Source organism: Pantherophis guttatus, chromosome 15 (genome assembly GCF_059756535.1).
Source record: "Pantherophis guttatus breed Tessera chromosome 15, ASM5975653v1, whole genome shotgun sequence".
Lineage (NCBI taxonomy): Eukaryota > Metazoa > Chordata > Lepidosauria > Squamata > Colubridae > Pantherophis > Pantherophis guttatus.
Genome location: NC_142077.1, coordinates 19,120,277 through 19,191,527, shown reverse-complemented (window position 1 = coordinate 19,191,527; position 71,251 = coordinate 19,120,277). Strand labels below are relative to the sequence as shown.

Below are 71,251 nucleotides of genomic sequence, written 5' to 3'. Positions count from 1 at the left end.
TATTTATTTATTTTATTTATTTTATTGAATTTCTATACCGCCCTATAGGGGGCGAATGGGGGGAATGCTGGTTATTTGGGGGGAAGAGGGGCAGCTGCATCCCATCGGATTGCACCCCCGAAAATACTCTTTAATCTGGAGGTGATCCGTGGGATCGGTTGGAGAGAGGAAAGGATCTCGTGTTACAAGGAAAGCTTCTCCCTGTATGGAGGGGTAAAGAGCTCCTGGAACAGGCCGAGGGAATTCCTGGTCTCCAGAAACCATTTTCCTCTTGGCAGGTCCAGGAGGTTCCATGTCAGCCCCATGGAAAAGGGGCTTTGCAGGGCAGCAGAGGTGGGAAAAGCCCCCCCCATCCTTCTCGGAAATGGGCCCCTTGAGAAGCTCTGGCCGAGCCCCCACTTCAAGAGTCGTGTTACCCGGAGGGGCCCTGGGAAAACGGCGGCTGCCTCCACCATCCTTTGTGGCTGAAGCAGGAAGACCCCAGAAGCTCAGATGGGGCACCTGGGGGTCCCGGAGCAGCTCCGGCCATCCTGTCCCTGGAGACCAGAGCTGGATTTGGGACGGGGGAGGGGAGACCTTTCCCCAGCAGAAGGCTTCTTCCTCAGCCCGGAAGAGGAGGAGGAGCCACAGGGGGAGGATTCCCAACAGGGGAGAAGAGCTGATCCGTTTTCCTGCATCTTCCATGCCTCCCTGCTGGTCTTTTCTGGGACGGAGGCCGGAAAGAAAAAATCTCTCTTCCCCTTTGCTTTGCCCGGATCGTTTCCCTTCTCCCGGCTGGCTCAGAGCCTGCAAAATGGCAGCAGAGAGTTCGAATTCAGCCCTTCTCGGCTGCTGCCTTTGACTCCCCCTTTTCTTGGCTTCCAGGTGAAGAGGCTGTCAGGGAGGGGACCCCTCCCAGATAAGAGGTAACCTGCACAGCCCCCCCCCATCAGCCACACTGTGTGTGTGTGTGTGTGTGTGTGTGTGTGTGATCTCCCTGGGGATCTAACTCGGGGCTCATCCCAGGGGAGGAAGGGATCCGTCTGAAGGGAGCCAAATCCCAGGACTTCCCACCTGCCTCCATTCATCCTCTTCTGTCGCAATCACACTCTGGCCCTTTGTGTGCAATTGTGTGTCTTTGTGTCGAATGCCACTTCACCATTTGGGAAGGAGGCTTCCAAATAAGTCTATAGATGGTCCTCATCTAATGACCACAATGGAGCCCAGAATTTTATGTTGCTAAATAAGGCAGTTGTTAAGTGAGTTTTGCCCCATTTTACAACCTTTCTTGTCACAGTTGTTAAGTGAATCACCGCAGTTGTTAAGTTAGCAACACGGTCGTTAAGCGAATCTGGCTTCCCACTGACTTTGCTTGCCAGAAAGTCCCCAAAGGCCATCACCTGAGTCTGAGACACTACGACCGTCATAAATTTGAGACAGTTACCAAGCATCTGAGTTTTGATCCCGTGACCATGGGGATACTGCAATAATTGTAAGCGTGAAAAACGGTCATAAGTCCTTTTTTAGTGTCCTCGTAACTTTGAACCGTCACTAAATGGACCATTGTAAGTCGAGGTCCCTTTGTTCTTTGTCCACCGCTGTTTCAGCAGAGACACAACTGTCCTCGCAGCTGCCTTCTGCCTCAGTCGGAGTCCCCGGATGCTCTCCAAGGGCAGCCCCACAGAGAGAGCTCTGCGGTAGTCTATCCTGGGGGCGAGCAGGGCGTGAGTGGCCATGAAGGGAGCCAGGTGGCCGAGGAAAGGGAGCGACTGGGGCAAAACCCAAAACTCTGCCATGGCCCCTCCTAACTACGGCTGCCCCCTGATCCTCAGGCAGGAGTTGTGGCTCCAGAAGGGCCCCCAGATCAGGCCCGGGGGGGGGGTCTGGGCTGGTGCCCCCCCATCCATCCTCAGAGGTGATAAATCCCAGAACCAAAAGGAGAAAACAACTCAGGAGCCTCCTTCACTCCTGCCAGGTTCAGCTGAAGGTTTTGTCCCCCATCCAAAGCGCTGGGACCTTCAGGCACCTGGAGAAGGACCCTGGTCTCTCTTCCCGGGACCCCTTTGTCTTCCCAAAGAGAGGAAAGGAAAGTTGTGGGTGCTCCAAGAAGCAAAGTCTCCCCTTGTGGAGGGGCAGAAACAAGGACGAGGAGGGGGCTTTATAGAAGCAGGAGGGGCTCCTGGAGGAAAAGCTCCTTCAGGCCCCATTTCACTCCCCTCTGCAGGAGATGGAAAAAAGGTTTATGGTTTCTTAGAGGTGACTTTTTCCTCTTTAGTCCGGTCTTTCCTGCCACTCCCTCATTCTCTGAGTCTAACGGAAGTGGGACCCATTTAGGAATAGAGACAAATCAGTTTCTCTTGTGACCCACAGGAAAGGCCCAGCAAGGAGGCCTTAAATTGTCTGGGATGGAGTCAGAAGGAAAACAACCTCAGGATCCTCCAATTATAAGCAGAGAAGAAAAATATAGTGGTGGTGGTAAAAGAAGACACACAAAGTAGGTAGATGGATCTCTTGTTCTTCTATTTTAATGGGAGTTTCTTTATTTGTGTCTAGGAGTGGATGAGCCAAATCTTGCAAGGAACTGGACGTAACCCGGGAGGAGAGTCCCCTCCATCTCAATGAGGACCTCAAAAGGCCGGAGGAAAAGCAGCCAGAGAGCCAAGAGGAGAAGCCATTTCAACCCTTGATGGGTGGAAAGAGTCTCAGGAAGAGGAGATCCCTCCCTTCCCATCAAAGGATCCACTCAGGAGGAAACCAGATCCATGCATGGAGTGTGGAAAGTGTTAAGTGTGGGTTGAGTGAAGAGTGAAGAGACAGGACTCTCAGCTAAGACAACAGCTCGTTTATTTGGTAGACTGGTAGAAGAAGTGAGTGAGTGAGTGTCCAGCAGCTCCCTCTTTTAAAGGGAGCTGTCTGGCAGCTCAGCCACTGAGATCTCTTGAATTTCCCACCTGTAGTGTGAACCAATCAATTTAAACCGCCTGTCAGATCCCTAAGAGTGATACTGCCAATCAACTGGGAGAAGAGGGAGACTTGGATTCGATTTACTAGCATTGCCTGTGTTAACAGGTATTTTACAACCTATATCCTGGTGCCAAAGAGCCCTGAGATTCTCTTAACGTGGAGGAATGTTTATGATAGCCATGTGGGTTGTTTCACTTTAAAGGATAATGGTGGGAATGCATGTTTGTTCGGGTTCTCAGGAAAACTAGGAAAGAAAACATCTTCACACTTGTGTATTGGCTGCATTCTGACTTAAAGGGAGGGGTCTCTACTGCTTTAATCCTACTTGTCTTGCCTAAGGGTATTCAGCTCTTTCTTTAACTGGGTTGCTATCACTTCTGCTTAATGAAAGGATCCTTTTGAACTCTCACATTTCAAGAGTCTTTACTTTCTTAAGTTGGAAGGAGAGGCAATCATTACAGATGGAGAAGAGGCTGAAGAAACCAAGCCAAAAAAAGGGGGGAGGGTGTCAAATAAAGAGCAAAATTCAAAGTTTTTTGTGGGGGGGATGAGAAGGAGGCAAAAGCTCCCAGAAGTGCAGAGGGTGGGGTGTTTAAGCCCCTTCCCCAGCAAAGGCTCTAATGAAGAGGGTCTCCTCAGCTGGGGGCTCTGGAGCGGCCACGGGGGACCCCCATCTTCCTCAGAGTCACGGAGGATCCCCTCCAGGGTGAGGCTGGCTGTCTTTTCCTCCTGGGCAACCCTGGATCCCCCTCGGAAGACCCAGCCCTGCATGGCTTCTCCCCCACAGGAGCCTCTCCTGGAGAGACAAGGAGGCCAAGCGAGGCTAGAGAAACCCCGGGGGCTGCATTCCCCTCCCCCACATTCAACCTTGGGACCCATATACCAGGTTCGTCTCTTCCCAGGAATGCCCCAGATCTCCTCCTCCTTCCTGGCCATCCTGGGCTTTCTCCGTGGGTCTGGGCTTTGCTTTCACCTGAGTGCCCAGTGCATGGAAAGAGGTGGCTGAGCAACATGGGATATGGCCTCCCCCATTTCCAGGACTCAGAAGATGGAACCTGGAGGGGGATTTTGCAGATCTGCTTCCCTTCCCCACCACAAGGCTCCCCAGCTTCCTTCTCCCAAGAGGGGCTCCCCACTCAGCCGGGCAGAGGCCTGTCTGGCATCCCTGCAAGAGCCCCCTTGCCTGGCCTTTGCATGGGAAAGGGTGGCAGGGGAACATGGGACATGGGCTTCTGCATTCCAAGGTCTCTGAAGATGGAAGTTGGATTTTGAAGATCAGCTTTCCATCTGCAACATGAGGGTCCTGAGCTCCTCTTCCCTCCCTCCCCACATGGGGTGAGAGGCAGCCTTGATTTCTCCATCTCTTTTCACTTGGATTTTTTTCTAACCTCTCCGTGTTTCTGTCTCTCTCTCTTTCTCCCTCCCTCTCTCTCTCTCTGATTTTTTTTTAACTCTGCAAAATTCAAAAAACTAGTTTTTCACTAAAGTTGATTTTGTTCTTAGAGACTGGCTGCACTATTGCATCAGTCCTTTTGTGCGATGCCCTTGAGCATTAGCTTTCAAAATAAAGTAAATTTTGGGTCCAACTCAGTTGGCAGCTATTTCAGATCTGTGACATGCTCCGGCATTAACTGGCCCCCTGAGTTTTGTCTTTCATCACTATGCAAACACATATCAGATTTATTTATTTCTTCAGCCACAGGTGCCGTGTATTCCCTCCGGGACCACTTTCAAGCATGGAGCTCCAAACCTCTCAATTCTAGATGACCTATTTAATTCCATCTCTGCCCCTGTTATTATGAATCACATGAGGATTATTTCCCTTTCATTTCCCTCCAGAGAATTTCCCAACAATCTCCAGGTCCAAGAACTACTTGAATTATCCAGGGATCCCTCCTGAAAGGGAGAATTATGGAAAAAGTTTCAGCTCTGCTCTTTGGCCAAATCCTCCAGGGGAGACTTTGGGCAGAGAAATATGGAGTTTTGGGACAAGCAGAGTCTGCGCTCTTGAATGTACGTCTCTCTCCTTTCCAGGTGAAGCTGAGTGTTTCTCTGTGTTGAGAAAAAGCAACTGGATGTTCCACCTTGTGAGAGTCCTTTGATTCTTCTAAATCTTCTTTAGAAACAGGAAAGGGATTCATTAATTCACCCCATGAATGATGGACCTCCTGCTTCTGCTTCTGTTGCTGCTTTTGTCCCATCCAGTCTCTGGGAAGCTGAGAATGAAATGCCCGCTGAGTTTGGAGAACCAGGATGGAAAACAACCACAGAGCTTTTACAGCCCAGGAGACCATCTAATCAGTATAGTCCTCACTGGGTATGAAATATTGCATACAAAGTTGCTTTTCAACGTGGCTCCTTTTCTTCGGTTTGTTTTCCATGATCCGTAAGTCATTCAGGGTGATGGAGTTGCACTCCCTCTATTCTAACACTCTCCTTCTTTTCTGCTTTTTTCCACATTTATTCCTATATTGGGGAATATGTCTAATTTCCTGAATGATTTTGATTTCCGTGGCTTCTCTCTTTTGTGTGATTTTGTGAAAGAGACTCAAAAGGGGGTCTGAAAAAAAGCTGAAAGGGCTGCAGATTATTTTCCTCTCTCTGTTCAATCCTTAATTTATCGCTTGAATAATGAATTTAAAGTAGTGGTGGAATCAGTTGTAGTTGCTGTACCTCAGCCCATTTCCATATTTGTGTAACTGATCATTGCGTTTGGATCAATGTTGGTTTAAGGCTCAGTAGGCATCTAGAGGATTATATATATTATATATAAGAAAAGTATTTGTTGTGGCTGTTGATTATAATAACTTTTTTTTCAATAGGACTTCTTACGATTTTTATCATTCCTTACTATTCATTTTCAACATTCAACTGGCCAACAAGAATTCCCAGTTCCTGCACAACCTCACACTTGGCTACAACATCCATCATAACTATTTGAGCACTTTCCACACTTCAGATGCCTTGCTGGACATGCTCTCCACTGGAGAAGTCAATGTCCCCAACTACGGCTGTGGAAGGAAGGGGAACCTCCTGGCTCTTCTTGATGTAGCTCACAGGGAGATCTCCACCCAAATGTCAACATTAGGAGGCACCTACAAAGTCCCACAGGTTTGTGTGTGTGTTTCTCCTTTTGGTAAAGTGAGTGGCGGGTGGTGGTGGGTGAGGAATAGATGCAATCATGTCTTCTCCATGGAATTCAAGAGCTGCTTTTCTCCATATTAGCAAAAACATCAATATTTTACCCCATTATGTTCATGTTGAGATTAATCATAAAAGGCCTGAAATGCAAGCAATACATTCCCTGGAGAAGATATTCTAACAACTATTTAACTGATCAAAAAATATCCCTGGTTGTTGGGGCCTCTATTGGCATCTTCATTTTCACAGATAAATAATGCCTGCCCTATCCAGTCGGATTGAAGTTGGCAATAGTAGCATTTTATCCATCTAAAAAGTGGAATAAAAATTACTCCAGCAGTTATAGGCCAAATAGACTAGCAGATATTGTGGATAAAATTTATGCCATCATCCTCTTAGTTAAAATTGAGAAAAATGCATTCCTTGCAGAAGGTTTTAGGTAGAGTTAAATGCTATATAGATTTTGTAAGAAATAATTCATGTTAATAATCCAATATTGGCAACAAGTTTGTCTTGAAATATCTAATCTATATCAGTGAGGTAAAACAAGGTTTGCAGGCTTTCTAGATGTTAGTGCAGCATTTGACTCAATAAACAGAGAAATCTGATGGAGAAAATGTTTTGCCCTCAAAATGGAGCTCAGACTGTTGGCCCTGATCCAAGCCCTTGTTTGAGAGGGAGGTTTGGGCTCAATGGAGCCATGAGAAGAAGGATCTATGCTTACCAAGGAGGAAAGGAAAGGTGCATATTTAAACCCTTCTTATTCAGTGTAGATATGAATGACTTACTAGGAGTAATGCAGAATCAAAAAACAGATCATAAATAAATGTTATTTCATCTTTTGACAAAAATGACTAAATTAGTGGACCAATGAAATGCAGTGCATGTAGTATACAGTACTTGGATTTCAGAAAGGCTTTGACAAAGTCTTCCACAACCTATTTCTTGGGAAGCTGAAAATATATGGGATGGACAGCATCAGCCCCAGATGGAGTCAGCCTGTGGTTCTCAATGGAACTACGTCTGCATGGAGGGAAACAAGCAGTGGGGGACCCCAAGTTTCCATTTTAGGCCCAATTCTCTTCAACGTCTTCATTAATGATTTGGTTGAGGGGAGGAAATGGGGAAATCATCAAATTTGAAGACAACATTAAAGTGGCAGGATTAGCCAACACCCCAGAAGATAGGCTGAAAATCCAGATGGATCTAGGTAGACTTGAGCCCTGGGCCTATCTAACAAAATGAAATTTAATGTAGAGAAAAGAAAGATTTTATGCTTAGACTAGAAAAACCAAATGTCCACTTACAGATGAGGTGAAACCTTGTTCAATAAGTGTAACTGTGAGAGGATCTTGTAGTCCGAGTGGACAATCACTTAAATATAAGCCAGCAATGTGTGGCAGCAGCCAAAAAAGCTAATTAAGTCCTAGGTTGCATTAACAGAGGGATAAAATCAAGATCACATGAAGTATTTGTACCGTTTTATAATGCCTTGGCAAGACAACACTTGGAATAGTGCATCTAGTTTTAGCCAGCATATTATAAAAAAGATGTAGAGACTCTGGAAAGAGTGCAGAAAAGATGATTAAGAGCCTGGAGACTAAAACATATTTATTTATTTATTATTTATTTATTAATCAAATTTCTATACCGCCCTACTCCCGAAGGACTCAGGGCGGTGAACAGCCAAGATAAAATACAGATAATACAAATATTAAAAAATCCCTTAAAATTATTAAATATTTCGGCCGAAACACAGATTAAAACACCCAATTTATAAAATCACATGAATTAAAAATTTAAAAGAGGAGAGTTAGGCCAGGCCAGCCTGCTGAAATAAAAAAGTTTTGAGAGCACGACGAAACGTGCGCAGGTCCGGGATCCTCCGTATCTCTGGGGGGAGCTCGTTCCAGATGGTAGGTGCCCCCACAGACACTGTTTGGCCGACGGCACCCTGAGAAGCCCCTCTCTATGGGAGCGTACTGGTCGGTGAGAGGCTATTTGTAGCAGAAGGCGGTCTCGTAAATACCCCGGTCCGATGCCATGGAGTGCTCTAAAGGTGGTAACCAAAAACTTAAAGCGCACCCGGAAGACCACCGGGAGCCAGTGCAGCTCACGCAGGAGGGGGGTCACATGGGAGCGCCACGTCGCTCCCATAACCACCCGCGCGGCTGCATTCTGGACCAGCTAGAGCCTCCGGGTGCTCCTCAAGGGGAGCCCCATGTAGAGAGCATTGCAGTAGTCCAGGTGGGAAGTAACGAGAGCATGAGTGACCGTATTTAACGAGTCCCGATCCAGAAAGGGATGCAACTGGCGAATCAGGTGGACCCGATATGAGGAACAATTGCAGGAATTCAGTATGTCTAGTCTAGTGAAAGGACTAAGGGTGACATAATAGCAATGTACCAATATTTGGGGGGCTGCCACAGAGAAGAGGAGGTCCACCTATTTTCCAAAGTACTAGAAGGCAAGAAAAGAAACAATGGAGGGAAACTAATCAAGGAGAGAAACAACCTAGAACTAAGGAGAAATTTCCTAATGGTGAGGAATGGAACGTCTACCCTTCAGAAATTGTGGGTGGTCCATCACTGGAGGCTTTTAAGAAGAGACTGGACAGCCACTTGTCTGGAATAGTATAGATAGATACAGATTAACAGAGTTGGAAGGGCCCTTGTAGGTCATCTAGTCCAAGCAGACCCTACACCATTTCTGACAGATGATGGTCCAGCCTCTTCTTGAAAGCTTCCAGTGATGAAGCTCCCACAACTTCTGAAGGCAACTTTATCTCTTTATTTCCAGGTTGAAGCTCTCCTTGTTCAGTTTCCATCCATTATTCCTTGTCTGGCCTTTGTCCGGCCTTAATGCGATTAAGGATTGCATTGGCTTTTTTGGCTGCCGCTGCACACTCTTCACTCATATTTAATTGGTTGTCCACTAAGACTCCAGGATCCCTCTCACATAATAGTTACTGCTATTATGCCTGGTTTACTGCTTGAACAGGGGGTTGGACTAGAAGACCTCCAATGTCCCTTCCAACCCTTTTATTTTGTTATATGTTCTGTTATAGGTACACATGTTTAGCCTGCTAAATTCCTATTGGAATAGACTGATTTACACAGATAATGTGATATTATTATACATTGAATTGTATAGACTAGGATTGTTTTATCTTAATAATTATCTGATAATTTATAAGCAAGTTCAAAAGTTATGGTCTTTGGGAAATGACATCATAGCCATAAATGGTCAGCCATTAGAGCAAGTAACACCTTTCCTTACCTGGGGTTGTTTTCTCTGAGCCTGAATCTTGGCTCCCTCATAATCCAAGGAGCTCCGTTAGAGAAAGGGCAGGAGTGAAAGTGGGGCTTAAAGGAAAACCTCATAGCTCTCCAGCTTCCTCAGCCCCAATTATTAAAGTATCTGAGGCCCAGTTTTCCCCCATGTTCTTACATCAATCTGATGTTTGGGGCTTCAGAGAGAAACCACCAGCAGAACCAACCCAATCTCAGCCTCTGAGGAGGATCTTGGGGTGGGTAAAAGGACTCCAGCTGCTGCCCTCAGAGCTGATTTGGGAATTTACACCATTTCTGCTTTGTCTAAATTCAGAAAATATGGGTATTATTGGCATGAAATTTTATCTATGGAAACTGACAGACTCTGAAAATTGTGGCTGTTGGAACAGACAAAACTTCAGTTAAAGACCAAACTTGGATTATGCAACTGACAAATCTTATTAGGCTTTGAGGTCTGCCTGTTTCTTGTATAACTGGAGAGAGAAGTTAAAAAATTTCCTCCAGAAAGAATCTGGGATAGAGAAGCAAAAAAAGATGCAGCAATCCTGGGAAATTATAATAGGCCCTTTATTGGAATAGAATACTCCAGTTGGCATTTGCACGTGTTAATCTAATTGTGGTAAATTGTAGGGGTGACACACTAATATAATTTACATTTTTATTATTTTTTTTAGTTTTAAAAAACAAACTTTATTAAATTTAAAAAGATAAAATGATATAAAACATTCACAACCTTAAAATACAATCAACAATACTAATCATAACAAAACAAACTAAATATATGTAATATATATAAGTACAAATATACACAGTGACTTATTTCCTCTTTTATCTTAATGATGGTGTATGATTATTACTTTTAATTTCTTACTAAATTTTAACTTTACCTTCTTTTCCATTGGTTTATCCACTCATACCAACTATCCCATACCTTAAAATACTGTGAGTCTTCCTTGTCTTTCAATTTCAATGTTAGTCTATCCATTTCTGCACATGTATAATTTTTTTGAATTATTTGCTGCTCCGTTGGCAATTGATCTGTTTTCCAGACTTGTGCTAGGGCTAACCTAGCCGCCGTGATTATATGTAATGTTAGGTATTTTGTTTCTTTTCTAATGTTTTGTTTAAGCATTCCTAACAAAAAGATTTCTGGTTTTAGCTCAATATCTTCCGCAGTTATTTCTGATATCCAAATTCTTATTTTTATCCAATATTTCTTAATTTTTGGGCAAAGCCACCAGACATGAAAGAAGGTTCCCTGTGCTTGTTTGCATTTCCAACACGTTGGATTAAGATTTGCATACATCCTCACCAATCTTGCAGGGGCTAGATACCATCTGTACCACATCTTATAATGGTTCTCCTTATATGCTACTGATTTTGTTATTCTATAGTTGGTTTCCCATACCCTTTCCCATTCTTCCAATTGTATATTTTTACCAATATTCCTTGCCCAGGCTATCATTTGTCCTTTAACTAGATTTTCTGCCAGGTCGAATTCTAATAAATATTTGTAAATCTTTTTTTTTATTTTTTATTTTTTGAAAAGTTTTACAAAAAAGAAAAAAAATTCAAATATTTCCTCTTCTCCTCCGTCCCTTCCTTCCCCCTCCCCTCTCCCTCCGCCTCCGGACTTCCCAGAACAAAATGCAGGGTAAAACAATTAACAATCATATGCTAAGCTAAGCTAACTAAGTACAGATTCCTATCCCCCCATCAACACTTTAACTCGCCTTTTACTTAACTAAATATACATACTCTTAACTTTTCTATTCATTCATAAGCTATTTGATACTTTTTAGTTTGATACTTGTTTTGAATGTAATCAATCCATCTTCTCCATTCCGATATATATCTTTCTTGTGAATGATCTTTCAAATATGCTGAAATTTTTGCCATTTCTGCCAAATTTGCCACTTTTAATGTCCATTCTTCAATAGTAGGCAATTCTTCCTTCTTCCAGTATTGCGCCACCAAAAGTCTAGCTGCAGTTATTAAATTTAAAATCAATTTAGTCTCTATAACTGTACAATCTGTGATTATACCCAACGAAAACAATTGTGGAGTAAACTTTATCTTCTTTTTAAGAATATTTTGGATAACCCACCATATTTTAATCCAAAATGCTTTAACTTTTTTACAAGTCCACCATATATGATAATAAGTAGCATTGTCACAATCACGTCTCCAACACTTAGATTGCAAATTCGGATACATACAAGCCAACTTTTTAGGATCCAAATGCCATCTGTAAAACATTTTATAAAAATTTTCTCTTAAATTTTGTGCTTACATAAATTTTACATTTCTAACCCATATTTTTTCCCAAATTTCCATCATTATTGGTTCCTGAATGTTTTGTGCCCATTTTATCATGCAATCCTTAACTAATTCCGTTTCTGAATCTATTTCTATCAGTATATTATATAATCTTTTTATATGCATTTGACTTTGATCTCTAATTTGTTTTACCAAATTTTCCTCCTTCTGCATGATACCAATTCTCTGGTCTTCTTTCCATCTAGCTTGCAACTGTCCACACTGAAACCAAGTTTGAATTATTTTTTCTTCTTTTAATGCCTTTATAGATTTTAACTGCAATATACCCCCTTCCATTTTAAGAAGCTCTTTATAAGTAATCACCTCTTGCTTTTGTTCTACACTTATATTCTCTATTGCATGTCTGGGTATTGCCCATATAGGTATCTTATAATTTAACTTATATTGATACTTCTTCCAAACTCGTAACAAGGCATTCCTTAATATATGGCTTTTAAAGGCCTTATCCACCTTTTTGTCATATAATAAGTAAGCGTGCCAGCCATATAACAAATCATATCCTTCAATATTCAATATTCCTTCTTCTGTTGAATTAATCCAGTCACTAATTATTGTTAGGACAGCTGCTTCATAGTATAATCTTAGATTAGGCATTTTTAAGACCTCCTCTTTCACATATATCTTGCATTATTTTTAACTTTATTCTCGGTCTTTTCCCTGCCCAAGCAAAGTTATTAATACCCTTCTGCCATTCCCTCAAATTATCATCTTTCTTAAGTATTGGTATCATTTGAAACAAAAATAAAAACCTAGGTAAAACATTCATTTTTATTGCTGCTATTCTCCCCAACAAAGATAATTGTAATTTTCCCCAATTCTCCATTTCTTTCTGTATTTTTTGCCATAGCAATTCATAATTATTTTTATATAATTTTACATTTGAGGCTGTAATATATACTCCTAAATATTTAGGATATTTAACCTTTTTACTATTTCAAATCCTGTTAGTCTTTCTAGTTCTTCTTTTTGCTTTACCGTCATATTTTTAGCTATTATCTTTTTTTTTTGTTTATTTATTTTAAATCCAGACATTTGACCGTATTGGGTAATTATATCCAGTAAGCCTATAACTGATTGTACTGGTTGGGTTAAAGTAACAACCAAGTCATCCACAAATGCTCTTAATCTATAATCATGATGTCTAATTTTAATTCCCTTTATTTTATTTGACCCTCGTATTTTATTCAGTAGTGGTTCCAAAGTTAAAATAAACAATAATGGTGATTAAGGGCATCCCTGTCTTGTTCCTTTTTCAATTTTAAAAGTTTCTGTTAAACCACCATTAATTATTATTTGTGCTGTTTGTCTCTGATATATTGCCCTAATAGATTATGTAAAGTATTCTCCAAACTGCATCTTTTCTATTATTTTCAATAAAAATTGCCAATTCAATCGATCAAATGCCTTCTCCGCATCCAAAAAGATAAGTACTGCAGGGACTTGGTTGTTCCTTTCCAGATATTCCAATAAGTTTACAATTTGTCTTACATTACCTTTCATTTGTCTCCCACTTAAAAATCTAGATTGGTCATTATGAATCATTCGTTGCATAATTACCATTAACCTATTTGCTAGTATTTTAGCAAAAACCTTATAATCAGTATTTAAAAGCGATATTGGCCTATAATTCTTAGGTTGACTATGATCTTGGTCCTCCTTTGGAATCAATGAAATAAAGGCTGGAAAGGGATTGATGTCTGTCAGAAAAAAAAGTAAAATCCTTTTCTTTTGGATTTCGTTCTCGCCAAAATCTCTCAACTCCATATCATCCATCATATCAAAAAAAGATTTGGGCAGTCTTACACATTTTTGAAGTAATCCTTTTTTGTCCTTTTGAGTGTTCAGTACTCCATTCCAATCACCCATTAATATACACGATTTATAATCCCATTGTATTATTTTGCTATGCAAAAGCTTATAGAATTTTTTTGCTGTTGATTGGGAGCATATACTCCAATTAAAAGTGTTCTCTTCCCCTCTATTAAAAGTTCAATTGCAATATATCTTCCTTGAGCATCTGCCTCAATTAATTTAGCTGTTAAATCTGTCCTTAAGTATATAACTATACCATTTTTCTTCTCTGGGGCAGATGCAACAAAGTGTGTTCCCAATCTTCAATTTATCAAATATTTTTGATCTGTCACTCTAATATGTGTTTCTTGCAGACAAATTATATCATTTTTAAACTGTTTCAGATAATGAAATATTTTCTTTCTCTTTTGTGATGAATTTAAACCATTGACGTTCCAAGTCAAAAATTTAGTTGCCATTCTTGGCACCTTGAAGCTTTAAAAGGGCCAGCTAAAGATCCTCCTTCACCTTTCTCTTCGGCCTTGCCCCCTCCCACCCCGCCCCGCTTCTGTTTTTGTAGCTTCTTGAGCTTTCATTTGAGTTTGCTGTGTCTTTAAATCTTGTTCTTTTCGCTTTGCTGCTGCACGGGTCTGCCTTTGTTCTTGTGGTTCTTCTCTTTTTTCAGCTATTTCCAAAGGTTGATCAGTACCAAAAAATTGTAATAAATCTTCTCCAATAAGCGAGGTCTCTCCTGCAGCTTGTGGCTGTTTACTTTCCTTCTGTCCCTGTATTGCCAGCTCTTCTTTTCTTCTCCTCATTTCTGAGATGGTGGGCATCCAGCCTTTAATACATTAGTATAAAAAACTCTTGCCTTCCAAATTGTGTTAAGGCGATACCTTTCTCCCATATAATTCACCACCAATCCAGCTGGAACATCCCATCTAAACTGAATCTGTCGATTTCTAAGTTCATCCACTAAGAAAGCAAACTCCTTTCGGCTTCTCAACATTTTGGGGGGAATTTCTTTCAGCACTAAAACCTCTTGTCCTTCAATTTGAAGTTTATTTTTATAGAAAACTTGTAAAATTTCATTTCGGGTCCTCCTCGTTATAAAGTAAATCACAATGTCTCTTGGCAATTGATTCTGTCTGGCAAACCAGGAATTGACACGATATATTTTGTCAATTTGCCAAGAGAGATCTGCTTGTTGCTCCCCAGTTATCTTTGCAAAAGCTTCTGCAAAGATCTCTCTCAAGTTCTCTCGATTGTGTTCTCTCAGACCTCTTACTCTCAGGGCAAATTCCATCGCTCTATACTGTAACATCACCACTTCATCATCTGCCCTGTCCACCTTGGTCTGAACTTCATTCATTTTATTTTCCAAATTCAAATTGGACTGATTAATTTCTTCGACTCTTTCATCCAACAATTCAATGTGTTTTGCCAAACCCTGAAATGCCATTACTATGTCTTCTCTTATTTCTTTATTCCGAGTTTGTATAACTTCTTTAATTTCAGCCATTTCTTCAGACACTCCCTTAATTTTCCCCTCTAAAAAGGAAGTTTGTTGCTTCAAAGCATCCTGCAGAGATTCCCGTAGAACTTCCAAAGTCAATATTTGTGGGTTTGAAGTAGACAAAGATTGTAATTTTAATGGTTCTGCTGGCGATCCTCCAGCACTTTTAAAGCCAGATTTGATTTGCTTAGAAGCCATTTTTAGCCTTCAATTTATACTTCCTACAGCAACCAAATCAATAAGTCCAAATGTTTTTAAATCTTTTGTAAGTATTATAGTTTATTTAAAATCCAAACTGTAGCCTTTCCACTTTAAATCTTTCTTTCTTTGGTGTAGAATCCAGTAATCTTAAACAGCCTTAGGAGCGCTAATGATGTTAACTATCACTTTCACTATAACTTTCACTTTTATGCCCTGTTACAGTTGAGGCGCCATTTTTGCTTTCGTTTTAAAAGTCTTAGAAGGAAGAAGTATAGACACAGAGTTAAAGTTCAGTACTTGCAGTTACTAGGACTCCTGTTTTTGTTCTGCCTGCTTTGAGCTTGTTTTGAATCTGAATGTTGATTGCAGGGGTGGTCGCGGAGTCTTGTTCTGCTTGAAGCAGAAAAGCCTTGGATTCGGAGCTCAGTCGAACTACCAGGGAGTTCTCACCCTCCAAGCCCCAGAATTGCTCCTAGGGCTTTTGGGGAGCTCTACCTTAGTCCGGCTGCTTGCCTTCCTCTCTTCTCCCGTGGGGAAGGTTTCCAAGCCGCCAGACAGCTGATTTGCGCTGTCTTGGTGGTTTTAACGAAATCGCAGGGCTGACGGTCTGAAAGGAGCGTCTGTCAGCGCCTGCGGTGCCACCGGAAGCCCGGCAGCTTATGGGATATTTGTAAATCTTTGAAATCAAGTTTCCATCTTTAGCTCCTAATAATTTGTCTAGCCGATTGGGGTTTATTTCGATTCCTCCTTCCTCACTATCTTTATTGTATCTAGTTTGTATTTGTAGGTAGGGCCACCAATCCATTTCTATACCTTGTTCCCTAAGTTCCTGCCGTGTTTTTAATCTTCCATGAGGATCCAGTAATTCTTTATATCTTATTAATTTATGGGGGGCTAGTGTATTGGGGTGCACTGCCGCCTCCAATGTGGATATCCAGCCGGGAACCTTCATATAATGTTTATTTTTAATTTCAAGCCAAGTGCCAATTAATGAATTTCTTATTATATGATTTTTAAAATGTTTATACGTTTTGTTCCCGGCATTTCACAAGAAGGCATGCCACCCCTTCAATAAATCATGGCCTTCCAATTTTAATATCTATGATTATCCAAATTGACCCATTCTTTAATCCATGTTAGACTCGCCACTTTATAGTATTTTTCCCACGCTGGTAGGCCAAAACCCCCTCTAGTCCTATCATCCTGTAATATGTTTAAATTTATCCTTGGTTTTTTTCCCTCCCATACGAATTTTGATGTTATTTTATTCAGATTTGTAAAGAAGTTTTTCTCTAGTTTAACCGGAATAGTTTGAAATAAGTAGAGAAATCTTGGCAGTATATTCATCTTTTTCGCCGCAATTCTTCCTAGCAATGATAGCTTTAGTTTCCCCCATCTTTCTAAGTCTTTTTTAATTTGTTATACTAACTCTCTGTAATTATTATCTTTTATGGCTACATTCCTAGTTGTCAAATTGATACTTAAATATTTTATCTTCTTAACTACTTGTAATCCTGATTGTTTTTCTAACTCTTCCATTTATTCTACTGTTAGGTTTTTAGTTAATATTTTGGTCTTATCTTTATTAATTTTTAAACCTGCCACTTTGCCGAATTTCTCTATTTCTTCTGTTAATTTTAATTCTGTTTCTAGTGGGTCCTCTATGAAGAATAAAAGGTCGTCAGCGAATGCTTGGACCTTGTATTCTTCTCCTTTTACCTTGAGTCCTTTTATGTTTTTGTTTAACCTAATTCTTCTGAGTAAATTTTCCAAAGTTAGAATAAAAAGTAGTGGTGAAAGTGGGCACCCTTGTCATACTCCTCTACTTATTTCAAAAAAATTTGTTAGTTCCCCGTTGACTAGTATCCTTGCTCTCTGTTTTGTGTATATTGAAACTATCATCTTTTCAAATTTCTCCCTGAATTTCATATTTTTTATTTATTGTGTCATAAATCTCCAATTAACCCGATCAAATGCTTTTTGTGCATCCAGAAAAATCAGGGCTACCTGTTTCTCTGGATGCACCTCATAGTATTCTATTACATTAATCACAGTCCTTATGTTGTTTTTAATTTGTCTTGCCGGCAAAAATCCGTTCTGGTCCGAATGTATTCTATGGTTTAATATTGCCTTTAATCTGTTTGCCATCAAGTTCATAAAAATCTTGTAATCGGAATTTAGTAAGGAGGTCGGCCTATAATTTTTTGTCTGTGTTGTATCTGCCCCTTCTTTCGGGATTAGCGAGATGTATGCTTCCCTCCAAGAGTCTGGCAGCTTTGCCTTTCTCAGTGCCTGATTGTAAACCTCTAATAGTATCCAATTTAATGATTCCCCTAATCCTTTGTATAATTCTATTGGTAATTTTATTATTTTTTAATTTGTTTATTATTTTCCATTATTATAATACAATCTAATATTCTGTCTTTAATATTTTAAACAATGTCTGATTAACAAACTATTCTAATACATTCATGAGAACCAGGTTGGATTTATTAAAATCTAATATTTTGGACTTGATCTGACCCCAAATATAACACAGCATTCTTCATTGCTTTTTCAGATCAGTCATAAAATTGTTTCAGAGGCTCTGAGTGATAAAAGCCAATTCCCCCTTTTCCACCAGATGTTCCCCAAAGAAGGGATCCAGTACCCAGCAATTGTCCCACTGCTCCTCCATTTCAGATGGACCCTGATTGGCCTCTTTGCTACAGACACAGAGGAGGGAGAGAATTTCATGAGGATTTTTCCTCCTGTGCTTGTCAGGAGTGGAATTTGTGTGGTTATATCACAACTGTTCTCAACAACTGGATACACAACAGCATCCCTCAGGGAGGCCCTCTCTAAATGGAGACAAGTCAACGTCTTTGTTCACTTCATGGAATTTGATTCTATTTGGGAGAGAATTATTCCTTTCCATGAAACATTTATGAGTCTGCCAGGACTCATTGATGGGAAAGTCTGGATCCTCACAAATTTTGCAGAGTATGAAATGAACAAGCGTAAACTTCTCAAATACATCCATAGTATTTGGAACTTTGGTTATCTGGTAAAAGATAGGCCAAAAGATTCTGCCTTTGAATCACATTTCTTTATGGAAGAAAAGTTTCAAGATAATTATTTCCGCTGTTCTCTTTCAAAGAACCTCTTTTCTGTCAAAGGCCGCAGAAGATGCATCCAGAAAGCCCCACTGGAGACCCAGGAGAAAAGGAACAGGATCTTGGCCCCAAATCACTATCACTTTTACAGTATCATTCAGACTCTGACCCAGGCCTTGAATGCCGCTTATTCCTCCAGATCGAGAAGGAAAAGGAAGGAGGAAGAAAAGATCTTGGGGTCTCCAAGGCTGCAGCCATGGCAGGTATGGGATCCCGATATGGATCCATTGATCTTAGATCCTTTGGAAGAGGAATCCAGAGGAGAAGGAGGGGAACCAACTCAGCAGATCTGGCCAATTTAATTGCTCAGGGAATAATGGTTCCAAAGAGTAGATACCATGGCATTTTTATATTACAAACTCCTAATTTGAAAATGCTGTATTCTTTCTTAAATGAATTCCTGTATTTGTGGGTTTGTGATGAGGATGGTGGAATTTCCCCTTTGTTCCGTCCCCACTGCAGGTGGGTCTGTGTGCAGCTCAACAGGCAGCTAAACCCCCCTCTTCTCCTCCAGTGAAAGGGAGCCTGGGGTGGATCTGGGTGTTTCATTGGGAGAAAAGGGCACGGAGAAACTGAGGAAATGCAAAGAGTGAGAATCAAAGATAAATAGGAGATAGGCAGCATTAACTAACAGCCAACAAAGAAGCAGCTGGAACCTCTCCAGCGATGCTCCGTGTGAGGGACGGAGGCCTCCGGATGACCATGTGTCTCAGTCAAACCGGCTGCTTCCGTCTCCTCCAAAGGCTGAGAGAAAAGGGAGTCTGGCTTCAGACCATACAGTGAGGCTTATCTGCCCCCGGCCACTAGGTGGGGCTAGAGCAACAACAGCACAATAGTTATATTGTATAAATACTACACATTTATTTGCAACTACCTGATTGTCATCTATCTGCTGTATATAAAAAACGTAATTAACAGGCAATCCAACAATAAAGTTAAATTTCAAAACTTCAAAATGGTCTGTTATCTGCTGTTGTATTTAACTCACAGAAAATTTGCAGGGGCTTCTTATCTACCACCAACCACCACAATCATTATCTCTGATCCATCATGAATCTGTCCATGTTTAAACATCTTTGTTTGATTCTTAATAATAATGCATTTCCTTAAAACTTTAATTAGGATCTTTCCCAGCAACTGCTTTCCATTCCCCAAAGTCACAGGACCTCCTGTAAATTGAAACACGACAACTCTTAAGATTTGTTTTCCAGTTAAATATGGCAAGTCCATTCCCCAATCTCCCTCAATCTTCTTGAAAGAATCCATTTCTTCAGTCATCCATTCTGCCACTTTGAGTCTTCAGGGTCCATGGCCTCTCCAGCCATCTCCGAGCATCCTGCCTTCAAACCAGATTCCTCCTTCACGGATGCCAGCAGCAAATTCAGTTCCACTCCATCCATCCAATCCAATCCAATTCAATTCAATCCAATCCATCTGATTCAACAATTGTTGCTTGCTTCTGATTATCGTCTTTAAGTTGATTTAAAAGCATTGTTATTTTATCAAACTTTTTAAATGAAATTTCAAATAAGGCTTGTTAAGTTGAAAAGCTTGATATTCTTTAAATTAGATCAAATTAGCTTATTCTAAAATTATATTAATTACCGTATTAATGACAACATAGAAAAATTAATGACAAATGGCAAATTGTTATCTATCACCTTCAGGTTTCATAAGAAAGATTTAAAAGGGTTAAAAATTATTTCGGTATCTTTTTGAATACAGTTTTGATGTACTTAGTTATCATACCATCCGCTCCTCAGGTTTCTAATCACATCACACAATTGTTTGTGAGTCTGTCAGATCCGTGAATCTGCCTTTCTTTGGGGGAAGGAGGGGACCCAGGATTACATTTGTACTTTACCTTCTACCCCTTTCCTCCCCCCATGTATCTTGTATCCTGCAGCCCATTGATTTATAACCTTTAACCCTAAGCGGCCTGGCATTTTCTCACCTTTTGGGGAGCGTAAGGGGAGGGGGGGCCATGTGTCGGAAGAGGACCCTGGGAAAGTTCCCTTATCACTTTCTCAGAGCCGCGGGTACAATAACATCTTCACACCTGCGGATTGGCTGAATCCCCACTGGACTGTTGGGAGGGTTTCCACTTTCCTTTATTCTAACTGTATTGCCTGAGGGCCCCCAGAGCCTCCTTTGATTCCGTCCTTCCACCACTCCTTCCCAATAAAAGCTTCCTTTTGAAAGGCCAAGTTTCAAGAGTCTGTACTTTCCTGAATGAGGAGGAGAGGCCGGACCTTACAGAGTCCTTTACTGAGATCCAGTGATGTCACCAGAGTTCCCATAATCTATTTAGGAAGCATAATGATGGGTGAGAATGACTTTTGGGATGAGGGGAAGAGAGGCTGCCTAGGGAAGGATCAGAGAAGAGGGGAGAATCCTGCAGCTGCATAATGGGAGAGAAAGAAACTCAGAAAGGATCCTGGCTAACTTTTCAGGCTGAGAAAAGAGTTGGCGGGAGATTTGTTCTTTCAGATCTGCAAAATTTTGTTAATGTCGCATTAAAATTAAATAAAATTAGCACATCTGGAGGTGTTTTCTGTCAGGATGACCAGGGAGAAGATTAGCCTGACAACTTCCTTCTTGATCAACCCATGCCTTCTGGGAATCAACCTCTTTGTTTTCAAAGAATTTATGAATCATCTTTTTTTTTCTCTCTTCATTTTATTTGTCATCTGCTCTAGAATGTTCCCTATATTTGACCAATTGTGTCAATTATATTTTCTCTATATTTTGTCAGTATATGATTGACAAATTTTTCTCAAACTTTCTCGTTCACTTATGAAGATGATGATAGTATTTGTATCCTAATTAAGCATATTTGGAGATTAGACAATTGTGGAAGAAAGATTCAATGTGGGATAAGAAACAAAGTTCTCTGTTTTTCAAATTCCTGGATGTTCCCATTCTAGTTTCATCCCTTTCTGGAGAAGAATGAATTTTGGAATATTTCTGAGAAGAAAATGTACTTGGACCAAAATGGAGAGATAAAAGCAGATCTGGCCATTCAGGCCTCCTTGGTTCTCCCCAAGGAGAATCCCAGAGAAGAGACTCTGGCGTATTTTGAAAGACAGAGACTTACTATCGAGCAAGATGCTCTTTCAGGGCTAAAGTTGCTCAATAACGTGAGAGAAATGTTGGTGTCTTTTCTCTGTTTTCCAAAGTCTGAGGTCCCATTTCAAGTGGGCAAAGCCTAGAGTCTCCAGGGTGGTTGGCCTCCCATGCCAGGTGGTGTCATCTCATGGAAGCTCTTCAAGAGACGGGACCTAAGTGGAGTGGCTTTGCCATGTTTTATGGAAACCTTTCATGATATTATTGGTCAGAGGTTTCTTTCTCCATCACTGTTCAATTTCATATTAAAAAACCTAATAGAATAAAAATTCCTAAATCTTTTACAGTAAACGTTATCAGTTTTAATAAGACTATATCATCATACTTAAAAAAAAATCAATTCCATCCCTCTAGACTACATTAAATAAAAAAGTACTTTATTGTAATGTTTAATTCCAAAAGAAAAAGGGAGGAAATAAATGAAGAATCTGCCAGTTGTTTTACCTCCTGCATCTGTTTAGTCAGAGGTTTCATATTTACCTCAGTGAAGACCAGAAGCTATTTGTCTCCATCCATTTCTACCTCCATTTTCCATAGACGGAGAGTCCTAACATATTTTCTCTGGCATTCCTTGTTTTGCTGCTCAGTCCCTGCCTCAGTCCAAATGTGTGGAAAGTTGCCATCCTGGATTTGTCAAGAGGGCTCGAGAAGGAGAGCCAGTTTGCTGCTATGACTGCCTTCCTTGTCCGGAGGGGACCTTCTCCACTCAGGAAGGTGGGTCACACTGAGGAAAATGGGAGGCTTTGTGGAACTGGATCCATCCAGAACCTTTTCATGAAGGTGGAAGTTAAAAGACAGATTGAAGCTCACATGGGTTTTTTATTTTTAACCTGCACAATTTCTTATCTAAACGGAGGTAAATCAAAAAGACTTGGAAGGAGGGGCTGGGAAAGAGATGGGAGGAGGGATGGCAGACTGGGCAAGCTTTACTAACAGCAGAGGAAATATCTCTTCTGCTTTTTAGTCTGGATATGTGCTGCTAAGTTCATCTTTCTAGGAACATCTGAGATCTTTGAAACTAGATGAATTGTTTCAGGTCCACCTTCTGAAAGACCTTGCAATTCATTGTTTATTGGCCTCCCTTGAGGATGACTGAGAAGGTGTCACTGGTCCATAATGTGGTGCTGTGGATAGTTATGGGGGGAACTCATTACACAAATAGTCTGCCAGTCATGTAGATCAATCAATCAATCAATCAATCAACCAATCAGAATAGAGTAGAAGGAACTTTGGAGGTCTTCTAGTCCAGCCCCCTGTTGAAGCAGGAGACCCTATACCATTTCAGACAAGTCTCTTCTCAAAAACCACCAATGTTGAAGAACCCACAACTTCTGGAGGCCAGCTGTTCCACTGGTTAATTGTTCTCACTGATTGGAAGTTTCTCCTTAATTCAAGGTTGCTTCCAGATGTTACAAGATGCTGTAGGTATCCTCTAAGTCCAGGATATTAACTGCCATGTGGCAGGACTCAGGAAGTTTGCCTAAAATGTTTGCCTAAAATGATTTTATGATTCAATATTAACCTCTAATAATATAGGTTCTTATGAAGATTCTATGCATTACACAGGAAATAATTAACATTCTATGTCTTTGCTCACCTTCATATACCTAGCTACATTTTTAATGAAATAGCTAAGAAATACTTCTTGGGAAATGCCCATGGTAACAGCTGTCATTCAAAAAAGGTATTTCTTGACATGTTAAAAAACCATTATATTAAAGAAATATTGCTTTTTGGCTTTCTCAGATACAGAAAAATGCAACAAGTGTCCAGATGATAAATATCCAAATAAGAACAGAGTCCAATGTATCCCCAAAGTCGTAAACTTCTTGTCTTATGAAGAACATCTGGGCATCATCCTGGTCTCTTTTGCCCTACCCTTCTTCCTAACCACAGGCCTTGTTTTAATCATCTTCATTAAATACAGAGAAACTGCCCTTGTCAAAGCCAACAACCGGGACCTCTCCTACATCCTCCTGGTCTCCCTCCTGCTTTGCTTCTTGTCTCCTTCTCTCTTCATTGGTCAACCAAGGAAAGCCACCTGCCTTCTCCGACAAACGGTTTTCAGCATCATCTTCTCAGTTGCTGTTTCTTCTCTCTTGGCCAAAACCATCACGGTGGTGCTGGCCTTCCTGGCCACAAAACCAGGAAACCGAGCGAAGAGATGGTTGGGGAAGAGCTTGGCCAACTCCATCATCCTTTCTTGTTCTGCTGTCCAAATTATCATCTGCTCCATCTGGCTGGGAGTTTCTCCCCCCTTCCCTGACTCTGACCTCCACTCCCAGCCTGGAGAGATCATCCTGCAATGCAACGAAGGGGCCGTTGTCATGTTCTACGTCACCCTCAGCTACATGGGCTTCCTGGCTGCCATCTGCTTCACGGTGGCTTTCCTGGCCAGGAACCTGCCTGGGGCCTTCAACGAAGCCAAGCTGATCACCTTCAGCATGCTAGTCTTCTGCAGTGTCTGGGTGACTTTTGTGCCCACCTACCTGAGCACCAAAGGAAAATTCATGGTGGCTGTGCAGGTCTTCTCCATCCTGGCCTCCAGTGCTGGTCTGCTGGGCTGCATCTTCATCCCCAAGTGCTACATTATACTTCTGAGGCCAGACCTCAACACAAAGGAGCAGCTCACAGCCAGAACAAATGTAAAAACATGAAATATAACACAAATGTGATATTGAAAGAATTGTTAAAAGTTTCTTTTATTTGAAAGGAGATATTCTTTCCATTTAGATAGTATGCAGGAGTCAAAGAAAATCATATGTATATGTTTCAGATTTGGAAATTATTGAATTCTTCAGAAAGGAGCATTTTACAGCCAGAAGAAATGTGTAAATGTGAGACAGGAATTTCAACTTTTAACATTTTCCACAGTCCAAACATAGAAAATGGTCCAAGCTCTTCTCCATGCATGAGTGGGCCAACTATTTCTCTTGAAATAAATAAAGGGTGTGTGGAAGATTGTGAGGAGACAAATTTCTTGGAGAAATGGGAGCATGTTAGCAAGACAGAAATATAGAAGGAATGTATGGAGCAACGTTGATGCCCTCATTTCTCAGTACATTTCACCCAAACTGCTGTGGCAACGCAACTGAGACGGTTCTTTCTGTTTACACAGTAACTCTTTCTTGAGGGTAGCAACAATACAAGGCTGGGGAGGTAACTTGAGTCTCTCTAATTCTGAATATTCATGCTCACATGATCTATTAAATGAAATATGCATATGTATGATTGTCCTTTTCTCCTCCTTTCTTGGAATATATAAATATGAGTGCATCTTTTTGTCTGTAAGATTTCCTCCCACTATTTTCTGGAGAGAAATTCCTCCAGTGGACACTGAATAAATAACAACTGTAGTGAGCCTGGATTATTGGTTTTTTGGCTCCTGTGTTTCTTTCCACAGAAACTGGTGTCAGGAGTGGGATTCACAATCTTCCATCTGCCACCAGGGACAACAGATGGGGCAGCCCTATAGGGTGAGTGTTGGGAGATTGAGCCCATAACCCTTCCCGCTCCCACATAAAGGCACCATTTAGGAGCTTCTGTCAGACCACAGTCTGTGTCCAAGTGTCTCTTGTGGCTGGAAAGGTTTGTGGTCCCTTCCATCCCAATTTCTCAGCCGCCCTGGCCCTGCTCAGTCGAGCGATGTCTGGAGGTATCCAGGAACTGAGGGGGAATTTGGCTTTGGAGAGTGAGTGGGACCCTCTGTTGAAGAATGGAGGCTGACCCAGAGGCTCTGTGCAAACTCCCTTTTTCTTGTTGTCTGAATGGAGGAATTCAGTTGATCCTAGGCAGGGAGGGAAGTGGATGATGGGGCTCAGGGGGACTCTGATTGGGGAAGGAATCTTTCCCAAAGAAACAGGGAAACCTGCTGTGTCCCGGGGCTGGGAGGGGGTCTGATGCCCCCACTGGTGCCCCCAAAGGCTGCAAAAAAGGGAGTGAATGAAATTGGAAGGGATGACCAAAAAGAGAACTGTTCCTCCTTGTGAGAACAGAAATTCCTGTATCTGCAGAAGGCTGTGACAGATTCCATGCAAACAGAAGCAGGGGGGGGTGTTTATTAAACAAACATACATATACAGATGTAAACATTTAGACAAACTATACATAAACTAACTCTACAGTAAAATCAAGTCATAAAGCTTGAACTTTGAAAGTAGAGCTACTTCGGTAATTATATATCTATATATCTGTATATATTATCCTTCATCATGTATCAATGTTTATACAACGATATTTCATTTTATTTCCTTATTTTTGTATCATTGGGTGGTATTCCCTTATTTCGTGTTCTTTTTGTCTAACCAGTTGTACCATTTTTGCCAAATTAAGTAATAATCTGAGTCTTCTTTTCCCTGTATTTCTTTGGTAAGTTTGTCCATTTCCGCACATTCCATTGTTTTTTGTATTATTTTTTCTTCTGATGGCGTATCCTCCAGTTTCCACATTTGTGCGAAAGTGATTCTAGCTGCTGTCAGGATGTGTATTATCAAGTATCGTGTCTCTTTTTTATAGTCCTTTGTCAGTATTCCTAATAGGTGTGTTTCCGGTCTGAGGGGCACTTTTTGGGTAGTGATTTCTTCCAGCTGATTTTGAATTGTTTTCCAAAATTTTTTGACTTTTGGGCATGACCACCACATGTGGTAGTAGGTCCCCTTCTGTGTTTTGCATTTCCAACAGTTCTGATTAGTATTGGGGAACATCCTTGCCAGACATACAGGGGGGAGATGCCACCTATAAAACATCCTGTATGTATTTTCTTTGTAGGGCACGGACATTGTCAGCTTAGTATTTACTTTCCACATTTTCTCCCAATTTTCTAAGTTGATATTATATCCAAAATTTTTAGCCCAAATAATCATATTTTCCTCCACCACTTCTTCTTCCAATTTGTATTTTAGTAAATAGTTATATATTTTAGTTATTAATTTATTGTCTGATTGCATTATAATTTTATCTAATTCATTTCTTTCTTTTTGGATTCCAAATTTTTTCATGTCAATTTTATATCTTGATTTTATCTGTAAATACCTCCACCAGTCAATGTCCGTGCCCTGCTGTCTCAATTCCTCTCTTGTTTTCATTTCTCCCTCTGTGTTCAACAATTCATCATAGGTTTTCATCTTGTCTATATCCATTGTGTTCGGATAAATTTGGGCCTCCATGGTTGATAACCATCTTGGGATTTTGTTGTAGTGTTTTCTCCTTATTTCGGTCCAAATTTTTGCCAATGCTCCTCTGATATAGTGTCTCCTGAAATGTTCATGTTTTCTGGATTTTTCCTCCCATAAAAATGCGTGCCAGCCTTTCGACAGGTCAAATCCTTCTAATGCTAACGTTCGTTTATCTTCAAGTGTCATCCAATCTTTAATCCAAGTTAAAGCTGTTGCAGTGTAATAAGTTTGCCAATCTGGTAGTCCCAGGCCACCCCTTTCTCTAGTGTCCTGCAGGTGTTTCAGTTTAATCCTGGCTCTTTTTCCTTGCCATATATACTTTAATGTCATTTTATCAAGGTCTTTGAAATATGATTTTCCTGGATTTATCGGTATTGTTCTAAATAGGTATAATAATTTCGGTAAAATTGTCATTTTGATTGAAGCAATTTTGCCTAATAGTGATAGTCTCAATTTACTCCATGCCTCTAAGTCCTTTTGAATTTGTTTGGCCAATTTAATATAATTGTCTTCTTTAAGGGATGATACCTTATTGGTGAGCCAAATTCCTAGGTATTTTATTTTTGTTGTTATTTGTATTCCTAACGTCTCTTCCAATTCTTTCTCCTGGATTTTTGTCAAAGTTTTAGTTAGTAGTTTTGTTTTTTGTCTATTAATTTTCAATCCTGCCACTTCGCCATATTGTTCTATCTTCCTTAATAAATTCAATCCTGATTGTTTTGGTCGTTCTAAAATAAATACTACGTCGTCCGCGAATGCTTGTAATTTATACTCCTGGTTTTTTGTTCTTAATCCTTTTATTTCATTGTCATTCCTAATTTCATTCAACAGTGGTTCCAATGCTAATATATATAATATAGGAGAGAGGGGACATCCTTGTCTCACTCCCTTGGATATTTTAAATTGGTCTGTTGTCTCTCCGTTTATCCATATTTTTGCGGTTTGGTCGGAGTATATTGTTTTGATCATATTTAAAAATTTATCGCCGGTTCCCATTTTTTCTAATTGCAATGTTAAGAATCCCCAATTAAGGTTGTCAAACGCCTGCTGTGCGTCAAGGAAGAGTAAGGCCATTTTTTCATCCGATTTTTGCTCATAGTATTTCAGGATATTGATTATTGTTCTTGTGTTCTTATTAATTTGCCTATTTGGAATGAATCCATTTTGGTCTGAATGGATGTAATCCACGATAATTCTCTTCATTCTCTGGGCCATGATTGATGTAAATAATTTATAATCTGCGTTTAGAAGTGATATGGGTCTGTAGTTTTTAGTTTGGGTGAGATCTGAGTCTTCTTTAGGTATCAATGTAATAATTGTCTCTATCCATGATTTAGGAATTTTGGCTTCTAAAATTGCTTCATTCAGGACTTGTAATAGAATATCATCTGTTGGCTGGTATTCAATTTTGTAAAATTCCGCCGGGATGCCATCTGGACCTGGTGTTTTATTGTTGTTCTGCTTCTTCTTTGCTTCGATTAATTCTGACATCGATATTGGTCTGTTCAAGAGTTCTCTTTGAGTTTCCTTTATTTCTTGAATGTTGGTGTTATTTATATACTCTTTTACTTTTTCCAATTGGATTTCTTCCTGTGCATATAGTTCCTGATAGAAGTTTCTTATGATTTGCTTTTTTCCCTCATCCATATGCTGCAATTGCCCTTATTCGTCTTGTAATTGATGTATTAGTCTTTTTTCCTTTTCTTTCTTTAACTTGTAGGCCAACCAACGTCCTGTTTTATTTGCGAATTCAAATTGGTTTTGTTTTGCCATTTTGATTTTCCTAGCTATTTCTGTTGTTGTTATTAAATTTATTTCATGTTTAATAAGATTTATTTTTTCCTTGATCTCTTTCCTGTCGGGTGTGTTCTGTAATTCTGCTTCCTGTTTTCCAAGATCGATCAATAAATTGTTTCTTCTTTGCTGCTTCTCTCTATTTTTCTTCGCCTTGAATGAAATTGTTAGTCCTCTTATATATGCTTTTGTAGTGTCCCATAGGACTTGCAATGATGTTTGTTCCCTCTTGTTTATTTGAAAGAATATCTCCATCTCTTTCTTTATCATCTCTATGTATTCTTTATCTTTGATAATCTCTCTGTCCATCATCCATCTTCCTCTTTTTTGCTGGCCTTTCCAGACTATTGTTATAGGACTGTGATCTGCCCATACGTTCGGTGTAATTTCGATTTCTTTTATGTTTTCTCTTAGTTCTGCAGTCATCCAGGCCATATCTAGTCTGGACCAGGACTGGTAGGGATTTGAGTAATATGTATACTGTTTTTTGGTTTTATTCAGTTCTCTCCAGGCATCTTTCAATTGTAACTCCTGAGTCATATCCTTAAAGGTATCGGGTAGTGTCTTTTTCCTAGATTTATTTATTTTATTACTTTGATAATCATAATCCATGTCAACGATTGCATTATAGTCCCCTATTATACATATATGTTCGTAATCTAATTCCTTAATTTTATTGTGTATTTTTTTAAAGTATTCTTTTTGGTTCCCATTCGGAGTGTATATTGATATCAGTAACATGTTTCGGGCCTCCATCTTAATGTCTATCATTAATATCCTGCCTTCTCCATCTGTGTAAATTTGTTTTGCCTGAATATGACTTTTAATGTATACTGCAATGCCTCTTTTTTTTTTTTTGATCTGATAATGAGGTGAATAATGTTCCTAGTCTTCTGTTTTCTAGTAACTGTTGATGTTATTTTTTGATATGTACTTCTTGTAAATTGATAATGTCTGTGTCTAATTTTTGTAGTTTTTTGAAAGTATGTGTTCTTTTGGTTGGTAGATTAAGGCCGTTTATGTTGATTGAAATTAATTTCAATTCTCGTCCCATTTTCCTTATTTTTTTTTTTTTTGCTAGTCTAAGTCTACTTGTGTTCCTTGTTACCATTTGTGTTTTCCCCCTGGCCCCTTCTCTTTCCATCTTCTCCCTTTCCCTAGACTCCTTCTCTTCCTTTTCTTTTTTTGTTTCCTCCGTGGAGTGTTCCTGGTTTGTGTTTTCCGAATCACGTCTAGTTTCCAGTTCTTCTTCTATTATAAAGTGAGTATCAAAAAATTCTTGTGCCTTCTCTATCGTGTCGATTTTATATTTTTATTGTCCCAGGATATTAGAATTCCCTCTGGCACCAGCCAGCGGAACATTATTTTATGTTGATTCAGTAGGGTTGTCAAGAAATTGTAGTTTTTTCTGTGTTCTCTTATTCTTCTTGGGACTTGTTTTAGGGTTATTATTTCCTTTCCTTTATAACAAGGTTTGCCCTCTCTCATTAATGTGTAGATCTCTTCTTTTACAGTTTTGCGTGCAAATCTAACATGTATTTCTTTAGATAATTTGTTCCTACGAGCATAGTTCGTATGAACTCTATAAATTTCGTCAATTTCCCTACTGATTTCATTTTTTTCTTTCTGGGTAGTCTCTACTAATATATCCATCATCAGGTCCCTTAAGTCTTCTCCTTTTGTTTCTGCGATATTTTGAAACCGTAAAAAGAATGATGCCTTTTCTAATTCTAGGTGGGTAATCGACTCTTCGAGTTCTCTATTTAGCTCCATTTGGTTTTGTTCGATATTATCCATCTTTTTCTCGGTTAAGACCATTTTTGCTTCCATGTTTTGAATTCGTTCTTCATTTTTAACTATGTTTTGTTGTATTCTCTCAATCTTGTCATCCATTTTTTTTATATTATCATTTATTTGTCCTACTTCTGATTTCAGTTCCTCGTGGTTCTTTTTTGTTTCTTCATATTATTCGCTATTGTTTCTTGGGTCTTGTTCATCCCCTCCTGAATCATGGCTAGTATAGACTGTATATTCTGTATATTGAGTGCGGTGGAAGCTTTTTCTTTGTCTGTAGTTAGCATCGTATCTATGGTTTTTTGTTGTGCAGGTGAAGATTGTGTAGGTGTTTAATTTGTTGTTAATTTTTTCCCTGTTTTAGTTATTGTTATTGAAGGTGTTGTCATCTTTGTTTTTTGTATTATTTTTTCCCAAATTTTCATACACTGATTTGGTTGAGGGTAAATTAATATGTTGATATTTAATAATTGAGTTATATGATCTTATTTATAATAATTCCACTTGAAATATTGAGACAGTGATCGGAGCGAAGCTTAATATCCACAGTGACAACGCAGATTTGACAGGTGAAAGGAATGAGCAACAGAAAAAAAGGATTAAAAATAAGCGGATGGGGCAGCCCTATAGGGTGAGTGTTGGGAGATTGATCCCATAACCCTTCCCACTGCCACATAAAGGCACCATAGGAGCTTCTGTCAGACCACAGTCTGTGTCCAAGTGTCTCTTGTGGCTGGAAAGGTTTGTGGTCCCTTCCATCCCAATTTCTCAGCCGCCCTGGCCCTGCTCAGCCGAGCGATGTCTGGAGGTATCCAGGAACTGAGGGGGAATTTGGCTTTGCAGAGTGAGTGGGACCCTCTGTTGAAGAATGGAGGCTGACCCAGAGGCTCTGTGCAAACTCCCTTTTTCTTGTTGTCTGAATGGAGGAATTCAGTTGATCCCAGGCAGGGAGGGAAGTGGATGATGGGGCTCCAGGAGACTCTGATTGGGGAAGGAATCTTTCCCAAAGAAACAGGGAAACCTGCTGTGTCCCGGGGCTGGGAGGGGGTCTGATGCCCCCACTGGTGCCCCCAAAGGCTGCAAAAGAAGGGAGTGAGGGAAATTGGAAGGGATGACTAAAAAAAAAACTGTTCCTCCTTGTGAGAAGAGAAATTCCTGTATCTGCAGAAGGCTGTGACAGATTCCATGCAAACAGAAGCAGGAAAATCGGTTTTTATTTTTGTTAGATTTTTCCCAAGTGTTTTATTATTTTTTCAAATAACTAAAGGAGGTGAACATGTCCAACTCTTCTTCCTCTTCCTCTTTTCCTCACAACAATCACCCTGTGAGGTGGGCTTGTCTGAAAGAGAGTGTCTGTCCCGAGGTCAGCAAACAGGCTTTCAGGGCTAAGGCAGGACTTGAACTCAGGATCTCTTGCTTCCTAGCCTGATGCCTTAACCTTTGTCAATTGTAAGGCAGGGCAGATTTTGGGCAAAGGCCCTGCTGGTCCCCACTGCCGCCTCATCTTCCAACAAGACCCCAAGTCCCGTCCCCCCCCGGGTCTTTCTGGGGTAGAGCAGCCCCATCCGAGAGGAAAGGAGAGGAACTCCTGGACACAGAGAGCCCCTCCCCCCATCACAGCCCCTCCCTCTTGCCAGGGTTCAGTAAGACTCACTGCCTGTAGGGGGCAGCATAGAGTCTGGCCCTGAAGTCCTAGCTGGTCCCTGGGAATTGAAATCGGGGCCTCCAGGTGATTGGCTCAAAGCCAGTGGTGGGATTCAGTCGGTTCGCATCTGTTCGTCCAAACTGGTAGCTAACCACGCCCAGCCACGCCCCTTGCCCCTCCCAGCCACTTGCCTCGGATGAGGCTGATGTGTCTGACAATGGCTTTGCCATGTTGCCCCTGAAGTGAGCCTTCAGCCAAACAGCCAGGTCGGGAGCGGGTCTCCCTCCTGTGCTATGCTGCCTCCCGCGTTTAATTTTGGAGCCACCCAGGTGAAGGCACCCCCCCACCCCCCCACCCCAAGCGGTGATCCCTGCCACCATCATGCAAGCCAGCCAGCCCAGCCCAAACCTGCGAGCAAATGAACAATCGCCCTCTACCAGCTGGCCCTTGCCCGCCTGCCCCCACCCCCTGTCAGGTTGTGGGGGTGCCTGGCCTCCCAGCTGCTCCACCCCCGCCCTCTGGAAGGGCAGCAGCAGCAGCAGCAGCTCCCATCATCCCAGCAACGCTGCACAGCCTCTGCGGCCTCGTGTTGGGCTTCCCGGCTGCCTGGGGAGCGAGGGGGAAGAAAGAGGCCAGCCGGCTCTTCAGAAGCACCACTGGCTCTGCCCTCCTGCCTCCGCTCTTGCACAGGGGGAGGCGATGTCTTCTCTCCCGGTCAGCAGAGGCTCCTGGGGGGGAAAGGCGGCCGGGGCCAGTCCTAGCCTCCCTAGGAACCTCACATAACACACGGAAGGAATGCTTTTTTTGTAGCCGCCAATCTGGGCATTAGCTAGGCAGGCTGCCTGCCAACTCCATGGTCTTCCGAGGACCCTGGCCGAAGTTTCACCCGTGGAGGCTCCAGGACTCCCGATGACGGGATGGGGTCCTTTGGGCTCTTCATTTGGCTACCTAGGAGCTCCAGCCCAGCCTCTGCTGCAGTGAGTGGGGCACGAAAGTCTGGCCAGGCTTCTCGAGAGGCAGAGGTGGCAGGAGGCCGATCCAGGCGCTGCTTGTAGCCCAAAGGTTCCTCCTGGGCTTTGAGGTTCCTGGCTGCAACGGGCAGCAAAGCTGATGCAGCCGCTGGGAAAGGGGGGGAGAGAAAGGGTCCCAAGGTACACGTGGGTCAGAGGGGGGAAGAAATGCCCACTTCGGCCTCCCGGTGCGGTGCGGGGCTTTGGGCAAAGGCTGGAGGGAAGGGCCTCTGGCTCCCTCTCGCCCTCCCTCCCTCCCCAGCCTCGGTTGATGCAGGCAGAAGCTCCCGTTGTCCTTTCCAAGGCCGCTGCCGGAGAAGCTGGGCGCCGGTGAGGGCTGGCCTTTTGCCTGGCTTTGTCCGGCTGTCGGGGGGGGGACGGACGGGGTCCTGGGGAGGAAGCCATGCTCCCCCGACAGCTGGACAAAACAATGAAAACAAGCTTCTCCGACAGCGGCCTCGCACAAGGCAATGTGGCTCCACCTGCAAGCTAGCTAGATTGGGGAGGGGGGAGCCTGAGCGGGCACTGAGGAGGCCACGGGAGGAGGGAAGCCAGGCAAAGGCCCAGGAGAAGCTCCGGGTATTTGGGAGGCCGTTGCCTGGAGGGGATGAGATCTCCCTGGACCAAATTCTCTCCCTCCAACAGCCGAGGCTCTTTTCCATATATATATATATAAACCACCAAAGACCAGATTGACCCAGACTCCATACTCACAAACACTAGAAACTTGAATTTGATTTAGGGTTTTTTGTCTCTACCTTCAATGGCTGGGGTGAGATTTTTATTTCACAAATAGGAAAGCTTACACATTTTTTTATTGAAATAAAGAAAAATTCTAAATTCTACATCCTTTCAACCTGTGCAGAAAGTAATCTTAACACTATAACTATTTTAGCTATTTTCTATAAGCTGTTTGACTAAGGTGACCAGACGTCCCGCTTTTGGCGGGACAGTCCCGCTTTTTAGCAATTTGTCCCGCGTCCCGCGGTGTTTCAAAAAAGTCCCGATTTTTCATTCTGCCTCCTCAGTCCCGCTGCCTCTTGAGCCCCAGCTGATGGCTAGAAGAAAAAAAAACTGTTTAAACTCTTGCCCGGGGCTTCAAAGGGCCGCCCTACAGGCAATCAGTGTAGAGTTTTTTTTTCCCCTAGCTAAGCTGCAGAAACGAAACCGAAACCAGGATCTTTGGTGCAACGTGACAAAATGAGGCAGAGAGAGATTTATTTTTATTTTTATTTTTCTTCCCCAAAAAAGGTAGGTGAAAAACTGCAAACAATGGGAAATTTAGGAGGAGAGTTCAAGATTTTAAAACACAAAAGAAAAAAAAGCTGTATTTAACTAGGGAATTGTAATAATTGAGATACTATTAATTGTATATTGTGTTGAAAGCAGAAATGGTTAAGTTGTGGTTCAGAGGAATATATGGGGGAAATTATTTGGTTTATTATTATTGGTAAATATAATTAATTGATTTGTAAGAAATTGGATTGCATGGAAATAATTGGAATATTCATGTTCATATTGATTAATATACAAAAAAGATAGTTTTATAACTAATTGATTTATATTAAAATGTTGAATTTGTATTAAACAACTGTATTACATAATTACATAATTAAACAATGTGAGGATGGATATAAAAATAGATGACAATGGGAAGGGGTATAATATAGAATAGAAGGGAAAAATTGAATTTGATTAAGATTAGAGATGAGGATGAAGGGTAATATTGGTTTTTTTTAAAAAAAATAGATGAGGAATAAATATGGCAAAAAGGAAATATAGAAATTGTAAATTTAATTGAAGTGACTAAACACTGTTTAAATTTGTGAACCGGCCAAATACTCTGTTCAAAGAAAATAAATTGTATGTTTGTATGTGTGTTTCTAATTACTGCTATTTATTCATATTTGTTCTCTTTTATTCTTTAAAGTTTAACAATTCATTCTTTATCTTAATATCTTTATATTTGTTTGGGATTGGTTTTCTTCCCTTTCATCTTTTTTATTGTACAGCAATCTTTCTCCTCAAACCTACCACCTCTCTCTTGTCTTTCCTTCTTCCCTTCTCTCCCCCCTCTTCTTCTCCTCCCTACTTCCTCTTCCTTTCTCCTTCTCCTCCTCTCTTCCTCCCTCTCTTACCCTCACTCCTACTCTAATTTCCATTCCTTCATCCCTCTCTATTGCTGTATCCTTTAATGCATATGTATCCTTTAATGCACTCAGAGGGCTGAAAAAGTTATTTTTGACTGGTCCTCACACTTTTGACCAGTCCTCGAACTTACGACTGTCCTCACATTTTACATTTTTGCCCTATCTTGTCACCATGGTGAAGAGAAGCAGTTGTGAAATGAGTGACATGGTTGTTAAGAATACTGCACGGGCATAAATGTGAGGATGGTCATAAGTGTGAGGACCAGTCAAAAGTGTGAGGACCTGTCAGAAATGACTTTTCAGCCCTCTGAGTAGTCCCTATACACATAGCCATGGCCACCCGGTGACATGACCAGCTAGCCACGCCTACCCAGTCACATGGCCTCCAAGCCACGCCCACACAATAAGTCACGCCCACAATGGTGTCCTTCTTACCAATGTTAAAATCTGTTCACCTTACCCTATACACATAGCCATGGCCACCCGGTCACATGACCAGCTAGCCACACCCACCCAGTCACGTGACCAGCTAGCCACGCCCACCCAGTCACGTGACCAGCTAGCCACGCCCACAAAATAAGCCACGCCCACAATGTCCCTCTTTACCAATGTTAAAATCTGGTCACCTTATGTTTGACGACACTATTTTTTTAAACGTCCAATTTCACTTCATCTTCCTATCTTTCTTCTCTGCATCTCCAATAGATTTGCTTAAGGCTGATTTTTATCATTCTTTGCTTTAATTGCTGTATATCTCATGGATCACACTCTACAGAGCTAAAGAACTTTTTCTACAGAGTTTTATAATTTCTCTTTTTTTGGTGTTTGCTTTTTATTTTTCTTCTGTCAAAGTCTAGGTTTTCCTTTGTTTTTTAAAATAGATTTTTAAACATTCCTTCATTTTCTCTGACCCTTCCCTCCTTCTGATTCTGGGCTGCATCTGAACAGAAGAAATCAGATTTCACATTCAAATCCTCCAGTTCTTTTAAAAAAAAAACATTTTATTAGATTATAGAATAAAATACAAAAAAACAAAAAACAAAAAACAAAGAGGAAGAAATGGGAGGAGGGGAAAGAGAAGTGGGGGGGAGGGAGAAAAGAAAAAAAAAGTGCTGACTTCAGACTCCCTCTGTTGCAGTAAAATAAAGCCTTAAAATCAAATCTCAACTTTTTATTTTTCCATAATAATATAAATGGTTTTGTAAAAACCATTTTTTACATGGGGGAGCGTGAAAAGCTCCCCCAGTACCTGGATGAATCGTCGTATCTGGGTCTATTCCAGTCGGGCTTCAGGCCTGGGTACAGCATGGAAACGGCATTGGTCATGTTGGTTGATGATCTCTGGAGGGCTCGGGACAGGGGTTGTTCCTCTGTCCTGGTCCTATTAGACCTCTCAGCGGCTTTTGATACCATTGACCATGGTATCATGCTGCACCGGCTAGAGGAGTTAGGGGTGGGGGGCACCGTCCTACGGTGGTTCTCCTCCTTTCTCTCTGACCGGTCGCAGTCCGTGTTGACAGGGGGGCAGAGGTCAACCCCGAGGCCCCTTGTATGTGGGGTGCCACAAGGGTCGGTCCTCTCGCCCCTTCTGTTCAACATTTATGTGAAGCCGCTGGGTGAGATCATCCATGGTTTCGGGGTGAAGTACCATCAGTATGCTGATGATACTCAGCTGTACATTTCCACCCCGGACCACCCCAATGATGCCCTTGAAGTGATGTCCCGGTGCCTGGAGGCCGTGTGGATCTGGATGGGGAGAAACAGACTCAGGCTCAACCCATCCAAGACCGAGTGGCTGTGGTTTCCGACATCCTGATATAGTCAGTTGGTGCCATCACTGACTATTGGGGGCAAGTCATTGGCCCCCACGGAGAGGGTTCGCACCTTGGGTGTTCTCCTGGACTCACGGCTGTCTTTAGAAGAGCACATGACGGCCGTAGCCAGGGGGACTTTTTATCAGGTCCGCCTGATTCGCCAGTTGCGTCCCTTTCTGGATCGGGACTCGTTAAATAGGTCACTCATGCTCTCGTTACTTCCCGCTTGGACTACTGCAATGCTCTCTACATGGGGCTCCCCTTGAGGAGCACCCGGAGGCTTCAGCTGGTCCAGAATGCGGCCGCGCGGGTGGTTATGGGAGCGACGTGGCGCTCCCATGTGACCCCCCTCCTGCACGAGCTGCACTGGCTCCCTGTGGTCTTCCGGGTGCGCTTCAAGGTCTTAGTTACCACCTTTAGAGCGCTCCATGGCTTAGGACCGAAGTATTTACGAGACCGCCTTCTGCTACCAATAGCCTCTCACCAACCAGTATGCTCCCATAGAGAGGGGCTTCTCAGGGTGCCGTCGGCCAAACAGTGTCGACTGGCGGCCCCCAGGGGGAGAGCCTTCTCTGTGGGGGCACCTACCATCTGGAACGAGCTCCCCCCAGAGATACGGAAGATCCCGGACCTGCGCATGTTTCGCCGTGCTCTCAAAACTTTTTTATTTCAGCAGGCCAGCCTGGCCTAACTCTCCTTTTTTAAATTTTTAATTCGTGATTTTATAAATTGGGTGTTTTAATCTGTGTTTCGGCCAAAATATTTAATAATTTTAAGGGTTTTTTTTTTTTTAATATTTGTATTATCTGTATTTTATCTTGGCTGTTCACCGCCCTGAGTCCTTCGGGAATAGGGCGGTATAGAAATTTGATTAATAAATAAAATAAATAAATAAAGGAAAGCAGATTTCACATCCAAATCCTCCAGTTCTCAGGGACGACAAAAGTCCCACCTCTCTTTCTCTCTAGTGGCTGCTTCTATTCCCGCCCCCTTCGTCATGACAACCTACAACCAATCAAAGAGGGGAAAGAGACGGTTGCCTGGGACCTTCCCTGCCCTCAGCCTGATGGAGAAGAGGCTGAAGAAGCCAAGCCAAAGGGGGGGGGTCAAATAAAGAGCAAAATTCAAAGCTTTGGCGGGGATGAGAAAGAGGCAAAACCTCCCAGAATTGCAGAGGGAGGGGGGCTTAAGCCCCTTCCCTCTGAAGAGGGTCTCCTCAGCTGGGGGCTCTGGAGGGGCCACAGGGGACCCCCAACTTCCTCAGAGTCACAGAGGGTCCCGTCCAGGGTCAGGCCAGCTGCCTTTTCCTCCAGGGGAACTCCGGATCCCCCTCAGAAGTCCCAGCCCTGCATGGCTTCTCCCCCACAGGAGCCTCTCCTGGAAAGACACGGAGCCCAAGCAAAGCTGGAGAAACCCCGGGGGCTGCGTCCCCCCAACATTCAACCCTGGGACCCATAAACCAGGTTAGTCTCTTCCCAGGAATGCCCCAGATCCCTTCCTCCTCCCTGGCCATCCTGGGCTTTCTCTATGGGTCTGGGCTTTGCTTTCCCCCCTGAGTGCCCCATGCGTGGAAAGAGATGGCTGGGCAACATAGGATATAGTTTCCCACCTTCCCAGGACTCAAAAGATGGAAGATGGATTTTGCAGATTAGCTTTCCATCTGCAACATGAGGGTCCTGAGCTCCCCTTCCCTCCTTTCTTCCCTCCCTCCCCTCCCCACATGGGGAGAGAGGCAGCCTTGATTTCTCCATCTCTTTTCACTTGTTTTTTTCCTAACCTCTCTGTGTTCATGTCTCTCTGTGTGTTTTTTCAACTATTCAATATTCTGATAACTACTTTTTCATTAATGTTTAATCTCTTTAGCTCTTTTCATTTATTTATTTTTTCTAGTTAGTTTTTTTTTTTCACTAAAGTTGATTTTGTTCTTAGAAACTGGCTGCACTATTGCATCAGCCCTTTTGTGTGGTGCCCTAGAGCATTAGCTTTCAAAATAAAATAAATTTTGGTTTCAACTCAGCTGGCAGCTATTTCAGATCTGTGACATGCTCCGGCATTAACTGGCCCCCGGAGTTTTGTCTTTCATCAGTATGCAAAAAAACCATCAGATTTATTTATTTCTTCAGCCACAGGTGCCATGTATTCCCTGCATAGAGCTCCCAAACCTCTCAATTCTAGATGACCGATTTAATTCCATCTCTGCCCCTGTTATTATGAAAGACATGAGGATTATTTCCCTTTCATTTCCCTCCAGAGAATTTCCTAACAATCTCCAAGTCCAAGAACTACTTGAATTATCCAGGGATCCCTCCTGAGACGGAGAATTATGATAAAAGTTTCAGCTCTGCTGTTTGGCCGAATCCTCCAGGGGAGACTTTGGGCAGAGAAATATGGAGTTTGGGACAGGCAGAGTCTGTGCTCTTGAATCTACTTCTCTCTCCTTTCCAGATGAAGCTGAGTGTTTCTCTGTGTTTAAAGAAGGAAAGCAACTGGAGTTTCCGAATTCTTCACCTTCTTCTTTAGAAATAGGAAAGGGATTCATTGATTCATGCTATGAATTATGGATCTCCTGCTTCTGCCTCTAATGCTGCTTTTGTGCCATCCAGTCTCTGGGAAGCTGAGAATGAAATGCCCACTGAATTTCAAACTGGAGGATGGAAAACAACCACAGAGCTTTTACAGCCCAGGAGACCATCTCATTGGTTTAGTCCTCACTGGAAATGAAATATTGCATATAAAGTTGCTTTTCAACATGGCTCCTTCTCTTCAGTTTGTTTTCCGTGATTCGTAAGTCACTCAGGGTGATGAAGTTGCACTTCATGCTAACACTCTCCTTTTCTTTTATTTATTTATTTATTGATTGATTGATTGATTGATTGATTGATTGATTGATTGGTTCGATTTATATGCCACCCTTTTCCGGAGACTCAGGGCGGCTTACAATGCGTTAAGCAATAGCCTTCATACTTTTGTATATACCTGCTTAGTAGGGTGTTCTATTTTATACAAAGTCAGCTTATTGCCCCCACAAACCGGGTCCTCATTTTACGTACCTCGAAAGGATGGAAGGCTGAGTTAACCTTGAGCCTGGTGAGATTTGAACTTGCGGTAATTGCAGGCAGCTGGTGCTACTTAACAGTGCTTTAGTCTGCTGTGCTATATTGGAGAATATGTCTAATTTCCTGAATGATTTTGATTTCCATGGCTTCTCTCTTTTGTCTGATTTTGTGAAAGAGACTCAAATCGAGTTGAAGACGCTTTTATTTCATCAAGCGGGCCTCGCCTAAATCTTCTCCATTTTAAGTGTAAATTTTAAATTTTTTAATGTATTTTAAAATATAGGTATCTTAAATTACGGGTATTAATTCAGCCAAATTTATTTAATTCATTTTATTCGATTTTAAATTTTGTATATCTATGTGTTTTATTTCATGGCTGTGCACCGCCCTGAGTCCTTCGGGAGTAGGGCGGTATAGAAATTCAATAAAATAAATAAATAAATAAATAAAATCCAAAAAGGGGTCTGAAAAAAAGCTGAAAGGGCTGCAGATTATTTTCCTCTCTCAATTCAATCCTTAATTTATCGCTTGAATAATGAATTTAAAGTAGTGGTGGAATCAGTTGTAGTTGCTGTACCTCAGCCCATTCCTATATTTGTGTAACTGATCTTTGCTTTTGGATCAATGTTGGCTTAAGGCTCAGGAGGCTTCTGCAGGATTATATATTAAAAACAGTATTTATTGTTGCTTTTGATTATAATAACATGTTTTAACAATAGGAATGTTTATGGTTTTTCATATGGCTTACGATTCATTTTCAACATTCAAACGTTCAACAAGAATTCCCAGTTCCTGCACAACCTCACACTTGGCTACAACATCCACGATAACTATTTGAGTACTTTCCACACTTCAGATGTCTTGCTGGACATTCTCTCCACTGGAGAAGCCAATGTCCCCAACTACGGCTGTGGAAAGAAGGAGAACTTCCTGGCTCTTCTTCATGGAGCTGACAGGGACATCTCCATCCAGATGTCAACATTAGGAGGCACCTACAAAGTCCCACAGGTTTGTGTGTGTGTTTTTCTCCTTCTGGTAAAGTGAGGGGTGGGTGGTGGGTGAGCAATAGATGCAATCATGTCTTCTCCATGGAATTCAACAGCTGCTTTTCTCCATATTCTCAATATTTTACCCCATTATGTTCATGTTGAGATTAATCATAAAAGGCCTGAAATGCAAGTAATAAATTCCCTGGAGAAGACATTCTAGCAACTATTTAATTGATCAAAAAATATCCCTGGTTGTTGAGGCCTCTAATGGCATCTTCATTTTCACAGATAAATAATGTCAGCCCTATCTAGTCAGATTGAAGTTGGCAATAGTAGCATTTTATCTATCTAAAATGTGGAATAAAAATTACTTTAGCAATTATAGGCCAAATAGACTAGCAGATATTGTGGCTAAAATTTATGCCATGATCCTCTTAGTTAAACTTGAGAAAAATGCATTCTTTGCAGAAGAACCAGAAGGTTTTAGGTAGAGTGAAAAGCTATATAGATTTTATAAGAAATAATGGATAAATTAATAATCTAATATTGGCAACAAATTTGTCTTGAAATATCTCATCTATATCAGTGAGGTAAAACAAGGTTTTCAGGCTCTCTAGATGTTAGTGCAGCATTTGACTCAATACACAGAAAATTATGATGGAGAAAATGGATGGCCCTCAAAATGGAGCTCAGCCTGTTGGCCCTGATCCAAGCCCTTGTTTGAGAGGGAGGTTTGGGCTCAATGGAGCCATCAGAAGAAGGATCTATGCTTACCAAGGGGGAAGGGAAAGATGCATATTTGAATCCTTGTCTAAATATTTCTTCTTATTCAGTGTAAATATGAATGATTTACTAGCAGTAATGAAGGATAAAAAAAAACCCAGATCATTAATAAATGTTATTTCATTTTTTGGAAAAAAAAAATGACTAAATTAGTGGACCAGTGAAATGCAGTGCATGTAGTATACAGTACTTGGATTTCGGAAAGGCTTTGACAAAGTAAACCACAACCTATTTCTTGGGAAGCTGAAAATATATGGGATGGACAGCATCACCCCCAGATGGGCTCAGCCTGTGGTCCTCAATGGAACTACGTCTGCATGGAAGGAAACAAGCAGTGGGGGGACTCCAAGGTTCCATTTTAGGCCCAGTTCTCTTCAACACCTTCATGAATGATTCGGATGAGGGAAGAAATGAAGAAATCATCAAATTTGAAGACAACACTAAAGTGGCAGGAATAGCCAACACCACAGAAGATAGGCTGAAGATCCAGATGGATCTAGATAAACTTGAACCCTGGGCCTATCTAAGAAACTGTAATTCATTGTAGAGAAAAGTAAGATTTTATACTTAGGCTAGAAAAACCAAATGTCCATTTACGGATGTGGTGAAACCTGGCTCAATAGCAATAACTATGAAAGGGATCTTGGAGTCCTAGTGGACAATCACTTAAATATGAGTCAGCAATCTGTGGCAGCAGCCAAAAAAGCTAATTCAGTCCTAGGCTGCATTACCAGAGGAATAAAATCAAGATCATATGAAGTATTGGTACCACTTTATGATGCCTTGTCAAGACAACACTTGGAATAGTGCATCCAGTTTTAGCCACCATATTATAAAAAAGATGTAGAGACTCTGGAAAGATGCAGAAAAGATGATTAAGAGCCTGGAGACTAAAACATATGAGGAACAGTTGTAGGAATTCAGTATGTCTAGTCTAGTGAAAAGGACTAAGGGTGACATCATAGCAATGTACCAATATTTGGGGGGCTGCCACAGAGAAGAGGAGGTCCACCTATTTTCCAAAGTATTAGAAGGCAAGACAAGAAACAATGGATGGAAGCTAATCAAGGAGAGAAACAACCTAGAACTAAGGAGAAATTTCCTAATGGTGAAGAATGCAACGTCTCCCCTTCAGAAATTGTGGGTGGTCCATCACTGGAGGCTTTGAAGAAGAGACTGGACAGCCTCTTGTCTGGAATAGTATAGATCGATACAGATTAACAGAGTTGGAAGGGACCTTGTAGGTCATCTAGTCCAAGCAGACCCTACACCATTTCTGACAGATGACGGTCCAGTCTCTTCTTGAAAGCTTCCAGTGATGAAGCTCCCACAACTTCTGAAGGCAACTTTATCTCTTTATTTCCAGGTTGAATGTCTCCTTGTTCAGTTTCCATCCATTATTCCTTGTCAGGCCTTTGTCCGGCCTTTGGGTGCTTTGGAAAATAGCTTGACCCCCTCCTCTCTGTGGCAGCCCCTCAAATATTGTAAGACTGCTATCATGTCTCCCCTGGTCCTTCTCTTCACTAGACCAGCCATGCCCAGTTCCTGCAACCGTTCATTGTATGTTTTAGCCTCCAGTCCCCTAAACCTCTTGGTTGCTCTTCTCTGCCCTTTTTCTAGAGTCTCAACATATTTTTTTATAGTGTGGTGACCAAGACTGGATGCAGGATTCTAGGTGTGGTCTTACTGAGGCTTTATAGGGTGGTATTAGTACCTCCCTTGATCTTGATTGTATCCCTCTGTTAATGCAATTTTGTCTTAATAATTATCTGATAATTTATAAAGCAAGTTCAAAAGTTATGGTCTTTGTGAAATGATATCATAGCCATGGATGGTCAGACAATAGAGCAAGTAACACCTTTCCTTACCTGGGGTTGTTTTCTCTGAGACTGAATCTTGGCTCCCTCATCATCCAAGGAGCTCAGTTAGAGAAAGGGCAGGAGTGAAAGTGGTGCTTAAATGAAAACCTCTTAGCTCTCCAGCTTCCTCAGCCCCAATTATTAAAGTATATGAGGCTCAGTTTTCCCCCATGTTCTTACATCAATCTGATGTTTGGGGCTTCAGAGAGAAACCACCAGCAGAACCAACCCAATCTCAGCCCCTGAGGAGGATCTCGGGGTGGGTAAAAGGACTCCAGCTGCTGCCCTCAGAGCTGATTTGGGAATTTCCACAATTTCTGCTTTGTCTTAATTCAGAAAATACGGGTATTATTGGCATAAAATGTAATCTATGGAAACTGACAGACTCTGAAAATTGTGGCTCTTGGAACAGACAAAACTTCAATTAAAGATCAAACTTGGATTATGAAACTAACAAATCTTTTTAGGCTTTGAGGTCTTCCTGTTTCTTGTATAACTGGAGAAAGAAGTTAAAAAATTTCCTCCAGAAAGAATCTGGGATAGAGAAGCAAAAAAAGGTGCAGCTATCCTTGAAAATTATAATAGTTCCTTTATTGGAATAGGATATTCCAGTTGGCATTTGCACATGTTAATCTAATTGTGATGAATTGTAGGGGTGATAAAGTAATATTATTTACATTTTTATTGTTTTTTAATTTGCTTATTATTTTCTATTATTATGATACAATCTTGCTAATAGTCTGTCTTTAATATTTTAGACAATATCTGATTAACAAACTATTCTAATACATTCAGGAGAACCAGTTTGGATTTATTAAAATCTAATATTTTGGACTTGATCTGACCCCAAATATAACACAGCATTCTTCATTGCTTTTTTAGATGAATATTGAAATTGCTTCAGAGGCTCTGAGTGATAAAAGGAAATTCCCTTTTTTCCACCGGATGAATCCCAAAGAAGGGATCCAGTACCCAGCAATTGTCCACCTGCTCCTCCATTTCAGATGGACCCTGATTGGCCTCTTTGCTTCAGACACAGAAAATGGAGAGAATTTCATGAGGATTTTTCCTCCTGTGCTTGTCAGGAGTGGAATTTGTGTGGTTATATCACAACTGTTCTCAACAACTGGATACACAGCATCCCTCAGGGATTCCCTCTCTAAGTGGAGACACGTCAACGTCTTTGTTCACTTCATGGAATATGAGTTCATTTGGGAGAGAATTCTTCCTTTCCATTTAACGTTTATGCGTCTGCCAGGACCCATGGAAGGGAAAGTCTGGATCCTCACAAATTTTATCCTGTATCCAATGAACAAGCGTAGACTTCTCAAATACATCCATAGTATTTTGAACTTTGGTTATCTGGGAAAAGAAAGGCCAATGGATGATGCCTTTGAACCCCATTTCTTTGTGGAAGAAAAGTTTCAAGATCCTTATTTTCTCTGTTCTCTTTCAAAGAACATCTTTTCTGTCAAAGGCCGCAGAAGATGCACCCAGAAAGCCCCACTGGAGACCCAGGAGAAAAGAAACAGGATCCAGATCCCAAATGACCATCACTTTTACAGTATGATGAAGACTCTGACCCAGGCCTTGAATGCTGCTTATTCCTCCAGATCGAGGAGGAGAAGGAAGGAGGGAGAAAAGACTTTGGGGTCTCCAAGGCTGCAGCCATGGCAGGTATGGGGTCCCGATATGGATCCATTAATCTTAGATCCTTTGGTGGAGGAATCCAGAGGAGAAGGAGGGGAACCAACTCAACAGATCTGTCCAATTCAATTGCTGAGGGAATAATGGTTCCAAAGAGTAGATACCATGGCATTTTGATATTAAACTCTGCTCATTTGAAAATGCTGTGTTCTTTTTTGAAATGAATTCCTGTATTTGTGGGTTTGTGATGAGCATGGTGGAATTCCACCTTTGTTCCGTCCCCACCACAGGTGGTGTTGTAGCGCGGGAATAACGAGAGGCACAAGCAAGCTAGTGACAACAGCTCTTTAATTCAGGGTGAGACTTCAGCTAAGAAACACAGGCAACAGCCCTCCTTATATCCAGTTCTGAAATATCCGCTAACCAATCACAAGCATTGCTGCATTTGAATTTCCCGCACAAAATAGATACATACATAACAGATGGGTCTGTGTGCAGCTCAAGAGGCAGCTAAACCCCCCTCTTCTCCTCCAGTGAAAGGGAGCCTGGGGTGGATCTGGGTGTTTCATTGGGAGAAAAGGGCACGGAGAAACTGAGGAAATGCAAAGAGTGAGAATCAAATATAAACAGGAGATAGGCAGCATTAACTAAGAGCCAACAAAGAAGCAGCTGGAACCTCTCCAGCGATGCTCCGTGTGAGGGACGGAGGCCTCCGGATGACCATGTGTCTCGGTCAAACCGGCTGCTTCCGTCTCCTCCAAAGGCTGAGAGAAAAGGGAGTCTGGCTTCAGGCCATACAGTTAGGCTTATCTGCCCCTGGCCACTCGGTGGGGCTAGAGCAACAACAGCACAACAGTTACATGTTGTGGCATGACACAATTTATAAATTTGGAGGAGACCCTGAGATAATCTAGCCCAACCCCTCCTCGCTGCAGGAATGCCAGTTAAAGCTTCTCTGACTGATGGCTGCTCAGTCTTTGCATTCAGATAATCCATGAAGAGGAGACTGAACTTCTCTGCTTCACTGGCTCAGCTCTAAAACAGCAAATTCTCCTCCAGGCTTGGTGCCTGCAAGGGGACCTGGTCCTTGAGTTGGGGTCTCCCCAAACCAGAACGTTCACTTCCTGAGATTCTTATGGTTGCACATGCCTTCTTTCCATGAACATCTCCCTGCTGACTCAGATTCTGTTTACCTTATTTTTCGGACTATAAGATGCACCTTTTCCCCCCTAAAGGGAGGTGAAAATTTAGGTGCGTCTTATACACCGAATATAGTCCTGCCCACCCACTGTCCCCCACCCTTTGGCCTCTGCCTCCTTGCAAGCAAAGAGCAAGAAAAAATAGCTCCTTTCAGCTTCAACACAGCCTAAATAGCACAAGGTGATTGGATCGGCCTCCCAACTCTCAGCTGATTTGCTCTCAGTTGTTTTGCGCAGGGCTCTGCTGCTTGCTGCAAAGAGCAGTTGGAGCAGATATTTTTCCCCTTGTGCTAATCAAGCTATGCTGAAAACAAAAATGAAAGTAAAGCAGGCTGTTTGCTGCAACTAGGCAAAATTACTCAGAGGGAGAGGGAGATTTCTTTTTCTTCTTTTCCTCACCGAAAAAGGTAGGTGCGTCTTATAGTCAGGTGCATCTTATATTCCGAAAACTACGGTAACTACGATTTTGAGATCATTTTCACAAACATACATATGAAGTTTGGTGTCCCTCATGTTTCTTCCAGTCCATCATTCATGTTCTTATATGAGACTCTGTTGTTAGTCAAGTCCTAGTTGCTAAAACTCAGATATTTTTCTACTGCTTTTTACATATGCACCCTTCTGTGTGTGCTGATGATAAATATTGTTTCTGGAAAGTTGCTATTCCTCTCATTAAATTTTATTTTATTCAAAAAGGTAAAATACAAACTTCAAAAAATAAAACTATTACTAAGACAAAACAAAATTAGATGAAACATTTTTTAAAAAAATTGTGCATTAAAAACACATAAAACCACCTACGCCGAGTGGCTGTGGTTTCCGTCGTCCCGATATAGTCAGTTGGCACCATCTCTGACTATTGGGGGCGAGTCGTTGGCCCCCACAGATGGGGTTCGCAACTTGGGCATCCTCCTGGACTCACGGCTGTCTTTTGAAGAGCATATGACGGCCGTAGCCAGGAGGACTTTTTATCAGGTTCGCCTGATTCGCCAGTTGCATCCCTTTCTGGATCGGGACTCGTTACGCACGGTCACTCATGCCCTTGTCACCTCACGCCTGGATTATTGTAATGCTCTCTACATGGGGCTCCCCTTGAGAAGCACCCAAAGGCTCCAACTGGTCCAGAATGTGGCCGCGCGGGTGGTAATGGGAGCAATGTAACCCCCCTCCTGCGCGAGCTGCACTGGCTCCCGGTGGTCTTCCGGGTGCGCTTCAAGGTTTTGGTTACTATCTTTAGAGCGCTCCATGGCTCAGGACCAGGGTACTTACGAGACCGCCTCCTGCCACCAATAGCCTCTCACCGACCAGTTCGCTCCCATAGAGAGGGACTCCTCAGGGTGCCGTCGGCCAAACAATGTCGACTGACGGCCCCCAGGGGGAGAGCCTTTTCTGTGGGGGCACCTACCATCTGGAACGGGCTTCCCCCGGAGTTACGAAACATCCAAGACTTACGCATATTCCGCCGTGCCCTGAAAACATTTCTATTCCAACAAGCTGGTCTGGCCTAACTCTCTCTTTTTAATTGGCTTTTAAACTGGCTTTTAAATTGGGTTTTAAACCTCTTTAGATAAATTTGGATGTTTTTAATCTTTGAGCCTAAATTACTTAATCTGTTTCTTAATAGTTTTTAACTTCTATATGTATTTGTATTTATTATGGCTGTTCACCGCCCTGAGTCCTTCGGGAGTAGGGCGGTATACAAATATGAAAAAATAAATAAATAATAAATAAATATATTGTTCCCCAGTGGAATATTGACAGATTTACATTTCTCCCCCTTGCAAAATAGGCCCACAGTTATAAACTTCTACCAATATAATTGCAACCACTTAACTTGTCATCTGTCTGCTGTAAATTAAAAATATAGTTAACAGCAATTTAAAAAAAAATAAATTTCAAAACTTCAAAACTGTCTGTTATCTGCTATTATATTTAACTCTCAGACAATTTGCAGGGGCTTATTATGTACCACAGACCACCACAATTATTATCTCTGATCCATCCTGAATCTGTTCATGATTCAATATCTTTGTTTGATTCTTAATAATAATTCATTTCCTTTAATTAGGATCTTTCCCAGCAACTGCTTTTCATTCCTCAAAGTCACAGAACCTCCTGTAAATTGAAACACAATGAGTCTTAAGATTTGTTTTCCAGTTAAATATGACAAGTCCATTCCCTCAATCTCCCTCAATCTTCCTGAAAGAATCCATTTCTTCAGTCATCCGTTCTGCCCACTCTGAGTCTTGAGGGTCCATGGCCTCTCCAGCCATCTCCAAGCAGCCTGCCTTCAAACCAGACTCCTCCTTCACGGATGCCAGCAGCAAATTCAGTTCCAGTCCATCCATCCAATCCATCTTATTCAACAATCGTTGCTTGCTTGTGATTATCGCCTTTAAGTTGATTTAAAACCATTGTTATTTTATCAAACTTTTTAAATGAAGTTTCAAATAAGGTTTCTAAGTAGAAAAACCTTATATTCTTTAAATTAAATCACATCAAATTAGCTTACATTAAGATCTACATCCTAGATCAAATCTTGCGTGAAGGGGATTTATCAACTTGACCGTATTAATGATAACCTAGAAAAATTGATGTTCAATAGCAAAAAGTTATCCCTAACCTTCAATCCCTGGCCCATGAATTAAAGTATATAAAGGTTACCCCATGCTCTTGTATGGAGCAGAAGTTTGGGATTTCTACTCAACCACAGTTCTAGAACAAACACAGTCCCAGCACCTGAGCTGTATTGTGGGTGTAGATCGAAGGACATCTGCTGCAGCAGTTAGAGCTGAATTGGGAATGTATACAATTAACCACTGGCACAAAGTCAATGAAATGGAGACTGATAGACTCCCCAAGTTATGCTTACTAGAGCAGATAAACTCACAATCACAAACCTCTTGGATCACTAAACTGATTAATTGTGGAAGTAGCTGTGGCCTTCCTGTCTCTTGCGTAACAGGAGAAGGATTCAAAAAAACAGCTGCCCAAAGAATTAAGGATGTAGAAGCACAAAATGTCATGGCTATTCTCAGTAAGGTGGGTAAGTTGAAATGGCTGAGCAAATACAAACCTACTTTTCAACTAGACAACTATTGAAAGTTACAACTGCCAAAACATCTTAGGGAGAGATTTACGCGAGCGAGATTCAAACAGCTGGACACAATGGTCAGATATGGGAGATGCCACTCTAGACCTTATAATGGATGTCTCTGCATTTGCAGAGTGGCAGAGGCAGAAGTCCTGGCTCACATCCCATTTGATTGCTGCCTGCATAAGAGGGTGAGAGGCAGGTACCTTGGTCCATATACCAATTTTTTTAAAATCGTCTATGTCTAACCTTTTAAGGGGTTTGGGGAGGGGGGAGGGGGGTGGTATTGGAATTAGGGGCGTGGGTTTGGGGGATAACCCACCAAGGGGAGGGTCGGGCCCGGCCACGACGCGCGGCGGGGCGGGTGGGGGACCCGGGGGCAATGGAGGGGGTCGAGCTTGTTCGGACTGTGTTTTTACCATCAGTACTGTGAGTGGGAGGGGTAGATATGGCGGGAGCAGGGGGCCATATCATGTTAAGGGAGCACGCACCCGCTGTCTCCAAGCGGTAGGGTGCTCCGGCCCCCAAGGCTCTACCCGTTTGCCAGGTTGCACAGATCCTCACGGCCCGGGCCTTCGTCTGATGTTGTGCAACGCCAGGTCCGTAGTAAATAAAGCCCCCCTCATCTGTGATCTTGTTCAGGAGGGGGGAGCGGACCTGGCGGGTATTACGGAGACCTGGTTGGGCCCGGAGGGAGGGGTCCCTCTGGTAGAAATGTGCCCACCAGGCTTCCGCGCATTCCATCAGCCGAGGTCACAAGGGAGGGGCGGGGGAGTAGCGGTTATTATTAGAGAAGGCCTTAGGCCCAGGGAGACCACTGTACCTCAGACAGCTGGTTGTGAGTCCCTCCTTGTGAAATGGGGCCATGGGGTTCAGATGGGTTTGCTGATCACGTACCTGGCTCCCTGCCGCGTGGCAGCAACCCTGCCTGAGCTACTCAACGTTATTGCTGCGGTGGCGGTTGATACCCCCAGACTTATGGTCATGGGGGATTTCAACCTGCCGTCCGTGGGTGAGACGTCTGAGGTGGCTCGGGAGTTCATGGCTTCCATGACGGCCATGGATCTGACCCAACTAATTCATGGCCCTACGCACACTGGGGGAAACACACTGGACTTGCTTTTTGTCTCTGGACAGTGGTTGAGTGATCTTGAGATAGGGGATGTAGTCATCGAGCCCTTGTCATGGTCGGATCACTCTCTCCTTCGCCTTGACCTTCGTACCGCAACACCCCGCTGCAGGGAGGCGGAACCGATAAGATGGTACCGCCCCAGGCGCCTGATGGAACCCGATAGGTTCCAGACGGAGCTTGGGCCAATTCCTGAGGTTCTGGCTCACGCCTCGACTGGAGACCTAGTGGCCGCCTGGGATAGGGCGGCCGCTGGGGCCCTGGATCGAGTCGTGCCTTTGCGGCCTCTGACCCGGCGCGGATCTCGCCTGGCTCCTTGGTTTACCGAGGAGCTGAGGGAGATGAAGCGCCGGAAAAGACGCCTAGAGAGTAGTTGGAGAGCTAGTCTTTCTGAATCGGACCGGACACTGGTTAGATCCCATATTAGGACTTACCTAGTGGCGATAAAAGCAGCAAAATGTATGCATTTTGCTGCTCTTATTGCGTCATCAGATAATCGCCCGGCCGCCCTGTTTAGGGTGACCCGCTCCCTGCTCCACCAGGAAGCGCGGGAGGACCCCTTGGAGGGAAGAGCCGAGGACTTTGTTCAGTATCTGTATGACAAAATCACTCAGATTCGGGAAGGTCTGGACTCTGACTGGGTAGATCCAGCGAGAGTGACGGAGGCAGGTCTTGAGACTGTTATCTGGGATGAGTTTGATCCTGTGACCCCAGATGATGTGGACAGGATTCTGGGTAGATTGAACGCGACCACATGTTTGTTGGACCCGTGTCCCTCCTGGTTAGTGCTGGCTTCCCGGGAGGTGACGCGAGGCTGGCTCCAGGGGATTATAAATGCTTCATTGGGTGAGGGTGTCTTCCCCGCCGCCCTTAAGGAGGCGGTGGTGAGGCCCCTCCTCAAGAAGCCTTCCCTGGACCCGGCAATATTGGCTAATTATCGTCCAGTCTCCAACCTTCGTTTTGTGGCGAAGGTTGTTGAGAGTGTGGTTGCAGGACAGCTTCCCCAGTACCTGGATGAAGCGTCGTATCTGGATCCGTTCCAGTCGGGTTTCAGGCCTGGATACAGCACGGAAACGGCATTGGTCGCGTTGGTTGATGATCTCTGGAGGGCTCGGGACAGGGGCTGCTCCTCTGTCCTGGTCCTGTTAGATCTCTCAGCGGCTTTTGATACCATCGACCATGGTATCATGCTGCACCGGTTGGAAGAGTTGGGGGTGGGAGGCACCGTACTAAGGTGGTTCTCCTCCTTTCTCTCCGACCGGTCGCAGTCTGTGTTGACAGGGGGGCAGAGGTCGACCCCGAGGCCCCTCATATGTGGGGTGCCGCAGGGATCGATCCTCTCGCCCTTTTTGTTCAACATTTATGTAAAGCCGCTGGGCGAGATCATCCATGGTTTTGGGGTGAAGCACCATCAGTACGCGGATGACACCCAGCTGTACATCTCCACCCCGGACCACCCCAACGATGCCCTTGAAGTGATGTCCCAGTGCCTGGAGGCCGTACGGATCTGGATGGGGAGGAACAGGCTCAGGCTCAACCCATCCAAGACCGAGTGGCTGTGGTTTCCGACGTCCCGATATAGTCAGCTAATGCCATCGCTGACTATTGGGGGTGAATCATTGGCCCCCACGGATAGGGCTCGCAACTTGGGTGTCCTCCTGGATTCACGGCTGTCGTTAGAAGAGCATGTGACGGCCGTGTCCGGGAGGATTTTTCATCAGGTTCGCCTAATCCGCCAGTTGCGTCCCTATCTAGATCGGGACTCCCTACACACAGTCACTCATGCCCTCGTTACTTCTCGTCTGGATTACTGCAACGCTCTCTACATGGGGCTCCCCTTGAGGTGCACTCGGAGGCTCCAACTGGCGCAGAGTGCGGCCGCGCGGGTGGTGATGGGAGCGACATGGAGTTCCCATGTGACACCTCTCCTGCGCGAGCTGCACTGGCTCCCGGTGGTCTTCCGAGTGCGCTTCAAGGTTCTGGTTATCACCTTCAAAGCGCTCCATGGCTTAGGACCTGGTTATTTACGGGACCGCCTGCTACCACCAATAGCCTCCCACCGGCCAGTACGCTCCCATAGAGAGGGGCTCCTCCGGGTGCCGTTGGCCAAACAATGTCGGCTGTCGGCCCCTAGGGGGAGAGCCTTCTCTGTGGGGGCACCTACGATTTGGAACGAGCTCCCCCCAGAGATACTTAGGATCCCGGATCTGCGCACCTTCCGCCGCGCGCTTAAGACCTTTCTATTTTATCAAGCTGGCCTGGCCTAAATCTTCCCCCTTTTAAATGTGGAAATTTTAAATTTTTAAATTTTAAATTCGTCTTTTTATAGGGGTATGGGTAAGGCATTTTAAATTGGGGAGCCATTTTAGATTTAATTCGGTTTTAAACGTATTTTAATTGTTTATATTGTATGTTTTTAACTTTGGCTGTTCACCGCCCCGAGTCCTTCGGGAGAGGGGGCGGTATAAAAATCTAATAAATAAATAAATAAATAAATAAATAAATAAATAAATAAATAAATATACCAAAGGAAGGATCCATTGGGAATCCCATATCAAAACGACTCACCTTATCTGCAGCCAGAATTTGAAAACAACATTTAATGCAGCTCAGTACTTGAGCAAAATGGCTCGGTTGAGATCGGCATATGTGGGGCTGATTGGGGTAGACTGAAGGGGTGATATTGAAATATAATTTTATCATATTTTATTTATCCATATATTATTGCATTCTATTCCAATCTCATTTTAAATTGTTTTTATCGGATTTTAGTAATAATTTGTGTTTGGAACTCTGCACTTTGATTTGGCCCATGGACTAATCAACCAAGTAAACAAAGATAACCTTCAGGTGTCAGTAGGAAAAATTTAAAAAGATTAAAAATTATTTGAGTATCACATTGAAGACAGTTTTTATCCACTTAGTTATCATACCATCCGCCCCTCAGTTTTCTAATCACATCACACAATTGTTTGTGAGTCCGATACTGAAATCCAGTGATATCACCAGAGTTCCCATAATCTATTTAGGAAGTGCAATGATGGGTGAGAATGACTTTTGGGATGAGGGGAAGAGAGGCTGCCTAGGGAAGGATCAGAGAAGAGGGGAGAATCCAGGGGTGAAATTCATTTATAGCTCTTTTTTTAGCTCTTTTTAGTTTTTTGTTTTTTAAGTGTAAATTGGGTTTTAATTGGATTTTTTTAAATTGTGGGCCAAAGTTGTATAATTCTTTTAATTGATTTTAAATTTTGTATTAGTATGTTTTTTATCCTTGGCTGTGCACCGCCCTGAGTCCAAATAGGAGAAGGGCGGTATATAAATTGAATAAATAATAATAATAAAAATTTACCTTCCCTACCGGTTCGCAAATGTGTGCGCACTACCATAGAGCCGTCATCAGAGCCTCCCCCAGACTCCAGGACTGGCCCATGTCCCTCCCCAACCTCCTCACTGTCTGAATCTGCTGCCAGCTCCAGTGGCCGCTGGTGGGCCACAACAGCTATACGGATTCTTCCTTCGGCTTCTGTCAATCCTGTCTCCAGGCGCAGAAGTGCATTTGAGACACAACGTGGCACCTGGAGAATTGATCTGGTGAATTTGGATTGAACTACTTCTAATGATGTAAAACATGAAGCTGACGGTCCGAGCAACGTCCCATAAAGGAGCTGTGCTAGCGACTTGGGCACAAAAAGCTTAAGAGCAGCAGGGACATAGTAGCCTCCCTTTGTGCGGAAACAATGAAGAATGGTGCTGGCTGATCTTTGGCCCAGGGCAGCTGCATCTCTCTTGAACCCTTGGCCTGAATGGCCACCCCCAGGGATTTGAAGGGGCTTCCCTGCTCTATTTTGTGGCCATTTAGATGCCATGAATCAAGTTTTGGCCTTTTTGATCTTTGTTTTCTCATCATTTATGCCCAGTTGATTGTAATTACAGTGCTGGAGAAGGGCTCGCAAGGCTCTTTTAAGGCCTTCTGGTGTCCTGGAGAGGATCACAGGGGCATCTGCATAGAGCAGGAGGGCGATGCTTCGGTCACCTATTTTTTTTGGGTGTATGTGTGTGTGATTTGGTTTGTTTAGCCATTTTTCCATGTTAAGTAAAGTAAAGTTAAGTAAAGTTAAGTAAAAGTTGAAAAGCAGGGGGGCAAAAATGCCCCCGTTTAACCCCCTTTTGAGTTTTAACTGACTTCGAGAGGAACCCCTGCATATCACACCTCACCTTGAGGGATGTTTTAGTATGTAGGGCAGGTAAGAGATGAAGAAGCCTGTGGTCAATTGAGGCAGCTTCCAGCTTCTCCCATAGCTTAGTCCTGGGAACCGTATCAAAGGCTGCCTTGAGATCTATGAAGCAGGCGTAGAATGATGCAGGTCTATTTGATATGTATTTTTCAATCAGTTGATGAAGAACTAAGCACTGATCGGTAGTGCCTCTCCCCTCTCTAAACCCGGCTCCCTCTTCAGCGATCAAATTCTCCAGAGCCAGCCACTCTCCATCTGGAGGTGTTTTCCATCAGGATGACCAGGGAGAAGATTAGCCTGACAACTTTCTTCTTGATCAACCCATGCTTTCTGGGAATCAACCTCTTGTTTTCAAAGAGTTTATGAATAAACCTTTTCCCCCCTCTCTTCATTTTATTTGTCATCTGCTCTAGAATGTTCCCTATAATTGACCAATTGTGTCGATTATATTTTCTCTGTATTTTGCCAGTATGTGATGGACAAATCTTTCTCAAACTTTTTCATTCACTTCTGAAAATAATGGCCGTATTTGTATCCTATTTAACCATATTTGGAGATGAGACAATTGTGGAAGAAAAATTCAATGTGGGATAAGAAACAAAGTTTTCAACTTTTCAAATTCTTGGATGTTCCCATTCTAGTTTCATCCCTTTCTGGAGAAGAACGAGTTTTTCAATATTTCTCAAAAAAAAATGTACTTGGACCAAAATGGAGAGATGACGGCAGATCTGGGCATCAAAATCTTCTTGGTTCTCCCCAAGGAGGATGTCAGGAGAGAAATTTTGGCGTATTTTAAAAGACAGAGACTTTCTATCGACCAAGATGCTCTTTCACGGCTAAAGTTGCTCAATAAGGTGGGAGAAATGTTGGTGTCTTTCCTCCATTTTCCAAAGCCTGAGGTCCCATTTCAAGTGGGCAAAGCCTAGAGTCTCCAGGGTGGTTGGCCTCCCATGCCAGGTGGTGTCATCTCATGGAAGTTCTTCAACAGACGGGGCCTAAGTGGAGTGGCTTTGCCATGTTTTATGGACACCTTTCAAGATCTTACTGGTCAGAGGTTTCTTTCCTCATCACTGTTCAATTTCATATTAAAAAATCTAATGGAAAGAAGTTTCCTAAATCTTTTATGGTATACTTTATTCTCAGTTTTAATATGAATATATCATACTTAAATCTTTTTTCAATTCTATCCCTCTAGACTTTATTAAATGGAAAAGTACTTTATTGTAATGTTAAATTCTGAAAGTAAAAGGGAGGAACTAAAGGAAGAATCTGCCAGTTGTTTTACCTCCTGCATCTGTTTAGAAGTAGTCAGAGGTTTCCTATTTGCCTCAGTGAAGACCAGAGGCTACTTGTCTCCATCCATTTCTCCCTCCATTTTCTATAGATGAGAGTCCTAACCTCTTTTCTTTGGCATTCCTTGTTTCTCTGCTCAGTCCCTGCCTCAGTCCAAATGTGTGGAAAGTTGTCATCCTGGATTTGTCAAGAGGGCTCGAGAAGGAGAGCCAGTTTGCTGCTATGACTGCGTTCCTTGTCCGGAGGGGACCTTCTCCACTCAGGAAGGTGGGTCACACTGAGGAAAATGGGAGGCTTTGTGGAACTGGATCCATCCAGAACCTTTTCATGAAGGTGGAAGTTAAAAGACAGATGGAAGCTCACATGGGTTTTTTTATTTTTAACCTGCATAATTCCATACCTAAAAGGAAGTAAATCAAAAAGACTTTGAAGGAGGAGTTGGGAAGAGATGGGAGCTGAGAGATAATGGCTGGCCCAAACATATCTATTCAGATTTCATGTTTAAAGTGAAAATTTCTCTTTAGTGTGGATGTTTCCTGCCACATTTAACTCTCTGGGACCATCCGAGTTCTTTGAAACTTTGAAACCATCACCTGGAAGGATTACTCTGATACCTTCTACATGGGCCTCCTCTTGAGGATCTCCGAGTTGCTGGTCCACAGGGAGGTAGTGTGGACAGTTATGGGGGAACCTAATTACACAAATATTCTGACAGCCAATTAAATATCCCAGGATAGGAACCCTCTGAGTCAATATATTAAGAAGTGCCATGGGTCAATTCTCAGGATGTTTGCTTAGAAAGATTAGCTGATTCATTATTAACCTCTAATAATGTAGGTTCCTATGAAGATTCTGCACATTACACTGGAAATAATTAACATCCTAGGACTTCCTCCAGTTTCATAGACTTTGCTCTACATTTGTTTGAAAATACCTATTCTTTTGGTGAAATTGTTAAGGAACACATCTTGCAAAGTGATCTTGCTATCAGTTTAAGATCTTTGTTGAAAGATAGAAGGATAGAATATTAAAGAAATATTATTTTTTGGCTTTCTCAGATACACAAATGTGCACCAGGTGTCCAGATGATAAACATCCAAATATAGAGAGAGTCCAATGTATCTCCAAAGTCATAACCTTCCTGTCTTATGAAGAACATCTGGGCATCATCCTGGTCTCTTTTGCCCTTCTCTTCTTCCTAAACTCAGCCCTTGTTTTAATCATCTTCATTAAATACCGAGAAACTCCCCTTGTCAAAGCCAACAACCGGGACCTCTCCTACATCCTCCTGGTCTCCCTCCTGCTTTGCTTCTTGTCTCCTCTTCTCTTCATTGGTCAACCAAGGAAAGCCACCTGCCTTCTCCGACAAACGGTTTTCAGCATCATCTTCTCAGTTGCCATTTCTTCTCTCTTGGCCAAAACCATCACGGTGGTGCTGGCCTTCCTGGCCACAAAACCAGGAAACCGAGTGAAGAGATGGTTGGGGAAGAGTTTGGCCAACTCCATCATCCTTTCTTGTTCTGCTGTCCAAATTATCATCTGCTCCATCTGGCTGGGAGTTTCTCCCCCCTTCCCTGACTCTGACCTCCACTCCCAGCCTGGAGAGATCATCCTGCAATGCAACGAAGGGGCCGTTGTCATGTTCTACGTCACCCTCAGCTACATGGGCTTCCTGGCTGCCATCTGCTTCATGGTGGCTTTCCTGGCCAGGAACCTGCCTGGGGCCTTCAACGAAGCCAAGCTGATCACCTTCAGCATGCTGGTCTTCTGCAGTGTCTGGGTGACTTTTGTGCCCACCTACCTGAGCACCAAAGGGAAATCCATGGTGGCTGTGCAGGTCTTCTCCATCCTGGCCTCCAGTGCTGGTCTGCTGGGCTGCATCTTCATCCCCAAGTGCTACATTATCCTTCTGAGGCCAGACCTGAACACAAGGGAACAGCTCACAGCCAGAACAAATGTAAAAACATGAGATATAACACCATTATGATACTGGAAGAATTGTTAAAGGTTTATTTTATTTGAAAGGAGATATTAAGTCCTTATATAGAAAATCATATCTATATGTTCCACAATGGAAATTTTTGAATGACTGGAATTCTTGTTGTTCCCTCCCCTTTCAATAAATCTTGCTAAAGAGAACTCTGAAAGTTATTCGGAGGAATTTGCCAGCTACTTTATGTGACACTTATAGAAAATAATGTGGGCACTTGTTCCTACTGACAGCAGCTAAAAGTGTCTGTGTGAGAGAGAGAGAGCAGGAAAAGAGGCCAGGAGGAAGCTGTGGGAACCAAGCACCAGCCTGGTTGCCTGATCCTCTCCATGAGAATGTCGGAATGATGTGAAATATGACATGTTTGATCGGCTGTCAGATGGGGAGGGAAATCTTATACAATTCTTTCTTGATTTCCTGATAAAAGCTCCTTTGCAGAAAGAATTTGGCAGAACAGCTGTCTGGGATTTCAGTTTGGGATTGTTTTTATTTTGGTACATTAAATAATTTAATTACACTAAAATAATAAAAAAGTAAATAAAAAAATAAAATGTGTAAAGAAATTTCCACTGTACATTTTTTTCTTTCCTCAACCAGAGAAAGAAAATAGCAGTTTTCAGGCCTTTAATTTTCCACTCTACAATTTCTACCTAAAGCATTTTCTCTGCTCCTCTTCCCAGCTTGTCTTGTCTGCGAAGGGCTGGAGAAGATGCCCAGAGAAAGGGGACCTTGAGACTCTCCCCAGGAGGAGGTGGAAGGCAGGGGTGAAATTCAAAAATTTTCCCTAACGGTTCTGTGGGCGTGGCTTGGTGGGTGTGGCTTGGTGGTCATGTGAGTGGATAGCCGTGGCTTGGTGGCCGTAGCTTGGTGGTCATGTGACCAGGAAAACCCACTATCAGACTTTACACAAAAATAACACAAAAGCTGCACATTGCTTGAATTGAATTCTTTCTTGATTTCCTGATAAAAGCTCCTTTGCAGAAAGAATTTGGCAGAACAGCTGTCTGGGATTTCAGTTTGGGATTGTTTTTATTTTGGTACATTAAATAATTTAATTACACTAAAATAATAAAAAAGTAAATAAAAAAATAAAATGTGTAAAGAAATTTCAACTTTACACTTTGTATATTTTTTTCTTTCCTCAACCAGAGAAAGAAAATAGCAGTTTTCAGGCCCTTTAATTTTCAACTCCACAATTTCTACCTAAAGCATTTCTCTGCTCCTCTTCCCAGCTTGTCTTGTCTGTGAAGGGCTGGACAAGATGGCCAGAGAAAGGGGACCTTGAGACTCTCCCCAGGAAGAGGTGGAAGGCAGGGGTGAAATTCAAAAATTTTCCCTACCAGTTCTGAGGGCGTGGCTTGGTGGGTGTGGCTTGGTGGTCATGTGACTGGGTAGCCGTGGCTTGGTGGTCATGTGACCAGGAAAACCCACTATCACACTTTACACAAAAATAACACAAAAGCTATGCAACTGACTCAGACACAATGCAAAAGCAGCTGGACTTCACACAAAATGTCTGTCACAGAGAGATCAAAAACAAACTATCACACTTTACACAAAAATTGTGTTTTGTGATGAGCTTCCCCCCCCAGGAATGTGCATATTCCAGCTGTGGAACAAGAAGCGCTCCTAAAACAAAATGTTCCTTTCTATTATTATTTTTTTATTAAAATTATCATGGCATAAAATAGAAAATAAAGGTAGTAAAGAAATGGGAAAGGGAAAGAAAGGAGAAGGAGAAGAGTGGAATAAAGGGGAAAAGAAAAGGAAGGGGAAGGAAAGGAAAGGAGTGGAGTGGAATAGCTGAAAAGTCCAAAGTCCAGGAAAAAGGCTTCTTCCCCCCAATTCAGAACCGCCGATTCCTCCTCTGGGGTTGGAAGCATCTGGCCAGGACACGCCCTTCCTCCCTCCCTCCCCCCCCATTCATTGAAGGCGAAGATTCTGCCCTCGGAAGAGTTGCTGCCTGGATGAGGAGGGGGGAGAGGCGGAGGGGGGAGAGACTTGGGGGTCACAAACAGACACCCCCCAATCTGAAGGGAAGACAGGAAAGCCCTCAGATAAACCAGGAACAGGCGGAGAGGATCTGCAGGGATCCCTCCTAATCCAGAAGGATCCTCCTTCCCTCCAGCCCCCCTCCCAATACCCCCCTCCCTACCTGACAGCTGCTGTTTTCTTCTTTTGCCTCGCCTGAACAAGCCTTTTTTTCTCTGCTTCCCCCCCCCCATGGAATTATAGAGGCGGAGGGGGGGCAGAAGCAGCCCCTTCCTTCAGCGAAGCCCCCTCCGGGTTTCCAAGGCCCAGGAGCCGCTGCGATGTCCTGCCGACTCTCCGGAGTGGACTTCTCCGCGCAACCCACCTTCCGACAGAAGCCAATTCGGAGATCCAGTAGATTCCGCTCCCACCCCGCCCGCCTGCCCATTGGCTGGCCATTCCTGCAGGATTCGCACCCTCTGCCCTCGGAGGTTGGGAATCCACCTCCCTTCTAACCTGGCTGCTTTCGATCCCGGGCTGGACCCCGCTCGCAGGCTTTGGGGAGCTGAGGCTTTCTCCCCCCCCCCACCCCCGCCCCTTACTTTCAAAAAAGAAAGAAAGAAAGAAAGAAAGAAAGAAAGAAAGAAAGAAAGAAAGAAAGAAAGAAAGAAAGAAAGAAAGAAAGAAAGAAAGAAAGAAAAGACGGGGATGAGAAGTGTGAAGAGGGATTTCTCTGTCACCACCAAAAAGACAATCGCAAAGCAGGAGGTGGAGCTGGCACAGAATGGAAGGAAAGCCCCCCCCCTTAATAAAGGACCCTCGGGAAGAGAGAAGCGAAAGGAAAGGGGGGAGAGAGAGAGAAAATGCCAGCTCAGCCCCCCCACCCCCCAGGCCAAGGGTCCCGCTGCTGCCCCGCCTGCCCCCGCCCAGCGGCTCCAGGGCTCGGCAGAGAGACCCCCCCTCGGAGCCCCTCCAGCGGAGCCTGAGCGCCGGGGGCTGTGCGGGGGCTGGAGGGCCAAGGCTAGGCAAGCCCCCCGCCCAACTTCTCCGGAGGGGCGGCGGAGTTCCCGGCCAGGCTCCCCCGGGGCAGAGAAAGGACTCGGGGCCGCACCTGGCGCTCTGCACATGCTCGGGTGCCCCGAGTCGCTCTCGCAATCAGCCCGCTCAGGACCCAGCGGGGCAGAAAGCCCCCCCCCCACCGCCGCAATGGAGAAGACCCAGGGGGAGGGGAGGGGAAGCCGCCGCCCGCCTTCCTCTCGGCCCCCGCCCGGACGAGGCAGCCCCCCACCAGCCGCGCCTGCCCTGCCCTCCCCCCGCCACAGCCCCTTCCCCGCCTCCGCCGCCGTCCCTGCTGCCAGCCCGTCGCAACTGGGAGGCCGGCCGGTGCCCGAAGAGCCTCCCTCCCGCCCTCTCTTGCCCGGGCTCTCCAGGGGTCGCAGAGGAAGGCAGCCGCAGGGAAGGCGGATTTCCCCTCCTGGGCAGGTTGCTTAGAGGGGGGAGACCCAGCCCAGGACGCCGCTGCCCCTCCCCTCCCGGCTTCCCCCGCCCCAGGTGGCAGGTCCTCCTAGCTGCCCCCCCCCCAGGGAAGCCCCCAGCCCTCAGGAGCAAGGCAGCCCCCTCGCCCTCCAGCCCCCTGGGCTTCCCCACCCGCAACCGAACCCCCCCCCCCCCCCAGGAAGCCTCCGGATCCGCCCAGCCACGGTCGGTCTCCACTGCAGAGACTGGCGTTGAGTTGCAGCGTGGAAGAAGAAGAGCCGGCGGGGCTGATGGGCTCTGGAGTCTCTCCAGCAATGGGGTCACTCAGTGGGCAACGGCTGGTTTTGAACGTCGCGTTCTTCGCCTTTGGGCTAAAGCAATTTGACTGGTTTCCTTCGTCTTTCCCCCCATATTCCATTTTATGGAGCTTCATTTGGCTTCCGTGACTCAACGAGGGAACTTTTCCTGGAAACTCCCCAGGCGGAAAGGCTGCAGCTGCCCAGCAGAGGAGGAAACCCCGGTCAGTGAAGCCCTTTCAGCTTCCTCTGAGCATCCGAGGACGGATAAGACCATCCGGGCCCTTCAAAGCCTCCCAGGGATTCCGAGTCCCTCCTTCCCTCCAGGATCTACTCCGTTTGTGGACTTCTGGTCCTTCCTTTCCTCTCCGACTGCAATGGCTCTCCTGGGGATCCAGGGATCAACAGGTTCGGCCAATCAGGACGTTTCCTCTACAATCCTACGGGCTCCTCTTTCCTCTTCGGGAATTGGCTTTGTAGTCCTAGGGGGGGCTCTGAAGCATTTCTCCACTCAAGCAATGCCGGGAAGGGAGTAGGATTTGCGCAGTGCAGGTAAAGCAGATTGCGCCCCCTTGTATTTTGTACTACAAATCCCATCAACTCCAGCCAATGCGAGCAACGTCGTGGATTGTGAGAATTGTAATCCAAAGCAAGGCTCCAGCTCCTATTCGCCTACTCCTTTCCCTTCGAGGCTGCGCTGCATCCGGCTGGGGCCAAACGGAGGCCGGCGGTTGGGGAAGGTCCGGAGCAGCTGCGGCGCCGGGAAATGGGGAGGAGGGCAGGAGGGCAGCGGATCTTCTCTTGGCCCCGGAGAAGGTCCCAGCCCCCCTTTTTACCTGCGTCCAGGTGAGGTTCCAAGAGCGCTGGCATCACTGCGGAGCTTTTAATGCAGCTGCAGAGTTGAGCTCTCTCCACTCTTCCCCCCCCCCCATGACCTGAAAGGAGGCCCCGGATTTCATTGCCCTCCGTTAGTCTCCCCTCCCCCGTCTTAGTCCCAAGCAGCACCCGAGGATGGCGGTCCTTCTACCTGGCAGGGGCTTCCTAAGAAGCCAGTGGAGGGGCAGGAGAGGGGCCCCCAAGACAAGAAATTAAACCCTCTTTCTGCCTCCCCTTTTGTCAAGGGCAGCTGGCTGGGGGCCGAGGGGCTCCCGGAGACCCCCAAGCTGGATCGTCTGTTTAGTTGAAAGTCCCAGGGGGAGGAGGGAGAAAGCTCCGCGCTTCTTCGCTCCCCCAACTGTAGAGAAGAGCCTCTGGAGAAGGTGAGAGTTGGTCTCCCTTTGTGGGGGGAGAGACATAAAAGCGGATCCCTCTGAGATCAAGGTGAGTCGAAACGGGCCTTTTCGGGGTGTGTGTGTGGAGGTGGAGCCTTGTTTGGGCGAGGCGAGGGGGGAGCCGGGAGCTGCAACTACAGAAAAGGAGCGTTTGGGGAGGGGGAGGGGTTGCTTTGCGAAGGGCAGAGTCTTTTGGGGGTGATCTTGGCGGGAGAGTGGCTGGTTGGTTGGTTGGCTGTGGATGGGAGGTCGGGGGTGGGGGGTGTTTTTGTGGGTGCGTGTTGTGGGTGGGGGAAGGGGAGCGGTTGAGGAGGAGGAGGGAGGGGCTTAAAGCCAGGGAGGGAAGGAGAGGGAAAGGGGGAGCAGCGGGTGAGGAGCGACCAGAGCGGCCGAGAAAGGCGGCGGAGGAGCTGCGAGAGGAGCGAGTGAAAGAAGCCAAAGAACCGCGGAGATTCTCCCTGAGCGGCTTCAACGGCTCGGGCGGCAGCGCGCCTGGAGCGTCTCCGGTGCTAAGCAGGGATGCTGAGGGTCTCACCTGGATGGGCGCCCAGGGCGAGCGCTGCGGAAAAGCCAGATTCTCCTCCCTCTTTCCCCCGCCCTTCTCAGAAGCCCCGCCCCCTTTCCCTCCGCTCTGCCCCAAACTCTGCCAGCTCCTCTGCCTCCTTCCCACAGGGGGCGCTTTCCTCCCCATTAGCCCAGTGATTCAGCCACGGAGACGCTCCGGGTCCAGCGCCCTCCGGACTGCAGCCGGGCGGAGCTGGAGGTGCGGGGGGCCCTTCGGGAGGCCATTCAGACAGCGCCGCCGCCCTAGGAAGCGCCTCCTTCCTCCGGTCCAGCGTCTCCAAGCGGCCCCTCTGGGTCCCTTTCTCGGCCACTGGGACCTCCAGCCTCCCGGGATTTTGGGCTGGTTGTTCAGGCAAGGCTGGCTGGGTGGGCTTTGCTCCGCTGTGGAAGGGCTGCGGAATAAGAGGGCGTCACAAATAGCCCCAGAGACTTTGGGGCAGCTGATCAGGGAGGGAACCTCCGTGGAAGGAAAAGACGGGAGAGAGAGAAAGAGCGAGCGAGAGAAAGAGAGAGAGGGAGAGAGAAAGGGAGGGAGAGAGAGAGAAAGAAAGAAAGGGGGAGAGAGAAAGAGAAAGAGGGAGGGAGAGAAAGAAAGAGAGAGAAAGAGAGAGAGAGAAAGAGGGAGGGGAGATGAAGGAATGGCCGGAATCCGAGACTCGGGATCTCTTCTGAAGAGGGAAACCTTCTCACTGACGGGATCTCTGAGTTATTGGTGGTTACAGAAGAATTGCAACCGAAGGGCAGGTGAAGGGATGATTGGCATTCCTTTCCCCCCCTTTTTCCCTTCTTTTTCCCAGCCCCTCCGGCTCCCTCCTTCCCTTCCTGCCTCCGTTTCCTTCCCCTCCAGACGCCGCAGAGGTCGTGCAAAGGCCCCGCTCACTGGGCTCAGCCTGGAGGCGGGGAGGATCGCGCAAAAACGGATCGCCTCCTTCTCCTGCCCCTCCCGCCTCCCCCCCCCGTAGACGCAGCCCCCGCGCCCGCCCCGCCCCCTTGCGCCGGGGGGGGGGCAGGAGGAAGAAGCCGCACCAGCCCCGCATCAGCCCCCCCGGAGGTCCTTGCCCCGCACTCCCCACCCCCCTCGCCTCCCCTCCCCCTCCAGCCCCCCCCCCGCGTTTCCTCCCCTCCCCCCGCCCCTCGCCCAGAGAAAGAGGCCCCATCAAAGCACAAGCGCCTCCGAGCAGGGCGGGGGCCGCTCAATAACGGGGGGGGTTTAGGGCAGGGGGGCGGCTGGATCCCGCGGTGGGAAGCTGGGTCTCCACTCAGTCTCCCCGGAGACAATGTTGGAAGGGAGGGGAGGGGAAGTGCTCAGCCCCCCTGGCTTGGGGAGAAGGACGGAGCTTAACGGGCCTCAGCGCAACAGCCGCCCTGAAAGGCAGAGACAGGAAGGAAGGAAGGAAGGAAGGAAGGAAAAGGAAGGACGGAAGGAAAGAAGGAAGAAAGAAAGAAAATGAAGGAAGGAAAGAAAGAAAGAAAGAGGAAGGAAGGAAAGAAAAGGAAGGAAGAAAGAAAGAAAAAGGAAGGAAGGAAAGAAAAGGAAGGAAGGAGGAAAGAAAGAAAAAGGAAGGAAGGAGGAGAGAAAGAAAGAAAAAGGAAGGAAGGAAGGAAGGAAGGAAAAGGAAGTTAGGAAAGAAAGGAAGGAGGGAAGGAAGGAAGAAGGAAGAAAGAAAGAAAATGAAGGAAGGAAGGAAGGAAGGAAGGAGGAAAGAAAGAAAAAGGAAGGAAGGAAAGAAAGGAAGGAAGGAGGAAAGAAAGAAAAAGGAAGGAAGGAAAGAAAAGGAAGAAAGGAAGAAAGAAAGAAAAAGGAAGGAAGGAAGGAGGAAAGAAAGAAAAAGAAAGAAAGAAAAAGATTTTCTGTCCTGGGGGGGGAGGTCGGCTGACCCTCCAAAGGCTTCTGGGCAGGAGCTGCCGGGGGGAAGGACCGCCGTCCTAGGAGCGCTGGGTCGGACCAAGACCGGGGAAGGGATTAAGGGGTGGGGGTGGGGGGAGGGGAGGCGGTGCGCCCTTTCAGGTGGGAGGGGGAGAATTGAGAGGCCTCAGAGCTGCAGCGGATGAGAAGCTCCAGGTGATGCTGGTCCTCTCGGGAGCTCACCTGGACGCAGGTAACAAAAAAGGGGGGGGACGTTGAGACCTTAATCCCCCCTCCCCGAGCCCCCCCCCTTCCAAGGGCTTCCCGCTCTGCGCCGTTGCTGCCGCTGCCCTTCGCTCGCCTTCCTCCGGGGTGAAGAGCTGCCGTTTCTCCCCACCCAGCAGCCCGACGGCTGCAACCTCGCAGGGAGAGAATCCATCCCCGGAGCTCCCCCCAAGGCTGCTTCCCCGCCGCCTCGCCGGATGCCCCCCCCCCCCGCAGACCCCCGGAGCTCCCGCGTGGGTTCGCTCGCTCAGCCCCGGGGAGGGAGGCCAGGGAGGCGGGAGCGGGGCTGCCGGAGGGGGCGCTGGGCGAGCGGGGGGGGGGGCGCCAGGCGGAGGGGAGCCAGGGGGGCGGCAGCAGAACGCAGCTTCGTCTGTGGGAAGCCGTCAGTTGTGCCTGGAGACCGTAAGGGGAGTCAAAGGCCGCTGAGGGACTTTGTGCCAATCACCGGAGCTTTAATCCCACCTTCCAACAAAAGCCAAATGGGGGACTTGGAGCCAATCATGGGGGGACTTTGAGTCCTGCTCCTATTTTAGGCATGAAAGCCAGCTGGCTCTGAGTTCTAATCCTCCCTTAGACATGGAAACTCCGTGGGGGACTTTGGGCCAATCACCAGGAGGCTCCTGCGTTCCAGTCCCGCCTTAGTACTTTTTGATTGGGGGAGTGAAACTTGGAAATATTTTCTCATATGAATCTTCTCATATTAATGTTCTCATATTAAGTCATAATATGCTTTGCCCAACACTCAATGGGTGCTTCCCCACAACTGAACCTTCCTCCATCACCCCAGACAGTGTTGGGCACTGAGACATCCCTCCATCTGGGACTCCCCAGTTCTGATACCCCAGATATTCTGATCCCAGAACTGGGGAGTCCTAGATGGGGAGATGGCCGAGTGTCCAGCACTGTCTGGGGTGATGGAGGAAAGTTCAGTTGTGGGGAAACACCCGTTGCGTGTTGGGCAAAGTCTCTGCCTTCTGCCTGTGGGAGAACCAGAGGCCTCTCTCTGCTCATCGTGAATCTTGGACTGACCTTCTGACCCATCAGAGCTTTTCTTATCCCCTGAAAATGGAATTTGCAAAGGATTCAATTGGCAATTAGGAGCCATTCTGAAAGATACAAATTGGTCTCTAATCAATCAGCAGACTCTGTGGTTGGAGAGCAGAGCAGCTTCCTAGAAACCCAGCTCTTCCCATCCTTGCTCACCCCCTTCCTGGACCTGGATGAAGATGCAGCGTTGAACCCTCCTGCCACAGTCTGTGATGCCTTTTAGACAGGATCCCCTCAACCTCCCCCTGGGGAGACTCTCCGGGTCCCCTTTCTCTGAGCATCTTCTCCAGCCCTTCACAGACAAGAGAAGCTTGGAAGAGGAGCAGAGAAAAGGCTTTAGGTAGAAATTGTAGAGTGGACCATTAAAGGGCCTGAACACTGTTAGATATTTCTCTTTTATTTCTTGAATAAGGAAAGAAAAAATAGGGAGCCAGACAAAGTGAGCCCCAGTGAAATCCCAGATGGCTGTTGTGATCCACTCTTTCTCTAGAGTAGGTCTCATCAGGACATCAAGAAGGAGCCATTTAAGAGTTGCGCAGATCTGCCTCCCCAGCGGAGAGCAGGTGAAACCTTCACATCATTTCATGGCTTCTCTCAGAGATTGTCACACAACATGACTGGAGCTTCTTTCCCACAGCTTCCATCTTGCCATTCTTCCTCCTCAGGCTTTTCTCTCACACAGAAACACTTTTCGGCTCTGTCAAACCTGCTCAAATTATTTTTGTAAGGCATCAGGTTCATTGGCTGTTCCTGAACATGAAATTCTTCTGAATGACCTTCCCAGAGTTCTCTTTATTGAGCTGAAAGGGAAGGGGATTAAAGAAACATAGACATATATTCTTCTTGGATTCCTGCATACTATCTAAGTAGAAAGAATTAATATTTTCTTTCAAATAAAAGAAAATCTAATAATTCTTCCAATATCACAATGGTGTTATATCTCATGTTTTTACATTTGTTCTGCCCGTAAGATGTTCCTTTGTGTTGAGGTCTGGCCTCACAAGGATAATGTAGCACTTGGGGATGAAGATGCAGCCCAGCAGACCAGCACTGGAGGCCAGGATGGAGAAGACCTGCACAGCCACCATGGATTTCCCTTTGGTGCTCAGGTAGGTGGGCACAAAAGTCACCCAGACACTGCAGAAGACCAGCATGCTGAAGGTGATCAGCTTGGCTTCGTTGAAGGCCCCAGGCAGGTTCCTGGCCAGGAAAGCCACCGTGAAGCAGATGGCAGCCAGGAAGCCCATGTAGCTGAGGGTGGTGTAGAACATGACAACGGCCCCTTCGTTGCATTGCAGGATGATCTCTCCAGGCTGGGAGTGGAGGTCAGAGTCAGGGAAGGGGGGAGAAACTCCCAGCCAGGTGGAGCAGATGAGAATTTGGACAGCAGAACAAGAAAGGATGATGGAGTTGGCCAAGCTCTTCCCCAACCATCTCTTCACTCGGTTTCCTGGTTTTGTGGCCAGGAAGGCCAGCACCACCGTGATGGTTTTGGCCAAGAGAGAAGAAACGGCAACTGAGAAGATGATGCTGAAGACCGTCTGTCGGAGAAGGCAGGTGGCTTTCCTTGGTTGACCAATGAAGAGAAGGGGAGACAAGAAGCAAAACAGGAGGGAGACCAGGAGGATGTAGGAGAGGTCCCGGTTGTTGGCTTTGACAAGGGGAGTTTCTCGGTATTTCATGAAGATGATTAAAACAAGATCTGTGATTAAGAACAAGAATAGGGCAAAAGAGACCAGGATGATGCCCAGATGTTCCTCATAAGAAAGGAAGGTTATGACTTTGGGGATACATTGGATTCTGGCTTCATTTGGATATTTATCATCTGGACATTTGGTGCATTTTTGTGTATCTGAGAAAGCCAAAAAGCAATATTTCTTTAATATACTGGTTTTTTTACATGTTAAGAAATATCTTCTTTGGATCACAGCATGGGCATTTTCCAAGAAGTATTTCTTAACGATTTCATTAAAAAGAGCATAAGAAGGGTATTATTTTTTTTATTGAAAAATGTAGCTAGGTTAATGAAGGTGAGGGAGGTTCTAGGATGTTAATTATTTCCTGTGTAATGTGTAGAATCTTCATAGGAATCTACATTTTTAGAGGTTAATAATGAATCATATAATCGTTTTAGGCAAACTTCCTGAGTCCTGCCCCATGGCAGTTAATATCCTGGATTTGGAGGATACCTACAGTATCTTGTAACATCTGGAAGCAACCTGGAATTAAGGAGAAACTTCTTATCAGTGAGAGCAATTAATCAGTGGAACAGCTGGCCTCCAGAAGTTGTGGATGTTTCAAGATTGGAGGTTTTTAAGAAGAGACTGGACAGTCACTTGTCTGAAATGGTATATGGTCTCCTGCTTGAACAGAGGGGTGGACTAGAAGACCTCCGAAGTTCCTTCTACTCTATTCTGATTGATTGGTTGATTGATTGATTGATTGATTGATCTACATGACTGGCACTATTTGTGTAATGAGTTCCCACCATAATTATCCACAGCACCACGTTATGGACCAGTGACACCTTCTCAGTGATCCTCAAAGGAGGCCGATAAACAATGAATTTCAAAGTCTTTCAGAAGGTGGACCTGAAACAATTCATCAAGTTTCAAAGATCTCAGATGTTCCTAGAAAGGTGAACTTAGCAGCACATATCCAAACTAAAAAGCAGAAGAGATATTTCCTCTGCTGTTAGTAAAGCTTGCCCAGTCTGCCACTCCCTCCTCCCATCTCTTCCCAGCCCCTCCTTCCAAGTCTTTTTGATTTACCTCCGTTTAGATAAGAAATTGTGCAGGTTAAAAATAAAAAACCCATGTGAGCTTCAATCTGTCTTTTAACTTCCACCTTCATGAAAATGTTCTGGAGGAATACAGTTCCACAAAGCCTCCCATTTTCCTCAGTGTGACCCACCTTCCTGAGTGGAGATGGTCCCCTCCGGACAAGGAACGCAGTCATAGCAGCAAACTGGCTCTCCTTCTCGAGCCCTCTTGACAAATCCAGGATGACAACTTTCCACACATTTGGACTGAGGCAGGGACTGAGCAGAAAAACAAGGAATGCCAAAGAAAAGAGGTTAGGACTCTCCATCCATGGAAAATGGGGAAAGAAATGGATGGAGAGAAGTAGCCTCTGGTCTTCATTGGGGTAAATATGAAACCTCTGACTAAACAGATGCAGGAGGTAAAACAACTGGCAGATTCTTCATTTATTTCCTCCCTTTTTCTTTTGGAATTAAACATTACAATAAAGTACTTTTTTATTTAATGTAGTCTAGAGGGATGGAATTGATTTTTTTTTAAGTATGATGATATAGTCTTATTAAAACTGATAACGTTTACTGTAAAAGATTCAGGAATTTTTATTCTATTAGGTTTTTTAATATGAAATTGAACAGTGATGGAGAAAGAAACCTCTGACCAATAATATCATGAAAGGTTTCCATAAAACATGGCAAAGCCTCTCCACTTAGGTCCCGTCTCTTGAAGAGCTTCCATGAGATGACACCACCTGGCATGGGAGGCCAACCACCCTGGAGACTCTAGGCTTTGCCCACTTGAAATGGGACCTCAAGCTTTGGAAAACAGAGAAAAGACACCAAAATTTCTCCCACCTTATTGAGTAACTTTAGCCGTGAAAGAGCAACTTGATTGATAGTAAGTGTCTGTCTTTCAAAATACGCCAGAGTCTCTCCCCTGGGATCCTCCTTGGGCAGAACCAAGAAGCCATGAATGCCCAGATCTGCTGTTATCTCTCCATTTTGGTCCAAGTACAGTTTCCTCTCAGAAATATTCCAAAATTCATTCTTCTTCAGAAAGGGATGAAACTAGAATGGGAACATCCAGGAATTTGAAAAACAGAGAATTTTGTTTTTTATCCCACATTGAATCTTTCTTCTACAATTGTCTAATCTCCAAATATGCTTAATTAGGATACAAATACTGTCATTATCTTCAGAAGTGAATGAAAAAGTTTGAGAAAGATTTGTCAATCATATACTGACAAAATATAGAGATAATTGACAAAATTTGTCAATTATAAGGAACATTCTAGAGCAGATGACAAATAAAATGATCAGAGAGAAAAGAAGTTGATTCATAAACTCTTTGAAAACAGGAGGTTGATTCCCAGAAAGCATGGGTTGATCAAGAAGAAAGTTGTCAGGCTAATCTTCTCCCTGGTCATCCTGATGGAAAACACCTCCAGATGTGCTAATTCTAATTAATTGTAATGCAACATTAACAAAATATTGAATATCTCAAAGGACAAATCTCCCACCAACTTTTTTCTCAGCTTGAAGAGTTAGCCAGGATCCTTTCTGAGTTTCTTTCTCT

At 44.2% G+C, this 71,251-nt stretch overlaps 2 protein-coding genes across 2 annotated transcripts in view; one reads left to right on the top strand and one right to left on the bottom strand.

Moving 5' to 3' along the window:
* Window positions 1-38,817: 38,817 nt before the first annotated feature.
* LOC148112048 (uncharacterized) lies at window positions 38,818-55,804 on the top strand. Its single transcript, XM_087878859.1, has 4 exons — window positions 38,818-39,671; window positions 40,724-40,951; window positions 44,457-45,251; window positions 55,520-55,804. Exons 2-4 carry the CDS (start codon window positions 40,916-40,918, stop codon window positions 55,802-55,804), a joined length of 1,116 nt encoding a protein of 371 aa, XP_087734985.1. The 5' UTR covers window positions 38,818-39,671; window positions 40,724-40,915.
* A 7,973-nt stretch (window positions 55,805-63,777) lies between these two features.
* Window positions 63,778-71,251, bottom strand: part of LOC148112047 (vomeronasal type-2 receptor 26-like) — a 23,413-nt gene continuing 15,939 nt past the window's right edge. The window contains exons 4-5 of the mRNA XM_087878858.1: window positions 70,474-70,743; window positions 63,778-64,131 (exon numbers count right to left, since the gene is read on the bottom strand). Coding sequence (XP_087734984.1) covers window positions 63,778-64,131; window positions 70,474-70,743 — 624 coding nt within the window. The remainder of the gene's footprint in view (window positions 64,132-70,473; window positions 70,744-71,251) is intronic.

Excerpts from the sequence above, each read along its gene's own strand:
- LOC148112048 (XM_087878859.1), top strand. The coding sequence starts at position 40,916 with ATGTCAACATTAGGAGGCACCTACAAAGTCCCACAG. Across the intron at positions 40,952-44,456 it reads GCACCTACAAAGTCCCACAG|ATGAATATTGAAATTGCTTC; the intron begins GTTTGTGTGTGT and ends TTGCTTTTTTAG. Across the intron at positions 45,252-55,519 it reads CAAGGCTGCAGCCATGGCAG|TTTCATCCCTTTCTGGAGAA; the intron begins GTATGGGGTCCC and ends TTCCCATTCTAG.